At 37.0% G+C, this 60,948-nt stretch overlaps 8 protein-coding genes and 1 long non-coding RNA gene across 15 annotated transcripts in view; 2 read left to right on the forward strand and 7 right to left on the reverse strand.

Annotated features, from left to right (window-relative positions):
• LOC121808308 (calcium-dependent protein kinase 24-like) overlaps positions 1-2,365 on the reverse strand; it is a 3,882-nt gene extending 1,517 nt beyond the window's left edge. Inside the window, exons 1-4 of the mRNA XM_042208722.1 lie at positions 1,755-2,365; positions 838-961; positions 594-737; positions 128-280 (exon numbers count right to left, since the gene is read on the reverse strand). Coding sequence (XP_042064656.1) covers positions 128-280; positions 594-737; positions 838-961; positions 1,755-2,261 — 928 coding nt within the window. The 5' untranslated portion in view covers positions 2,262-2,365. The remainder of the gene's footprint in view (positions 1-127; positions 281-593; positions 738-837; positions 962-1,754) is intronic.
• An 870-nt stretch (positions 2,366-3,235) lies between these two features.
• Positions 3,236-10,937, reverse strand: LOC121808307 (probable E3 ubiquitin-protein ligase ARI7). The gene is made up of 15 exons (XM_042208721.1): positions 10,559-10,937; positions 9,867-9,991; positions 9,495-9,600; positions 9,299-9,389; positions 7,985-8,157; positions 7,604-7,708; positions 7,425-7,513; positions 6,759-6,866; positions 6,498-6,588; positions 6,297-6,386; positions 5,541-5,588; positions 4,915-4,986; positions 4,645-4,744; positions 4,411-4,537; positions 3,236-3,833 (listed from the first exon to the last, which is right to left on the reverse strand). Exons 1-15 carry the CDS (start codon positions 10,781-10,783, stop codon positions 3,569-3,571), a joined length of 1,815 nt encoding a protein of 604 aa, XP_042064655.1. The 5' UTR covers positions 10,784-10,937; the 3' UTR covers positions 3,236-3,568.
• A 117-nt stretch (positions 10,938-11,054) lies between these two features.
• LOC121807141 lies at positions 11,055-15,354 on the forward strand. Its single transcript, XM_042207338.1, has 8 exons — positions 11,055-11,805; positions 12,751-12,806; positions 13,330-13,439; positions 13,571-13,730; positions 14,073-14,165; positions 14,323-14,454; positions 14,694-14,757; positions 15,101-15,354. The coding sequence occupies exons 1-7, from the start codon at positions 11,076-11,078 to the stop codon at positions 14,733-14,735; spliced, it is 1,323 nt and encodes a 440-aa protein (XP_042063272.1). The 5' UTR covers positions 11,055-11,075; the 3' UTR covers positions 14,736-14,757; positions 15,101-15,354.
• A 2,601-nt stretch (positions 15,355-17,955) lies between these two features.
• On the reverse strand, positions 17,956-21,488 carry LOC121806768 (PTI1-like tyrosine-protein kinase 3). Of its 4 annotated transcripts, none has more exons than XM_042206900.1 (9): positions 21,231-21,488; positions 20,681-20,879; positions 20,247-20,418; positions 19,793-20,046; positions 19,559-19,685; positions 19,220-19,493; positions 18,613-18,745; positions 18,404-18,487; positions 17,956-18,319 (listed from the first exon to the last, which is right to left on the reverse strand). In XM_042206900.1, exons 2-9 carry the CDS (start codon positions 20,690-20,692, stop codon positions 18,197-18,199), a joined length of 1,179 nt encoding a protein of 392 aa, XP_042062834.1. In that variant the 5' UTR covers positions 20,693-20,879; positions 21,231-21,488; the 3' UTR covers positions 17,956-18,196. The 4 variants fall into 4 exon arrangements, with proteins under 4 accessions (XP_042062834.1, XP_042062836.1, XP_042062835.1 ...); XM_042206902.1 differs by having other exon boundaries at positions 20,722-20,879; positions 21,231-21,487; XM_042206901.1 differs by lacking the exon at positions 20,681-20,879 and having other exon boundaries at positions 21,231-21,486.
• A 1,581-nt stretch (positions 21,489-23,069) lies between these two features.
• Positions 23,070-28,362, reverse strand: LOC121806576 (plant UBX domain-containing protein 11-like). 2 transcript variants are annotated; one of them, XM_042206680.1, is made up of 10 exons: positions 28,237-28,362; positions 27,344-27,443; positions 26,240-26,292; positions 26,049-26,130; positions 25,632-25,697; positions 25,459-25,526; positions 24,525-24,728; positions 23,991-24,435; positions 23,531-23,797; positions 23,070-23,458 (listed from the first exon to the last, which is right to left on the reverse strand). In XM_042206680.1, exons 2-10 carry the CDS (start codon positions 27,441-27,443, stop codon positions 23,223-23,225), a joined length of 1,521 nt encoding a protein of 506 aa, XP_042062614.1. In that variant the 5' UTR covers positions 28,237-28,362; the 3' UTR covers positions 23,070-23,222. The 2 variants fall into 2 exon arrangements, with proteins under 2 accessions (XP_042062614.1, XP_042062615.1); XM_042206681.1 differs by having other exon boundaries at positions 27,344-27,475; positions 28,237-28,272.
• Positions 28,363-34,200: 5,838 nt separating this feature from the next.
• On the reverse strand, positions 34,201-39,673 carry LOC121806831 (pentatricopeptide repeat-containing protein At1g06710, mitochondrial-like). The gene is made up of 4 exons (XM_042206987.1): positions 38,542-39,673; positions 35,706-37,731; positions 34,999-35,163; positions 34,201-34,628 (listed from the first exon to the last, which is right to left on the reverse strand). The coding sequence occupies exons 1-3, from the start codon at positions 39,429-39,431 to the stop codon at positions 35,119-35,121; spliced, it is 2,961 nt and encodes a 986-aa protein (XP_042062921.1). The 5' UTR covers positions 39,432-39,673; the 3' UTR covers positions 34,201-34,628; positions 34,999-35,118.
• Positions 39,674-40,527: 854 nt separating this feature from the next.
• Positions 40,528-47,330, reverse strand: LOC121807378 (clathrin interactor EPSIN 2-like). 2 transcript variants are annotated; one of them, XM_042207592.1, is made up of 14 exons: positions 47,192-47,330; positions 46,663-46,745; positions 46,314-46,365; positions 46,141-46,220; positions 45,987-46,065; positions 45,758-45,841; positions 45,519-45,664; positions 44,486-44,836; positions 43,475-43,516; positions 43,273-43,380; positions 42,989-43,203; positions 42,500-42,711; positions 41,366-42,308; positions 40,528-41,290 (listed from the first exon to the last, which is right to left on the reverse strand). In XM_042207592.1, exons 2-14 carry the CDS (start codon positions 46,695-46,697, stop codon positions 40,788-40,790), a joined length of 2,850 nt encoding a protein of 949 aa, XP_042063526.1. In that variant the 5' UTR covers positions 46,698-46,745; positions 47,192-47,330; the 3' UTR covers positions 40,528-40,787. The 2 variants fall into 2 exon arrangements, with proteins under 2 accessions (XP_042063526.1, XP_042063527.1); XM_042207593.1 differs by having other exon boundaries at positions 42,989-43,200; positions 47,192-47,329.
• Positions 47,331-47,492: 162 nt separating this feature from the next.
• LOC121807379 lies at positions 47,493-49,886 on the forward strand. 2 transcript variants are annotated; one of them, XR_006051813.1, is made up of 5 exons: positions 47,493-47,574; positions 47,853-47,959; positions 48,928-48,988; positions 49,416-49,469; positions 49,549-49,886. It is a non-coding gene; the product is annotated as an uncharacterized LOC121807379 (long non-coding RNA). The 2 variants fall into 2 exon arrangements; XR_006051812.1 differs by lacking the exon at positions 47,493-47,574 and having other exon boundaries at positions 47,641-47,959.
• A 3,004-nt stretch (positions 49,887-52,890) lies between these two features.
• On the reverse strand, positions 52,891-57,432 carry LOC121808399 (extensin-2-like). The gene is made up of 2 exons (XM_042208871.1): positions 55,968-57,432; positions 52,891-55,279 (listed from the first exon to the last, which is right to left on the reverse strand). Exons 1-2 carry the CDS (start codon positions 57,382-57,384, stop codon positions 53,202-53,204), a joined length of 3,495 nt encoding a protein of 1,164 aa, XP_042064805.1. The 5' UTR covers positions 57,385-57,432; the 3' UTR covers positions 52,891-53,201.
• Between the last annotated feature and the right edge of the window lie 3,516 nt (positions 57,433-60,948).

Genomic DNA, 60,948 nt, shown 5'->3' on the forward strand with positions numbered 1-60,948 from the left:
ATCGATAGATAAAAATTAATTTTTGCGAACAGACTAAAATGAAAAAAGACTGTTTTTTCATAAAATGAGAGTATAATCTATCTCATCTCGAATAAATGAATGCACAGAAACGTAAAAAGGTACTTACGAAGGACTTGGTCGACGGTGAGACGACTAAAAGGGGTGGGGTCGAGCATGCCTCTGACAAGCTGTTTAGCTTCGTCACTAACTTTAGGCCATGGATCCCTCTTGAAATCGATCTGTCCATACACAATTGCTTGTGCTATTCCTTCTTCCGTTTCTGCACTTATGGACGCCAAAGATTTAAAGTCTCATAAACTTTTACCAAATTTTAGTAAAAGAATCTCACTTTTCACTAAATCATTAATTTCCTTTTTCACTATAAAACCAATCTATAAAATTAAGACTAATTTTTCTTCACATTTTTTAAAACTCACCCGAGTTAAAGTAGAACTTTAAATTGATGATGAGGGAATATTGGTGATATAATAAAATATGAACGAAATGAGTTAGTCGAACAAGAGACTCGCTTGTCAGGTAAAAGTGAAATAAGATATTTAGACACTTATTAACATACAGACCCGAATATTTACCTGCCCAAAAAGGAGGAACTCCGCAAAGAAGAATATAGAGAATAACACCGGTACTCCAAATATCGACTTCGTTTCCGTAATTTCGCCTCAGCACCTCCGGTGCCATGTAATATGGGCTCCCAACTATCTCAGTGAATCTTTGACCTAATTAAGTCATATTGTTAACTATGAAAAAACAATATTCATGAAAATATATTCTAAGAGGAAGCATTTTTCATGCATACACAGAGAGAAAAAAACTGACCTGGTTCGAAAAAAATGGAAAGGCCAAAATCAATGGCTTTCAATGGAGAATTTTCGCTAGAGTTAGCGTATAAAAAGTTCTCAGGCTTAAGATCTCTGTGGATTACTCCATGAGCATGGCATACCTGCAACATATTTAATTGAATAATGAATGTAAAGAGATTTAAAAACAAAGTTTGATCAAAGTCTCACCAGTCCCAAGATTTAAAAATAAAATATTAAATCATGAATTTTAGCTTTTTTGTCAATTGTGTTATGTGCGTATGAAATGAATTAGCATTCTAATGAAACTACGTCGTTTTTGAGCATTAGCATTTGCCGAAAAATGAATTTTTCAAGATTTAACTCATTACTTTCAAACATTACGACCGAACTTGTCGTTTCCAAACAAATCAACCAGAATTTGAATTGTTCCATAAGAAATTTAAAACGGTAGTATATCAAAGGATAAAAGTCAATTTTTATTCTAAACATATGATCAAAATATGAATTTGGTCCAAAACATTCACTTTTAGAAAAACAGGACCATAACAAACGAAAATGTCGCCGAAGTAGTCATTTTTTTGACGGCCGTCGAAAAACTAACGAGTTTTTTGACAGAACGGTAAAAAAAAGGACCACTCCGACAATGATTTCATTTGTTATGGACTTGCTTTTCAAAAAGTGAATATTTAGGACCAAATTCGTATTTTAATCATGTAGTCAAGACTAGAATTTAATGTATATCAAATCATCAAATTTTAATCCTATTTCTCTAATGTATTACCCGTATACAAAACGACATCATTTTATCGAAATGCAAGAAAAGAAAGCAAAATAAAAGATAACGATAACGCGTTTTGTATATAGATGAGACAATTGCGATAAATGTAGTTAATGAAAGTTGGTAATTTAAATGAGTGATTTTATAATACACACCTTGACAACCTCAAGAATGGTCTTGGTGACTTGAGCAGCAGCCCTCTCAGTGTAATGGCCCCTTGCAACAATCCTATCAAAGAGCTCACCACCCCCACACACCTCCATCACCAGATATATAGCCTCCTTGTCCTCATAGACCTCCTTGTAGCTCACAATGTTGGGGTGCTTGGGGAGGTGCCTCATGATCTCCACCTCCCTCCTCACGTCCTCCACGTCCACGTCCGTCCGCAGCTTGCTCTTCGATATCTTCTTGCACGCGAACCTCTCGCCCGTCGTCTCGTCGAAGCACTCGTACGTCACCCCGAACTCCCCCCTCCCGAGCTCCTTCCCGAGCCGGTACCTCGTGTAGATGTCTCTCCCCGTGGGGTCCGCCAGCACGGTGATCGGCCTCGACACGCGCAGGGGGCGGGGCACGGATGGCTTCGGGGGCCGAGGCTGCCCGGGCCGTTGGTCCCGCCTCTTGAAGAGGACGGTGCGCCTTTGGATGGACATGCATGTCCCCATGGGATTTTTAACTTTAAATTTTTTTTGTGTGTGTTTTGGTTTGTATTTTTTTTCCTCTTCTTTTTTGGTGAGAGGAAGTTTTGGTATTGGTTAGAATCCCATGGGAACAAAAATGGGAGGGGGAGTGTGAGAGGGAGATAAAGTTGTTGCTAATTTCTTAGATTGCCTTCTTCTTCCGCCTTTTGCTCCATGCCCTTTCCCTACTTCCTTTTTTTAGGCTCTCTCCTTTATTTTACATCACAAAAATGGGTATTTTGCATGCCATAGATATACTATACTATAATTGTAGATGATTTCTTCATAATTTTGGAAAACAAATGGAAGATAATATCCAAATTAAATTTGAATTTCTTTGGAAGCTGGATCTAGCTAGAGAGTTGTGGCAACGGCTCAACGGGGATTGCTACTCCCTCCGTCCCCAATGAATATGCACTTTGGGGTCCACAGATTTTAATGTAAAATTGGTAAAGTATGAGAGGAGTGGAGAGAAAAAGTAAATAAAGTATTGTTAGTGGAGAATGGATCCCACTCATTAGAGAGAAAAAACTTTTCAAAATTAGAAATTTCATATTCTTGGAGAATGGACTAAAAAGAAAAGAGTACATATTCTTATGGGGCGGAGGGAGTATTTTAGAGCAGTGTTTTTTTTTCTATGTTTGAGCAGTATTTTATATTTTATGTGTGTTACGGATGGCAAATAAATTTATAGTGTTCGCACTTTGTTAATTAGCCTGAAGTGTAAAATTTAATAAAATATAAATACACATATATATACAGATTAAATACACACTGAATCTAATAAAAAAAAATGAACTTTCCTAGAATGAAATCAAATATAAATTCAAAATTTTGAATTGAATTTTAAAATCCAATCTGGTTCAATACATATATTCGATCTTCAAATTTTAAACTTAAAATTTGGAATACTTAAATAGTAATAATCTTTCTCAAAAAAATTACTCCGTAGACTTATGTAAAATTCAAGATATAGAGCAATTGAAAGGGAAAATTAAGTAGCACATGTATCCGTTATAACAAGCACAATATCATGCAGCATGGAAGTATCTTGCTGATACATTTTCTTTTTTTCTTTTCTTTTATCTAATAATAATGTACCTGTGTGAACAAGTCATCAAGGTAACTTCCATTTAACCATAATACAAGGACTATTTACAGAAAATATAGATAATAAAACAACACCCAACACCCAACACTCAACTGGTGCTACCGTCGTCGTCCAGAGCATCTCACAACAAAACAACAGGCTACTTAGGAGGTTTCCGTTTTCTGCCTCCAGAGTATATAGCTCAACGGCGGTGGTTACACACATGGCATGCAACTGCGGATCGAGCGTTCATATACGTACACTTATCACATGCCCAACTTCCTAAATCATCTGCGTTTCTGACTGATGTACCCGTCTTGGATGATCCTTTCCCTCTTCCGCCTTTGCTCTTGCTAGTCCCTGCTGTGGCTTTTGAGCTAATCTTGTTGCACACTGCCTGTGAATCTACGTCTGAAAGCCCATTCTCCAGTGCTCTAACCAGGTTTTCAAAGTAGTTCCGAGTCACGCTGTAACAAAACAAATAAAAAAGTCATGTCCCTACCTTGTTCGAAATATACATGTGCATGTGAAAACTTCTACTGACAAACAATGCATCAGTAACACAGAATTTCAATAGGATAGATCTATTAAAGAGATAATCGCACTGAGAAAATAGGAGGGCAGATCATAAAAAATCACTCGTAGAGTAGTTTGATCTCAACGAGACCACATAAACTTTAATCTAAATTAGTTCAAACCATACAATCTGAAGTCTAACTTAAAAGTAGACAACTCAGTATCTACAAGATCAATGACTGGAGATGAGAATAAACTATTTTTTTCTAGAAAAGGAAAGAAGAATCAAAGTTTGCAACTTGAACAATTGTTTACTAAAACTAGCTAATCAGGACAAAAGCCACTATTATAGAGGTGAACTCATGTGTCTCCTGCCCAATAAACTAGTACTAGAAAGATTCAGTAACAAAGGTGTCGACTCGGGAAATAAAAATTCAATATCAGACACACAAAAATGTCAGACGCCACTGCTGTGTTTTAAAACATCAATAATCTCATACTTCTTTCTGTATGCAAATCATAAACTACCTTGTCAGGCCAGCAAGTTTGGTGCGGAAGTCATTGAAATCTTTTGATGGACCCTCAGAATTCAGGTAATTCATTAGCTCTTTCTCTGCACACTGATGAAGCCTCTCCAGACCAGCTTCCGCCTCACCTAGAATTATAAATATTTGAATGGCCACATTAAAAGCACAGAATGACCCAGGATGATAGGATCTCATTCAGAATGCTCGATCAGATTACAAGAGGACGTAGTAATACCTTGCAAATACTCAAAGAACTGTTTTTTTGTAAGTTCAGCCTCAGGTAAATAGAATCCATATGCATACGTCCATTTAAGAACCTTCCTGCATTCAACTATCTGCACGATTGTCCAAAGTTCAAGCTAAGACATATACTTAATAGACAGCAAAAAGCAAATATAATGCTTTCATAGAAAGCAGTCAGATCCAATACTTTCCAGGAAATATAGAACGAAAGTAAGGACTATCTGTTCACAAGAAAAGCAAACTATACTTGTACAGAGCCTACCTGTTGCCAAGCTTCAATTATGAACTTCAATTGTGACTCAGGCTGGCATTGAACTTCACTAAGCTTCTCAAGCTGGAGGGGAAAAAGAATGCAGATTATAAACACCAAATTGCAGGGGTAACAAATTTTATAAAGTATATGAAAAAAATATATTATAATGCAATACAGGGGCCATATAAGAATTCTTAAGATGTAATTTTGGATATTTATAGCAATGGTGATGATCCCCAAAGGTCACAGAGACCACAAAACTCCTTGCACTAGTTCAATTCTCTCAACATTCCGAAATGCACAAACATTTATACCATGATAAAAGGTTTGTTCAATTACTGCCATTTGTAAGTGCCCTTTGATTGGGAAACTAGGTAGAGGGAAATCCCAATTCACTAAACACTCTCAAAACTTCCTATATAAGGTGGTCACTGATTGAATGGTTATAGGGGAGATTGAGGAGCTAACCTAGCAACATGTATTAACAAAAATAATGGAGACAGATATCCAATATCACATTAGTCTAGCAGATCGTGAATGACTTTTCTTTCTAAACAAATATAATGGAGACAGATAAAGAAACACAATATCCATTATCATTCAAAGACAGCCTAATAGAGGTAAGATATCCTTACATGTACAATTTGCATTTGATGCAGATCCGCCATTGCTTTTTGCCTTGACTGCATTGAAATTGCTTAAAGTTGTGTGTTATGCAGAAAGAGGGAAAAATTGAACTCAAGAATAAAACATGTAAGCTTATTGTGATGATGATGGAATGACAAAATAGATTCAAGAACTTACGACAATCTTTAGGTTAAGTACAATGAAAAAATTAGGAACTGTGTACAAGTAAAAAAATGCTCTCTCCGTCCCACCACAAGTGATTCTTATTCTTTACACAAACTTGACCACATATGGAATTGAACCACTACAATGGTAACGGCCCACTGTTACAATGGCTCTCTCATATGATCAAAGTAAGCATTTCTGCCAATTTTCTTCTTGGTGGTAGGATAAATAGCTTTTCTAGACAATCATAATTTAATAAGTCACTAAGCTAAGTAGTTAGATGTTGACTTTCTGAGCACTTTCATTCTTTCATAACAGAAAATAATTAGTGATTAGATTCAAGTAGGGTCTCAACATTTGTGGCCACACTTTCCAGTTCTTCCTATATAGCCTCTTATCCACAATTTTAGGGTAGGTTAGCTCAAATAATTATTTTCAAGTGCTTGGTCTATTGAAAAGCTTTCTATCAGCTGGACTCTTCAAGCTAAACAAAAAACATGCACAGACTAACCATCAAAAGGAGGCTAATGACTAAATGTCAACAATTACATTATAGAACAATGTCCTTAACGGGATAACTAGGAGTCGAGTAAGCATACCGATTGGTTGGATGCCCATCGCTCATAATAATGGGTGTATCTTTCCAAGGAGTTCTTGGCCATCTCCCTCCTCCTTTCCGATTCGTCATACTGAACCAATTCACATGTCAATTACAAGAAAGAAATCAGATTTAATGCAGAAGAACATAACAAATGACATGTAAAGAAGATGCTAGCAACATAAATCCATGTATTACATACCACTCCCTCTTGCTTTGCTGCTTCATAACGGTTGCATGCGTAGAAACCTCCAGTTCTCTCACCATGGTCCGACCATTGACCAAGACACAACCTGAAAAAATATAAATGTCAGTGTTTGGTACAGTTCTTGGAAATCAATGTAATTACATTAAGGTATTTGAAGGGAACAGATAATGAATTCAGCCATAACACATGCACAAAAAGGGAAATATGTGTTTCATGAACAATTTGGTTTAAATGCAGAACAGTATAAAAGCATACCAGCAAAACTCAAACTTGCATGGCGGAGTGCAAGTCATGTGCATGCAGCCTTGGTTCTTTTCAATCGGCCGCTTGCACTTGGGACATGGCTTGGAGTTGGCCAAAATCCTAAAAATGACAAAATCAGCATGAGAAATCCCATGCACTCAAGACACTACAAGACCAAGAACAGTACCAAGAACAGTACCAAGAAGTTTATACTATCTTGCAAGCAAAAATTAATGAATAAGCAAATTCATACACCATATAAATTGTAAAAATTTACCACATAGCGACACAGGCAGGGGGTATATATCTAGCATGTAAGGAAGATAATCTGATTTTTTAACTGATAGAGAGATGTACCATCCCTCAGTATCATAATCTGACTTGACTTTATATCAATTATGTTACCAACTACCTAGATGGCTAAGAAGACATAATTCGCAAAACTTTATTTGAAATGGCTCAAGAGAACTGATACTGCAAATAGAGGATATTTTGAAATAAAAATACCAGAGATAAACAGCATATGATGGTGCGAAGGACCACTTGTTTACTTTTTCATTTCAAACATACAGCATTTGTGAAATAAACACTCTATAAGTACACTCATAGTAAGAAAATATATATATGAACAGACACATATGCTGTTAGTTTTGCCAAATCATTCCAGAAGTAGTATACCAGTTCATATTCTCGGATTCTGCACTGTTTTTCAAAACCCACTTTGCCACAGTTTCACAGTCTACTGGCCGATGAGCTTCTTCTGCACACTGATCATAGCACCAGTGCATAATACTTAACTTTAGTAATCCCCATGAAGAAAATTAAGATGGTAAAATACATAGCAAACCCCAACTCACATTCCAACAGAAGCTATATGAACAACTGCAAGTGACATCATAGCTTCCACTACCAACAACATATTCCACAGCTGAATCGCAACCAGGAGCAGGGCACCACTTGATCTGTAAGGGAAGATAAGAGAAACAATTACCTTCAAAATAGAGTTCTCACTGAATGACGAGAACTGGGCATGGCATAATAAGCATGTGGTCAAGATGAAGCAGTACTGATTCTGTGATCTATACAGTTTGCAAAATGATGCCTTATATGGATGTTAATTCTCAATAAGCCACATATTCTTTTGTACTTTGTATCTAAAAGTATAAACCTAGTAAGTCCAAAGATTCATACATAATTTAGTCAAGGAATATGAAAAGATCAGAGGGTGATTTGTCTACCTTACGGCTGTCCTCAACATAAGATCTAAGAAGATAGCGGCGGTACTTCTCTTTATCCTCATGGGAACCTAACTTATCAATCATATCTTGGCCAACAGCAGCACCACAGGATGGATCAGGACACCTCAGCACCAAGCATCCAGGACCATCATTGATGGAAGTGCTTATGTAAGCTAAAAGTACAGGCAGGTAATAGATCAGTTATGAATTTTTAGCACTCACGAATACAAATCTCAAAGAGACACATTGCAGAGAAACTTTTCTAAAAGAAATAACAGAGATTGCATCATTCCCATTAGAGACGATAAATCAAATATGCCCGTTTCAGATCACAGGTCAATGTCAAAATTGGCCATAACATGTTAATCCCTATCATAAGGTTGAAAAACCCCAAGAATAAACAGATGACAGTATGAACCAAAGTAAATGTATCACAACATCTCTAAAGCATCCATTCAGGCATCATGCTATATGATGTATGAATTGACTCAGTTCATCTACACAAACACAATAAATGAACTTTCTAACAATAAGTGATACCATGATTGAATTTATAATAATATGAACAACTTAACCATTTAACTATTTAAGCAACTATACCAATTAATAGACTTGTAGGTTGGTTGGATCAATTTTACAATGTATTAATTATATGCAAACAGAAACATTGATTAGTATTACTATATTGACATGATCAAGTTGTTTCTAACGGTTCCTAAGAGCAATACTCTAAGCAAGTCCAGATCTAAGTTAGAACTAAGTTCCCACGATATAGGGCATGGTACAAGATATTAATAAGTAATATCTGCTTCGAGTTATCCCAAAGGCACCCTTATATTTCTGCTGGCTAATTCATTTTCAATTAATCTTCAGTTTTATTTTGCACAGAATGTATGTATGTTGATGCAACTAACTAAATTAAGCAATCATCACAGGCTATGAAGTTGGCGAACCTATATAATTAAATCCAAGGCAACACAACCAGGGAAATCTTCATGCACACTGCCTCCTGGTCAAAATATTATAGCACCAATATGAGAGGGGCTTAACCCAAGGCCTAAATTGCATATTGAGCCATGGTGCCCCCTCCACAAAACCACTTAAAGCATTCCATTGTACCCAATCGTACCCCTCCCAAATTTAGATAGAAAGTGTCATGGAAAATGTTTTTCTATGAAATGTTTGTTTCAGCTTTAGGAAAATTTGTAGAACTAATCTAATAAAGGGCATACATAAAGCATCGGATATGGATAAAGCTTTCGTTTTTTTTAATGTATCTACAAGAATAAGTCAGTTAAAGACTGACAGACAAACCTTTCCAGCACGTGTCACAAAAAAGGTGAGAGCATGCAAGAGTTTGTAGTTTGCCAATAGAGTAGCTCTCGAAACAGATCCCGCAAGACACCTACTAGGATACAAACTTACAAAGTAAGATAAGCACATGAAGATGATGGAAACAAAATTCTGAAAGGAAAATAAATAGTTAGGAGTCATCTTAAATTGAACTTACTTCTTTGTAATTTGGAGACTTCACGAGTGGTTTCTCCAATATGCCAACAGCTCTGCGAACATTTTCTTCATCAGCAAACCATTCTTCATGCACGTTATTCACACTCCTGGAAACAATCATGTTAAAAAGTTTGTAGATGGAAAAACTGAAATTATACAATTAGATCATATATTACTGAAAAAAAACACCCATTCTCCAATGTAATAGGTTTTTTAAGCAATTCAAACAATTACTCCATACCAGATACCTCAATTTTCTTGAAGAACAAGAATAAGTTACGCGAGGCCCAAGTAAGTAAATGGAAATATAACAAAACTTGATTTTGGCCAAAATAATTACTTGGTTTTAAAAAGCAAAAGTACAACCAGTTACCAGTTATAGCGCCTCAATAGTATGCATGCTGCTTCCCGTGGAATAGAAAGAACAGTTGATATTTTGGTAATATCTTCAAATTGGCGTCGTTGTATATCTTCTTCTTTTAAGATAGTATAGTTCTTCTGTAACACATACAACAGTGAGTTTCTCAGGATGGAGGCAGGAGTGACATTAATATAAAGCTAGTTTCTTCAAACAAATGCTAACTCAATAAGCGCATAACTTCCATTCAAAATTCTTAGTTACAGAATCAGAAAATTCTCTAACTATCACTTTTTGAAATACCCTAATTCCAATACAGCTGAGTTTTTTAAAATAAAATCTTAACACTTAGTTGGACTTGGACCTTATTAAATATCAATTAACTCAAAGTTTGGTCTAAATATAATACTCCTATTTCTAAAATGATAAATCTAATTTCCAGAACACAGCAGCTAAACTCAGCATCTGATCTGATCAAAGGAAGCAGTAAACCCTGGTCCTACATCTGCAGGAAAACGATGATTACTTTACACTTAAAAATTCCACCTTGCACATCTGTAATGTACATGCACACAATCGCCCCCAGCTTAAATCACACTAAATCAAGCAATCGAGTCACATTAGCTCCTCCGCTGTAAATTACACCAGCTGAGTAAACCAATCAGACAACAAAAAAGGTAACGCGCCGCTTCACGAGTATTAAGTACCTGCGACCGACTGACGAGTGCGTCATCGCCGTCATCCGAGTTGGCGATGAAGTCGTAATCAGCAGCGTCGTCGTCGTCCTCTTCATCGGCGTAGTCATAGCCGTAGTCCTCGTCCTCCCCAGCTTCGTCCATGTCGTGGTCGTCCTCCCCGCCGCTGTAGTAGTTGTCGTCCTCCTCCACCGACGCCACTTCATTGGCATCGTGCATATCGTCCTCGGACTCCATGAACGATGCGCAAAGGCTCAGCTAAGAAAACCCTAGAGAGAGGATTTAGGAGCGGTGGGAATTGGGGAAATTGAAATGGAATCAGTGAGCTAGCTTCCCACCGAGATATTAGGGCTAAAGTAATGATGCGATCATCTTTTCGTTTGCCCCAATTTGGAGATGGATTGGACACCTAAATTATTAATTGTCTAATTTTAATTAATTAAATTTATTAGTAAAGTCAAATTGAATAATTAAATAAATAAAATTAAATAGGCGTAGGGCCGCTGAGTTTCTCTCTCTATGAAACGTAATGAGCTGCTTTGACTCTCTCTCTCTTCAGCCACTCATGTACCTCAGTTCCTCCGACTGCTGCCGTTTCCGCCGCGCCGCCGTCACATCCGCCGCCAGACGCCACCACCGACGCCGTCTCCTCAAGTATTCCCCCAATCATCTGTCGACGACGCCTGCGCAACAGCCAGCCATCTTCAAGCTCTCCGACGACACTCTCCAGATAAACCTAAAATCCCCTTCCACCGCCCTCCAAAAGCTCGATACGAAGCTCCGCGAGTTCGTCGACCTCGGCCGCGAAGCTCTAGATGACCTCAGGACTACCGTCGCCGTCGACGCCAGCACCGGAGCGGTCGTGATTTCGTGCAGGAGGTCAACCGTTGAGTTTTTCTCGGCGCTGTTTGTTTCCGGTTTGGTGCTTGTGATCGTTTTCAGGAGTTTGTTTAGAATGCGGGAGAGTGGCGGCGACGGCGAAGTGCTGATTTACAAGAGGGATAGGAGTCTGGGCGGGAAGGAAGTGTTGGTTGGGAAGAGGGAGGATAGTTGGCCGACGAGGCGGCCGTCTGCGACGCCGTTGAGCTCGGAAAATGAGGATTATTATTACCAGAGTAAAAGAAATGGAAGGAATAATGCGTTGAGTAGGAGGAAGAAGGAGGAATTGCCTCAGTGGTGGCCCAAGGTTGTGAGTCAAGGTCCCATTGAAGTCGAAAATAAGGATGAATACCAGAGATTAGCTAACCAATTGATTCAAGGTTGGTTCTTGTTTGTGTTTTCTTTTTGTTTCTTTCCTTATATAACTTCTTATGGTTGGCTTTTCTTTGTATATTTATTGTTAATCTTTAATGTTTAGACTCAGGCCTGTGGTGTCAAAATTAGTAAAACTAAGTAGTGTATGGTATATTGAATTCGTAAAGAATGCACTTTCATATGTTGCGATTGAGACAGTGCTGAAGTGGAAATTTGGTTTTGTTTGTGAAGACATTTAAAGTAGCCTTTTGGAATTGAGAATTCTGAGATTGGATTTCATTTTAACAGAAATTAGAAATGTGATGCGCCAACCAAAAGGGAAATGTGCTGCGTTGCAAGAGCACTTCAAGTGCACGTGTGTGTGTGTGTGAGAGAGAGAGAGAGAGTCATGCCTGAACTTAACTCAACATTTGAATGCTCTTGTACTGACTGCTAGTTGCTATGATAAGTTAGGTAGTTTCATGTAAAAGAGATGTGTAATTATAAAAATGTCGTCTCGTCACAAGCAAATTATTATATGGGGTGGGATAGGCCTCCCTCCACACTCATTACTTAACCAGCTGCATCATTGTATGTTTTTACCCCTAAAAAACATGTCATTGGGCTTTTCCTTTAGTTGGGACTTTGGAGTAAGTAGGTGCTTGCTGCTTGCTCGATGTCTACTAAATGAGCCTTTGCGGCCTGCCCCGCCATATATAGAAATCTTTCTCCTTTGAACCCTTGCTAAGACGTAGAGTAAAAGATGCTGTTTTGGGAATTAAAATGCAGAGTAGGCTTTACTCTTTTTAACTCGTTTGTTTCATGCTTTAGCTTCATGAACAATGGATTACGCAAACTTAATAGATTTTTTAAGTTAGGCTCTCTACTTATGTTGGAGAGGTTAATTAGAACTTTTTCATAGCTTTTCCTTCGTAAAATCTTCTCATTTATTTTCTTTATTCTATATCCAGTAATCATGGATCGAAAAATGAATGGGGAGGACATTTCAACAAATGAGATAGTTCAGGTCAGTAATTTCTTACCAATGAGTCTAAATATAGTATTTTTTTGTGTTTTTCGCCTCTATCCATAAATACTTGGAAGCTTATTTATGTAAGAAAAATAGATCTTTTATTTATAGTTTTGCTTGGATTTGCTAGATTTTTTCAATCGTGGCACTACTTGATTGCGAATATTTTTAGGTATATAGTGGCATTAAGAACAAAATTACTTTATTATGCCTTAAAAGTTAAAGATGGCTGAAACTATGAATGTGTTCATCTGTTGAACGTGGCCTTTACTCACTTTTAGGACTATGCCAAAGTAAAAACTGCACACGACTACTTGGAGAGTAGAATAATAGTCTTGTCTTTATTCTTAGATCAGTATGTAGAGCTTTCAAAATTAATGAAATAAGAAAAGTTCCAGTGTGCTTATATGTTTTTAATTGGGTAAGTGTATTTTTGCAAATTGTGAAATAGAATATGCAGCAACTGTAGTGCATGTATACTGAAGTGATTTTTTCACTTTTCGCTTGTCATCTGCAACAGCTACGTCAATTATGCAAGACATATGGAGTCAGGGCCTCCATTAGCACTGAAAATGCACGCAATTCACTTTACCGTGTGTCTGTTAATTTTGTTTTGGACTACTGTGCAAGGTACATGAGACAACTTTCACCACCATCTCATTATAGTTGTTTTTGTGCCTTTTTTCCTTCCAAATCAAGATTATCCATCTGAAAAGTTCATTTTATTTCACATATTAGTAACTTGATTTAATTTCGTGTAGCATACCGGATTTATCCTCCTCAATTGATATTAACGGTGAGGGTGTGCGCGAGTTCATAGCTGGATTTTCTGATAACCTTGGGCTTGACAGTTATCATGCTGCAAGAATGGTATCTGCAGCTGTTGCTGCACGCACACGGTCAAAAATCCTACAGGCTTGGGTGTGTTAATTTGGTTTTTTTTTTGTAGATTCACTAATCTTTTTACCTATAGTTCACTATAACAAAGACTCAGACTTTCAGAAAAATCGAAACAGTACTTTCTAAGATAATCAATTCCAATTTTTACACAACCCATCCGCTAGTTGTTAAAGAAACTATAATATAGAGTAATATATTAATGGTTTGTCACTATGGCATCTGAAATGATTTCAAATCATTAGTTAGTTCTTCATTCGAGAGTATGTCATGCTTCTAGATATCTAAGAAATTTCATCAAGACTTAACACCAGTCCAATAAATTACTTTCAAACCATCTCACTTCAATTTTATACTCTATTTCAGGCACTAGAGGTCCAAAATAAACATTCTGAAGCACTGGTCGAGCTATTCAAAGTATGTCTTATTCACCGGATCTTCCCTCCTGAGGAGAACTCGGTACGTATATCTGTCGATTGTTTTAACCCTAAGTCGGTGGAGATATATCAAACAAGTAAAACACTCTTCCCGATAAGATGTCATAAAAACTTCAATTTTGTTGGTTGAGAATCCAAAGAGCTGATAGGTATGACATTCATTCTTTTTGTTGTGACAGCCTGAGATGGAAATGGTAGCTCGAAGCCTGGACAAGTCCTTAAACATAGACCAAAGAGAACATTTATTGAACTCCTTTATTTCTGTTTGTGGTGACACTATTGATCAAGGTGTCGTAGAAGCACTGGGTTTGGTATGTCATTCTAGACTTAAATTTTCACAACCTTGACTTTTTACATGATATTGTGTGGTATTTGTTTGTAGAAGAACTTTTCAGCTGAAGTAAAGCATATTGACTATCATGGATATATCTTACTTTCATCATGGATTTTCTCACCATTCTTACTATTTAAAATCTATGAATCTTGAATTTTCTTTCAGGGATAACAGTTTGTTAAATCTGAGCCCATACTTATTGGTATTATCGCGCAGGTTAGTGCCAAAGATGAGCAGGGAACCCAGCATGTTTTATAATGCATACACAGACTACCACAATGTAAGATTATTCTCAATCTCTCAAAAATATTTCACAAATCGATTAATGAACTCCTTTTACTCTTTATATATCTCTCCACTTTAAAGTTGATTTTCTCCTAGTACGCATCACCTTTTTATTATATACCGCACTTCCTATTCTCTGTGAAAAAAGTACACTACAGATGGGCTTGGTTTTCGTTCAATAGGTTGGGGAAGGGACATTTTCCATCTTTGTTGCAAGTTTATGACTTATGATAAAGATTCCAAATATATTGGAGCTTACTCGTTATGATTTTTTTTTGTGCACTGTTAAATCTAATTGTGAGGAGACTATATGTAAATCTGATTAACACCATAATCAGGTACGATACTCGAATCACATAGGTTTTTAGGTCTGCAGCAACTGCTGGAGCCTGGGAATTTTTGCCTTGATAAAGCTCCTTCAAGCAGATTAACTTTTCATTTTAGTCTCGGCAATTTGGAGATTGAATTCGTCGATACTTTTGCTTTTTCAGACAAGAAATGTATGTTAGTAGGCTGATGTAGTGACCATAATCAACATCTGGCGATCCTTAAAGCATTTTTACAAATGAAAAACAAGTTCTGTGATTGTTCATTCCCTTTGTGACTAATTATACTTGTGTCCTGTATAGTTATCTCATGAATACAAAAGTTTTCGTAAGTTTGATATTTGGAAATTTATAAAATTAAGGCTGTTCCATGTTTAGCAGCAAAGTAGTCAATTCCCATTATCACTACCAATAAACGAAAACGAATCACGACAGGAACCTAAAATACGTCTCAAGCGCAGAGAAGAAATGGCTGAAGAAACAGGGGCACCTCATGTGTTCCATGATTGATCCAAGCCTCACAATTTCAACTCATCCTCATAATACGCTTCAGACCCTTGACAACATCTCTCATCTTCGCGCGGGATGGTGCTTTGTCCAATACGCACATTACTGCAACTCTTGTCAACTGGATGACAAACAATATTTCAACATGTTCAGCTTGTTCTGTTTTCACTTTACACACAGAGAGAGGGGGACCTTGGCTACCCCTTTAGGGGGATAGTAATTGAGCTTTGGGTCGATAAATTGCCTTACTTCGTCGTTGTCCCTCAAACTTTGTAAACTTGGTAATATTTCTTTGGCCTGAAAGACAAACATGGACACTTGACGATTCATCCGAAAAAGCAAACAACAAGGGATCCCCAAAAGCGAAAACAGAAAACAGAATTAGCAAGAATACACACACTGAAAAAAGCTTTACCCAATTAAGAAGATTATGCATGTCAAGAGTTCTGGCCTTGCAGTCTTCAAAAAGAAGTACATTGTTGGAACTGATAGCTTTATGAATTATCGATGGCTAAACCTTGTCATGCAAATACTCCAAACCCTTGGTTGGCAACATCAACGGCTATATATTCTAAGCCGCTGCATCCAGTCAACAGTAGGACCAAGTTGTGCCCCTTCCCTTCCTCATTAAACATGATTTTACTTTTTAGTAAAATAAATTAATCAAGTACCACCATGAAGAGATCACATGGTGACAAATTCATAAGCTAAGAAGATTGCCATCGACACAGTAGCCGAGCAATTCAACTACATTGTCATTCTTCAATCTTGACAGTAAAATCTTTCAAAGAAGGACGTCATGTTGCTCAAGAAAATATTCAAAATGCAAAAGCAGATCAGATTGTAGCTTTGGATTAGAAAGGAGATATCTCAGAAGACTGCTTGAAGACATTTGTCGAAGGATGTTTGCACGACGATCCAAAGAAACGACTCCCAATGAGTGAAGTTGTGGAACGAACAGCTAGAGGCCCCTTCAAAAACATAGACGGAACAAAGATTAGGTCAAATATTGGATGTGATTCTTTGTGTTGCTGCAGGATCAGATCAACACCAAAGAATGAAAATGATACGCTGTCAAAGGCCACAACCTTTATAGAAAATGTCCCTTTAATTCTATTCTATTTGATGAAATAAAGTTGAGTGAAACAAATGACATTTATGATTTTTATGTTGGATTCAAAAGAGGAGAGAAAACAACAATTGATAGGCTCTATCTACTACATGCCAAAGCAGAAATCTATAGCAAAGGGTTTGGTTATAACTATATTATAGTACTCCATATTGGCCTATCCCGTTTACTAATATGAAATGACTGGTTTTGTAGGTTTCAAGACCATTATCTAAGCTGAAGCATGAGAATGTGGTCGAACTTGTTATTTACAATTTGGATGGTCGTCAGTTGGTCTTGGCGTATGATTTACTCCTATACGACGTCTTTCATCAACATGGTCCCAAAGAATCAAAATCGTTGTTGGGGTGGCAAGGGGATTATGAAAATACTTTGATCCATCATAACATCTCATGCAGGAATGTTTTACTGCTTTGTGATTATGAAATTGCTAAGATTATTGATCCTTTTCTCTGGATTTCATGCCCCGAGTGTACGATAGAATCATCCGTGAGTGAGGGCCATCCTGAAAATCACACTTAACTCGAACACAATGACTTAGGTGAGGAGCTTCATATGAAATGGTTAAAGGCAGCAATCTTGGCCTTGCGGTCTTCAAACACTAAGTACTCTCTCTGTCCCATTTAAAATGAAGCGTTTTCCTTTTTTAGATGTCCCATTAAAAATGAAACGTTTCCTAAAATAGAAACAACTCTATCTCTACATTTTCATCTATCTTACTTTACTCTCTCTTCATTAACTCACAAAACAATACTAAATAAAATGTCGTGCCGATTTCTAATTGTTTCATTTTAAGTGGGACGGATGGTGTACATTGTTGGCACTAACTCACAAAACAATACATAAAATCCCGTGCCAATTTCTAATTGTTTCATTTTAAGTGGGACGGAGGGAGTACATTGTTGGCATTAACTCACAAAACAATACTCCCTCCGTCCCGGACTACTTGCACTTATTTCCTTTCTGGGCGTCCCAAGTTATTTGCACTATTTCCATTTTTAGTAAAAAAATTCACCTACAGCCGTAATATTTGACTTTGCTATACACTCATTCCTTAATCTCCGTGCCGAAAATGAAACGTGCGAGTAGTGCGGGACGGAGGGAGTACTACATAAAATTTCGTGTCGATCTCTAAATGTTTCATTTCAAATAGTGCAACCCCCCCTTTAGTTAAAGAATTTTAGTAAAGAGTCAAAAAATAGAAGCTTCTGCATTTCCGACCACTGTCACATTCACAATCAATCCAAACAATTTGAAAAGATTTTAAAAATAAGGGTATTCCATGTTTATGGCGTCAATCTTTTGCCTAAGCAGCAAAGTAGTCAATCCAGTCATGACTTACAATACATCACTACCAACAAAAGAAAAACGAATCCCAACAGAAACCCGAACACATCTCAAACCCAGAGAAGCAAAGGCTGAAGAAATAGGCGGCACCTCATGTATGTCATAATTGATCCAAACCTCGCAATTCAACTTGTCTCAGGAGCAGGGACAGTCGACCTCAGAAGGGGCTGCAGAGCCTTCACAACAATGCTCATATTCGGCCGGAACTCTGCTTCATACTGCACACACAATGCTGCAACAGCTGCCAACTGGATGAAACACAATATCTCAGCATATTCAGATTGCTTCATGTTTTCAGTTTACACAAACAAACACGAGAGAGAGAGAGAGACCTTGGCTACCCCTTTAGGGGGATAGTCCTTGAGTTTTGGGTCAACACATTGTTTCACTTTGTCCTCACTCAATCTAGGTGTGGCCTGAAAGACAAATATGGATATTTCATGATTGAACGAACAGCAAGTGCAGACTACAAGGGGATTCCCAAAAACAAAAAAAAAACAAAAATCAGAATTTATGAGAATACGCATAGTGAAAGCCTCACCCAAGTAACAAGACTCTGCTGTCCACGAGGCATGGTATGATCAACAGGCTTCCTTCCAGTCAAAAGCTCAAGCAGAACAACCCCGAAGCTATAAACATCGCTCTTCTGTGTCAATTGTCCTGTCATTGCGTACCTGCAGTCACAAATATAAACAAAACTAAGTTAATATCATCAGAGTTTTTCAAAATTACTACTACAATACACAACCAAAGAAAATATGAATAGTTCACCAAACCAATTTTTAGAAGTTTTGCAGAGTCAACTACAAGGATCTACGTTAAAAACCAACATACACTCCAAACAGTCCCATGACCTCTCAGTAACTCTTAATTGTCCCAGCCTCCAAGGTCGCAATAAATTATTCACCAAAGTCACTAACATTGGCAAACACATATCCAAACTTAATCTTAGAAGATAGTTGCATGACCAAAGGTTCAAATTCATGTTTCAGTAATTTGCTTAGAGCCATGTATTCATGTTGCTGCCTATCGGGAACCAAGATCAATCAAAATCATAACATCTCTTAGGAGCGAAGATCAATCACATATTCTACAGAGACATTCATAAAGAAGGATGATAGTCTATTGGAGAAAGATATGATCATTACTCTGGAGCATGATAACCAAAGGTTCCCAGAACTCGAGTAGAATGAAGTCGGGCAGCCATGTCAGGAGCTTGGTTTGAAAGATTAAAGTCGGCAATCTTGGCCTTGTAGTCTTCAAAAAGAAGTACATTGCTGGATCTGATATCTCTATGAATTATTGATGGCTGAAGCTTCTCATGCAAATGCTCCAAACCCCTGGCAGCATCAACAGCAATTTTAACCCGGTGTATCCAGTCGAGTGTTGGACCAGGTTGTGCCCCTTGCACCCCTTTCCTTCCTGTATTAAAGAGGATTTTAGTTCCCAGAGCAAGTAAAAAGATTAATCAAGAGCAAGCTACATACCATGTAGAATGTCGTGAAGAGATCCCATGGTGGCAAATTCATAAGCTAAGACGCGAAGATTGCCATCAACACAGTAGCCAAGCATTTCAACAATATTATCATGCTTCAATCTTGACACCATCGAAACCTATGCAGAAATCAGTCATGTCCTTACTGGTCAATACATATAATGGAAAAATAAAGTTGCATATTTTGGGGAACCACAAAGCTTGCAATTAAACCCGTGAAGTATACCTGAGTCAAGAACTCAACATTTGAATCAGGCTCAGAAGATACATCAAGCTTCTTGACAGCAACCTCTTTCCCATCATTCAATTGTGCGAAGTAAACTCTCCCATATGATCCTTCGCCAATTAGTGACTTTGATCCAAAATTGTCGGTTTTCTCTTTTAGTTCCTCAAGGGAGAGTGAAGGTACCTCGATAGAAGGTAATTCCTTCTGAACTTCAGGTTTCACGGGAGCAGATACCTTTGAGCCTCTTTGATGCCCTAGTTGTGCACAAAAATACAGAATAGAGACAGAAAATGTCACCAAACTGGCAAACTATGATATGAATCTCAATGGAGCCACAGACACAAAGCACGTGGAGAGAAGTAAAAACACAACTAGTTCTCCCTCCACTAATTCAGCAAAGCACAAAAGTCAAATTAACATGCAAGTAAATGTAATCCTGATACAAAAGACTTACCATCACCATTATCTCTCGGGCTCTTGAGGTGTTCGTTTTCATCGGGATGATAGGACTCCTCTACTTGACAGGTGCAGCACAGCCACTTACGCATCCTTGTTCTCTTTCTCATATAAAGATTATTTTTAGCCCTCTTGTTCTCCAAGCGTACAAAGTGACTAGGAGGAGGTGCCTGGGAAAAACTTCGTCAGTCAAATTCTAAATATATTACATGACGAGTAAGACTCTCATCGCCAGATACATAATGCACACGTTCAAATAGACAGACAATCACAACTACATTATGTATACATCATATTATTACACAACTTTGTCCATTGAGTGCTTCAATTGGAAAAAAAATACCATCACGAACTTATGAAAACTATGTCAAGCAGGACCAAGACTTCGCAAACAACAATTGGATAGAGTTTATAAACTTATAGTCGGCATACCTGACCAACCATCAGATCTTCCTATAAATTCATATTGATACCTATGTATTGTACAAACATATATCACTATCCCATGGTGCAGTAAAGTTTCTTTGCTTCACATCAAAGTAACAGGGAAATGCTTCCTTGTATCCAAACACAATCCACAATCACAAGCCACACACCCACGATAAACGATTCTCCCCAATTCCATGCATTGCTACATAAACCAAATCTTTTGTCATGCCACATGCCTCCAAACACAATATCTAACCAGAAACCAAAATTAAGGTATTTAAGAATCAAATGTTCAGAAAATCAATCCAAAAACTTATTTAATTAACCGAACAACATATCACGGACATCAATTATGCGGCCTTACCAAAGCAAGCCAATGATCCATCAACCACAATCGAACAACAAGCGATGAACAGCGAGGAATAAAAAAAAGGATAATCCGAGAAAGAGAACAAGGCGGCGAAAATGAGACCCCCGAAAAAGGATAAATGCGATTCAAAATCGGAATTACAAGATAATGGAAGGCATTAAAGAGAATGAGAGAAAAACCAACCGAAATTCATGGAGCGCTTTTGAATTGTATTACTTTTCTGTCCTTCAATTCTCTGCGACTCCGTCTACACAGAATAAACTAATCCCCAATTTTTTGGTTGTTTATATAAACGAAGGGGGATGAATTAGGTTAAAATTGGGATTAACAGCAACGCGGATCGGAAGAGAAAAAGAGTGAAGCAAAGCAAAGGAATCAGCGAATGAAGGGGGAAAGTGTATATATCAGTGTGTTTTGTTCACTTCACTGTGTGTGTGTGTGTGTGTGTGTGTGTGAGAGAGAGAGAGAGAGAGAGAGAGTATTTCTAGCAAACTAACTGAAAATTAAATATTCAACGTAAATTAGATTGAAATTACTATAAAAATTGATATGATATTGATACTACTACATTTGATAAGTTGACTGATAGTAGTAGTATTTAGATTTTATACAATTTGCAGTAATTGTTTGAATTGGTTCGTTGATTTTGATGTTAAATTTTTGATATTAAATTAAATATTGTTCGCAATTGTTTATGAACTTTTTTTGAGTTAAAATTATTTACAATGTGACCATTAAATTATTTTGAATGACCATCACAATTATTTATGAACTTTTTTTGAGTTAAACTATTTTATAATAATAAAATTACATGTGAGTATTTTTAGGTACTTATTAGGATGAGTCAAATACTTCAAAAAAAATCTCTCTTATTATTATTTGTCTTTATTATCTGTAAAACAGAAATCCAATTTCTTATTGTAGGTAACGTTGAAAGTTAATGATTTGTTTTCTCGAGAATAATAAGTATAATTCATACCTCATACAACCAATCAGTAACTAAATCGAGCATATGTGAATAATTATTTTCATGATATAATAACATTACTTATTAACTCTACTCGTCCCTGCATTTAATGTATTTCTTTTGAATATCAGATTTACTAAATGAATATTTATTGTATTAAACAAAATAAAATAAAGTTGGATAGAAATAGAGTAAATATGAGTACTAGGTGATTATCTATTAGGAGCTGATTTAAATATTTTAGGAATGATAATCAGGATTATTGATTTTTGTAAATGCATTTTATGATTTTTAATTATATCTTATAAATTCTACTTTTTAGCTAATAATATTTTAGCTAATGATAGTTTAGCTATAATTTATATTATTGGAATTGAATTTTATGAGAGTATTTCAGGAATGATATTTCCAGCTAATTATAGCTATATTTTAGGAATGATGATAAAATAACTCAATATAAAATACAGCTCCATTAAAGCCAGACAAAATACTCCGTATTTAAAGAGTTTTGTGGAGCTTGAAAGTTGGCACTTTTGGTGTAATTTGTGTGTGTGAAAATATAACAACCATAACTGAATTTCATTAATCAAGGAGTACCAATTATCCTCACCATTAGAAAAAAAATATCGACCAAAAAATAGACTGATATGAAATTCTTTATTCTCTAGGTTTCATGTTTACATATTAATTACTCCATAAAATAGTAGTAGTATTAAACCTTCTAACAAAAAATAGCAATTTATATGAACGAAGAATATAATTATTTATCATTGTGCTCATTTATTTCTCATGTCCTAGTACTTAACAACAATCATTATGAGCTTCTTTTAAAATAATCATAAAGGGGCTTTATTTATTATTTTTGAATGCTTTCAATTTGTTATCACAATCTCCCGTGACACAAATAATACTCCTTCCATCCACAATTGGAGTCCCATTTTTTCTGACACGAGCTTAAAAAAAATATAAAGAAATGCAAGTTTAAAAAATATAGTGAAACATGAGTTTCAATTTTATATAGTATTAATTTTACAATGAAATGCGAGCAAATCGAATTAGAAAAATATATCTATATACCATTTATCATACTAATAAAAAGAAACTCTTGTTTGCAAACAGTGTGAAATAGAAAAATGGGACTATTTAGTCTATTACCCACATATAAATAAATATGCGTATACATCCATCCATTATAACAGTTCCAAAACTTACTTCCGATCATCATTCCCGCCAAATTGTGTCGAGTTCCCGTTCCAAAACGCGTTCTTGTCGTTGAACCTATCATCATCTTCGTCATGTTTTAAGGTGTGGATATTGCCTCCATAGCTAGAAGTCAAGGGGCGCCTCCTGCTGTTGCTGCCACTGGTGGCTGAAGGAGCACTCTGCTCAGATGACTGCATCCCGGAAACCCCACCCCCATCCCTCGGGGGATTCTGAAGCGGACCTGCAAAACAGAGACCAGTTCATGATATACGCGAATAATACTACTAACAACCCGGGGAGTTAGTATGCTTACTATATTGCCACATGCCACTCTGGGATTCCTGAGCCACACTAGTTGAATCACCTCTGCCAAGGTAAGAGAAGACGTTTGCGTAAGATAAGATTCTTTTCACAGAACCCCAGTATCCTTCACTTGCACTCAAAGAGCCGGCTTCGTTTGAGGAATGATTTTGGTTCTGTGATGATCCTCCCCTATATTGGGAATTGTTTTGTTTCTGCGGAACCACTACCAATGCCTGCCTGTTGGAAAGGCCCAACTCGGATAATGTACTGTCTATTTCTGAGCATGTGATAAAAGCCAGACGGGAAACATATAAGACGATGGATATATCAGAGAGTTGCAGCGACATCAAAGTAAATCTACGAGATTTCATGCAGTAGACATAGCATTATATGACGTGACAAAGCTATACCGAGTTCAAAATAAAACGAGCAAATGACTCAAATGTTTAAGATTAGCAATCAAAGCGCACCTTGGTCGTTGAACACCTTACGAGGGTAAGGAATAGCTATGCTAAAGGAGCCCAAGCTGCTCGTTTGATTTTCATTTATATAATCTCTGACCATTCTCAAGGTATCGGTCATGAGAAGCTTAACTTGCAAGCTTGAACCATCAGGCAATCTGATATTTAAAGAAACATCATTTGATTTAGTAGTAGAGGATGAAGCTTCAGTTTTCTCAACTGCTATATCCTCGGTATTAACACGTGCCACTTGACTGGGTTCTTTGATAATCTCTCCGCGACTGCTCAAATGACGATCATCAACATCTGAATTCTCTTCTGCGACAGGCAATGCATCTTTATGTTTTTTTTGACCTATCTCAACAGGGTTCCCTGATGTACTTCCTGAATTTGTTTCAGTTCCGGAAATAGCCGGTTTGGGTAAAGCTATACCATCTCCTTTGGAATATGTACCCTGTCCATTGAAAGAGATCTATCTTATTTAATTTATATCGGCAGAATACAGTTAACATTATAAGTCAACCGAAGACAATATAGGCTGACCTCGGAAGCATCTTTAGTTGAATTCACATTTTCTTTCGTCTCCGAATGCAAGAGTTGTGGCGCACCCACAGATGGGGTAGCATCATGTGTCGTTGACGTTGATACAGGTGTCCCTGCTCTCACTTGTTCAGGAGAAGCCACTTCAGAAGATCCAGACGCAGTTTGTTTAGCAAGTGCAGCAGTCAAGAAAGCAGCAGTTGTTTCCTGAACCACAAGGTTCAGAGCATAATATGCTTAAGTACTAAAATACCTTAGGTAATGCAACTACGAAAAAAACCCACAAGTACAATGGCAAGTCAGCAATCAGTTTAACAAACTGATTTACTTTTAAACAACAATCAGTTAACCTTCTTGAAGGTATAGAGTTAAAACAAACTGAACCAATTTTTACTAAAAATTTACAACAGACCTAACATAATGCACAAATCTACTAGTTGAAATCCTTTACAACAAATAACAAAATGTACCAACTCATAATGGTAATCCTACTATTAATTATACAGCTATTAATACATAGGAAGTTGGGAACAGATACAAATTCCCTGCCTAAGCTATCATGAAATTCAGACTAACACACAATTTTATTTCCCCCTTTTTTTTCGTCATAGATCACCAATCTGCATGTCACCCCCAAATGAACTTTTCTACCAAGAGTTATTCACTCAGATTATTCCACTGGAATATTCAACTAAGTTGCAATTTCTGATTAGTTAAGTCACTGATTTGAGTGGTCCATATATCCGATATTCTAGAGGATAACTTGCAAATTTCAATTACTCCGAAGACATAAATATAATTGAAAAGACTACATTAGTGGGTAACAATAGTTGAAAGGGAAATTAAGATATTGAAACTGGCAGGAAGGAAAACAGTGGAGGTTAGCAACTAAGGCATGCATAGTAATTCTATTGTAGCAAATACCAGTATGACCCACCTGAACATGAAGACTTAACCAAGCCTTCTCAAGACTGGAAGCAAGCACGTCAGCGGGGACATAACCCTCTGCAAATTCCCCAGTCAGAAAGCAGAACAAAATGCCAAAAACATTAAAAATATAAAAGCATAAAGTGCTTCATGAAACGGGTCGCTATACTATTAAGAAAATACCTTTCTGCCAAAGTAGTACACCATTGTATCCAACAGCAGTTATACAAGGGCAAGATTGCTGTGGGTCTGCAGAGTTTGATGCAAGGACAAACTTTATCTATTATTACTAGTGTTTCAAAGCCTACTTAGTTCAATACAACCCTACCATTTGATAGGTAAGGGAGAACAAAGGCAGAGGGATATGGAAGAAATGGGACACCCACACTTAATTACTCCATTAACAATGAAGTATATACTTTAACAAGATTAGTTTAAAGTACCACTGCTGCCATCTAGTAATATAACATAATCTTTTTTGATCTTTCATGCCACATATCATTGGCAGCCATATCATATTAAGAGGATTTTGGGAACTTGTCTCATTAATCCTAGCCAGCTATGAAAAGGAATTTACATGTTAAGCAAAGTAAAGGATACATATTGCCGAAAAATTCAATGCTTCAGAGCTTCCTTCCGAGATGTGCAACAAAATGCAGTACTTTGACACTGCCTCAGAAACCTGGATGCATTGAGTTAATAAGATCAATAATGAGGTACACAATTATTCATTCCACAACTTATTAGTATATAAAAGAGTTTGTCTGTGCATGAAGGGTTATCAAACCTACCTTTGGATCAATCCATGTGGATGTTTCTAAGAGTTTCGAGTCTGGATAGTCACCTAGAACCAAAAAATTTATTATTCCATAAGTACGAATTCTTCTTTACCGAAGACTAAACATTACGACAAAATAATAGATACCATCTTGAAGACTGGCAACAAACAGTAGATCATAAACCATCTAAGGAAGGCCTACAAACTAGCAAGAAATAGTAGATACAGACATGAAAAGGCTTCTCTATGAAACAAGAAGGCTTCTCTATATTTGAAACAAACTAAATATATTAAGTACCATGATGAACCCCAGATTTCCAATCGTAAAGGCTTGTAAAAAAGTATCACCATAAGAATTCTAGAAGTATGATCTATGATGGAGAAATCGCATTTGAGTGAATTATGACCTAGCATTAAAATCTTATTTGTAGATGGTATGTTCCTTCCCCACATTTTACCCCAGATTGCAGCATAACTTTCATTCCATATAAGTTTTTTGGTGATATATCTAGATTTGCACAAATCAAGAGGCATTTTCATCTCTCAAACTATAACTGATAGTCCTCTGTCTTTTCAAAATTCAAAAGCAAGTAAGAAGGAATCAGAAGTTTTATAAAAAGCTAGAGGTTGAATTTCACAAATCAGGCACTTTTACTTGCTCAAACCATTACTGATAGCCCTCTCTTTACAAAACTGAAAGAAAGTAACATGGCATCAGTAATTTTATGAAAAGCTAGAGTCTGAACTCTGAACACTCAACTCGTTGTGACTGCCTTTGTCTCCAAGTACTACTACATTACTAATAGGTGTTCTCTTGTTATCCTTCAGTCAATAGTACAAATTTTTCTTTAGGATGGCCCCTCAGTATTATTCAAACTCCTATGACTTCTATATAGTTACGGACAAAATTTTCCAAATAAAACAGGAGTGTGTGTGCATGCACATGTTGGTAAGCAACCTATATTTATGTTCTACCATCTTGATCTTTCTATAATTCAAGTCAAGGCTACTAAGCGCAAGAATAAATCACCTAGTCTCCTTGATCATGAAAATTTGGAAGTTCTTTCTTTCCCATGCTCCATTGTATATAATCTAAAAGTTGATTGTAAAAGATTACCTGATATATAGACAACAAAAAGTTTCTTCTGTTGTTTTGATTCAACAACTGCCTCGGTTATAGAACCTCTAAAAGCAAGAGAGGAGAGGGAGAACTCCATCTACATACAAAAAACAAAAAAAACTTTATTCCCTGCACAAACAAATGAAATAACCTTACACTTTCAACTTTTTTCAGTTAAGGGGGGAACAGATAAAGAATCATTAAATGTACAGGCACTAAGACATAAATGAGAACAAAATATTGAGTTATCTTAACATAATTAGACAACAATTATTCAAAGACACATAAAGAATCATACTTAAGCGCGTATGAAAAATGTATACATCATACGCATATTATCACACATATACAACAGCATGTTCTTGACAGCATCTAATGCTCTCGCACACTTCAAAGAAGTAGAAGAACTTGCTAAGGCATCAAACGGGATTCTAATTTTCAAATCTCCTTGAAACAGTCGGTTGGTAGTTGGACTTGGACTTATCTAGTTACCATATCATCCAAAACTTGTATTTGATCTTATTTACTTCTTAGATCACAAAAAGATTTATCACCTGCATATCCTTCATAAACCAAGCCATGATTTCAATCTCCCATTCTTCCTCTAAATTTACCTTCTTTCTCATTCCTTTCATTTTGTTTATTATGATATCAATTCAAATGATTCCATCCATCGTAATTCACAAACAAAAAAAGCTAAAGGAAAATTACGTACAATTGAAATTCAGTCACACCCGAAGCACAGATTCAAAGCAAATTTTGAGCAATTATGTAAAAAAAACAAACTAAAATTCATTCTTAGCTAGAAAGGTCTGAATTATACTGGTCCAGTACTCGTAAAACATTTACATCAATCAGCTACGCAAAAACTTCGATCGTGCTAATCGTACCTTGGCGAAAAACGAGAGATTCAGAAGCGAAATCGGAGTTCGATTAGTGTGATTTGTGATTTCCCGATGATTGTACTTTCCTTTTTGTTATACCCTGAAACAAATTGCATTTAGACTCCTTATTTTCTAACAATTTTTAGTTTTACCCCTAATCTTGGCCAAATTACCTTATTGCATTTAGAATTATGCTATACTACTGTCTACTGATAACAATGGGGAATAAATTACGTCAAATATTTATTTATATTTGACACCAATTATAACTTCTTCTTTTTTATCAGACAAATCCAAGATTACATCACAAATAAATATATGAATGCAATTTAACCAACGCTTGCTATTAGTTATAAAATCCAAAGCCCGAGTAAGCGTGTGGCTACTTGATTGTTGATAGCTTTAAGAACCTCATAGAGGATTCAAAGACCTCTTTTAAAAGTTGACGATAATTTTCCACCATTGATTCAAAGATAGATGTATCTTTCAGTATATCAGTCACCCTAATTTAAATACTAGTACCATTTTTACAAAATTGTTGATTTTATAATAAATTGAAGGTTCAAAAATATGTGATACTAGTAATATATAGTAACGGTAGTTAATTTTCACCAATACCCAGTGAGCCCTTGATTAATAACAATATAACTTTCTTATTGTTCCAATTAACTAATTCATTCAGCTCAATGTAAATGAACGATTTATTTCAAACTATATAACTTATTACTAAAATGTACTTGTATTAATATCAAATAAATACAATAGAAATTTATGTCATTTCCGATCAACAAAATTGAATTATTAAGTAGATGGAGCATTATACTATTGAACTAAACATAATGGTCCAACCCCGTCGCCATCAATTACTGGGCCAAACAAATTAAGTGACCGAGCCCATTCCAACTTTTAGGCTCTAGCCATTTATCCCACGGATTCAACCAAACCGGTAGGAAGGCGGCCCACTGGTAGTCGCAGAGGCTCGTGGGTTTGATCGAAATTTGAATAAATCTTATACTCCTTCTGTTCCATGTTACTCGCACTTTTCACTTTGACAACATAAATTTGAATTTGAGTAATTAGTGTAATTAAATTGAAATTTTAAGTACAATAAGACAACACTTGATAAAGGAAACACAAACTAACTCTAATATCTTAATTAAATACCATAATTTTTTTTTATCTAAAATAGAAATAGTGGAAATAGTTTAGGTGAGTCTGAAAATAAATTGTGCAAGTAACATGAGACGGAGGAAGTACTATCAAGTGAAGTCGCTATTGAAAACATGGGTGAGATGAATACGTGACTCGAGGAAGATTTAAATTAAAATGACGTTATTTAAATTAAACTCTAACGTGTATATGTAGATAAATGACAGTCGCACATTACGTTGGAAAATATACACTGACTTGTAAAATTGATGATTTTAAACACGATATTTGAAATTAACGAAATTCAAAATTTTGAGATATTATGACAATATTCTCCTTTATGTTTACACATAACAATATCTTATTTTAAGATAGCAAAAGTAGGAAAAAGTTCAGATATAAAAGATATAATAAGAGATTTGGATTTAAATTTTATATAGCATAGCATCTATCACGTATATATTATATTACCGGGGAGTGATCAATTGCTAACTCACTATTTAGTGGCTAACTACAACTAATTTAAGACTATAGGATTTTAGAAATTTAGTCATCTAAAATTTTTCATGTGTAATTTTCATTTTTATTAATTAAATTAAAAAAATAAAAAAATTACCAAAAATTGGGTTGTGGATGAAAATGTCAATATAGTGTTTTGAAAATATAAACACAATGCTTTGAGAATGTCAATACATTGCTTATGTCACCACATTGCTTCTTTAAGAATGACATTATACATGTATTATATTGACATATTTTATATAATATGTTGACATTTGTTGTTGTACGAAAAAATTGAAAATTTTTTATTTTTTTCAAATTTTGACATCGGAACAAATGCAAGTGAAATCTCGTTAGAATCCTTATAAAATTATCTTTAATTTGATATATGTTGTGTGAAAAATAATTTAAATCGAGAAAGTTATATACGTTTTAAAGTTATGTGATATTTTTCAAAAGTTAGTTAGAAGTAATTTATTGTAAATTGACCTTAATACCTTTATTGATATTTTTTATTGATCATATTGACATTTCGAAACTGATAATCTAGGCCCTTGATTTGAATATTCGAAGGCTATTATTTAATTGTAGTTAGCAATAAGTATTAAATTAGCAATATATCACTTCCCTTATATTACATATATCATGTCAGATAATATTTAACTAATATCGTATAAATAAATTTAAAAAAAATAACAAGCCCAAAAACATAAAAACAATCCAAGTACAACTCGATTTCCTTGGTTGTATCGTTATGTTATCTTTTCCCAAATAGGATTAAGACTTATTCTACCTATAATTATAGCTATAGCCCTTAGTGTTTCATAACGAGATTCTCTTCATATTTTCTTCTGTGACAAGTCGATGACCAACGAGGATTGCTACGATAAGTCAATGGCTGACGAGGATCGTTGTGACAAGTCGACGGCCGCCGGCGAGGATAGCAGTGACAAGTCGACGGCGGACGAGAATCGTCGTCGATGGTGTGCTTTTATATTTTCTTTTATAGTTGCTTCTGCAATCACGGGAGGAGTAATTGCGTTCTACTTATTCTTAATGGCTCGACCGATGCATATCGACATACAACAACTATACATTCGGGAAGATTCCAGTAACTCCTCAAACCCTAGTAATACCTCCATCGTGATCGACCTAAAATTCAAGAATCCTCTCTATACCGACGATCTCAACGTTACTTTGTATTGTTCCTCCTGCCAAAGCTTCTCCGCCATGGGCTACCGCATCGTCCCAGGATTCAACTATTTCTCGGGGACGGCGCATAGGGAGGCGGTGGTGGTGCCTAGTGGGCCGTCGTGGGACGACGCGCAACCGAAGCTTGCCCAAGGGTCAACGGTGGAGTTGAGGGTTGAGATAACCACCAACTTTATAAGCAGTGTAGATTGCCGTGATTGTAGCAGCGTTGAGGAGAGAGGAAAGTGCTATTGTACTGGTTGTGGGGCGGCGACGCCGGTGAAGGTGGTGGCGGGTTTTCTTCTCGAAGACTCCAGCAAGGTTTCGAGGATTAGTTGAATTTATATTTTTTTTCTTCCGTTTAATTTCATTCAAATTTCTTTTTTGTTTTCGGATGATATTTGCTGTTTTAGTTCTATTCGTATTATTTACTCCACATTTATAGAATATAGAGTAGTTTATTTAAGTAAGTTATTTAACTAATTACTGTAGTACTATTATTGTTTTACTCAATTATTTTTTTAATTACAAACCGATAAGACTCCATTGAATTTTTATTGGGTTCTAACCTAAATGATGCTTTTTCCAATAATATTTTGTTTTTAAATTTTATGTGAATAATCTTACTTTTGTTCGAAAACAGATGTTGACGTACGGTGCAAAATATTTTTCAGATTTTATCATATAAAACGAGGTTGATAGAGCCGAATCAGGTAGGAATTCGTATAACTTGTAAAGTCGATGATTTTAAAGACCAAGTTTAAAGTTTACAAGAAATATCAAATTATGTTCAAAATTTGTGATATTTCCGACCAAAACCTCTTCTTCAATTAACAATAGATGAAAACTTGAGTGCGCGCCATTATACCATTTTTGCATGACACGAACATCGATTTTGCCACCAGCCAAGGGCCCGAGCCCATCATCACAACAATTCCAAGACGCAAGGTGGGTCATCAAAGCAAGCTTAAAGATTTCATATCAAGATCAAGATATGATCATACTACTATTCTTCGAATCTATGAGATATGATGTATGTGAGGCAATATCATTCTAGTATAAAATAATTGGAGTAATGTATCAAGCTGATAGAGTTTTCTTTGTCGATTCTTTCGAAAGTCGAATTAAGAGAGTCAGAAGGTTTAGTTCTCTCTTCTACTAAAAAGGATATTTGTTGCGTCATTAATATCACTAAAAAAATAACAACGCCTACCTTTTCCCTTTTTAATACTAGCTAGTACTACATGTTTATTCTTTCGTAGAACATCTTTTATTTTATAAAAGTAGGCAATTTTATAAGTCATATTCCGATCTACTATATTCAAGCCAAAAAACTAACAATTGGTTTTAGATAAACCAAAAATAATTAAAATATATACCCAATATATGAAAATCCTTAATACACCAAAAATTATCTCTAAACATGAAAACTATTTAATTCCTTTTTCACCAAATTGTTGATTTTATAATATAGTGAAGGTCCAAAAGGAAACTACCATATAAGAACTAAAGTTTATTTGCACCAATACCTAGTGAGCCCTTGATTAATATAACCATATAACTTTTCTTATTATAGTACCAATTGACTAATATTATATCATGCCCGACAATATTTAACTAATATAAATAAAGTATATCGTATATAGAAAATTAGCAAGCCCAAAAACATAAAACAACTTTAATTTGTAATTGTCCTTAAATTTGTTTGTTAATAGTTAATAATAAGAGCATCCGCAATGGCGCCCGTCCCGGCGGACGTCCGCCATTAGGCGAGAGAGATACGGACGTCCGCTGCGGACACCGGAGTTCTGCGGCGTTCCCGGGACGTCTGCCATTGCGTTGACACGACGGACGTCCGCACGGACGTCCCGATTTTTAATGTAAGACTTATTTTTTTCTTGGGTAGATCTCCATGTATCTTTTCCAATTAGGTTTAAGACTTATTTTGCCTATAAATATATCCCTTAGCTTTTTCATAACTTCATGCCCAATTTCTCATATTTTTTTTGTGTGGAATAGTGCTAGTTCTTCTTTAGTGTATATTTTTTGAGATCCCTACGAGGATGGTGACAAGTTGATGACTGGCCTTTTGCTTTTGTTGCCATAGTTGGATTTTTTATGTACATCATGGACAAGGCCATGACCCTGCATCTCTACATACAACAACTGCACATTCGCGAAGATTTCATCAACTCCTCAAACCCTAATACCTCCATCGTCACAGACATCAAATTAAAATCTCCTCTGTTGTCCGACGAACTCAACATTACTTTATACTGTGCCTCCTCCAACCAAAGCTTCTCTCCCATCGGGTACAGCTTCTCTCCCATTAGGTACAGCACTGTCCCAGGATTCAAGAATGGCATGAGCATAGCGCATCGGGAGGCGGTGGTGGTACCTAGTGGTGGTTGAGATGACCACCACCTATATATAGTTTACAACAATCCAACATAGTTATAGCAGCAGAACAGCATCAATTTTGCTTTGCACACGATTGCATTGAAACAGAATAAAAACATTGACATCACAATTCACAATTGAAATTAAGAGTCCAGTAAAATAAAAAATTATTGAGGAAAAAGGTACCTCTGTTGGCGAGTTCAGAGGATGAAAATCCGGTGGAGGTGATGAGAAGCGAGAGAAACTGCCCTAAAGCAAGCCCTAACAATGTAGCTTTTGTGAAGAATTTTTTGCAATTCACCGTCTTCATCATGCGCATTTGTTTCGGCAGAGAAGAGAACTCGTATATCAGCTCTCTCTCTCTCTTCTCTCTCTCTCTCTCTCTAAATATATATGAATTGAGACACGTTGTGGAAAAAATAAATAATTTGACAAATTCCCACGTGGCTTTTGACTCACACTATTAGTACTTATTTATGAGTAAAATATTTGCTCCAGTCAACTTCCAATTAATCATTGCTATAAAAAAAATTCATTAGTCTTATTCAAAGTGAAAATTGAAGATGTTCTTCAATACCATTAACAATGGAAATCATTACTCTTTCTAATAGTATATTGTCTTTTATATTTTATTCCTTCTCTTTTAGTACTTCATAAACTCACAATAAAAGTTTATTTGAATGAAATGGAGGAAGTAATAATAAACAATAAACGTCATGTAAGTAAGTAATCAAGATGTCACCATTGATTGCAAAATAAGAACAAATCAACAGTAATTAGTAGACATATTTTAAGGTTAAAACTAGAGAAACCAACAATGTAATAATCTACTAATCATACTTACATGACCAGTTCCAAAAATGCAGCAGATCATCTCTGCTATATGAAATCAGTTCCAACAGCAATTTTGAACACTTCAAAATCAGTTTCATCAGTTCCTTTTTTTTCTGCATTCTCCGAAAATTCATTTAGCTCATCAAGTTCTGTAATTTTCCGTTACCAGTGAGTCGAATTCTCCCGAGTTCAGTTCCCAGAGAGGAAAAATCGTCTATTTATCATTTTGTTTGGCCAAGGATCGAGCCTTTACTTGTGTCCGAGCTGGCCAGCTCAGCAATACCATATTCACAACGTATGGGGCTCCAACGAGTGTCCATTTTCTGCACCGTAAGCAAACAGAACTAAAATCGGAAAACACCGGTGCTTTAAACTCATTAAACCTTGCATATCTACTAGATCAACATCGTCAAAAATATTTTAGGAAAATGCTCGACTAGGCTACTGTGTTACTCGACACCGAGCTCTACATGTCTACTTGGGATGCTTCGTTTCTTCAATTTCGAGAAGAGATCTAAAAAACAATTTAAAAGCTGAAACCCTTGAAACAAGAAAAAAGGATTGAAGAGTGGTTGAAGTGTTGGATCCATACACCCACTTTCGTCTAACCATCTTTTCTACGAACAAGATTGGGTAACTGAGAAAATATATTACTGCTCACAGGAAAGGCGAGAAGCTGGAAGTGCAACATACCTGGCATGAAGAGAAGCACATGTTTGCCATTTTGTTTCTAACTCGATGCAGATTTTAGAGAAGATTTGTTTAATGCTTCGCTATCCAATTGTAACGAGACGAGTCAAATGAGAAACCACTCTACATCTGTTTTTGCGTGTTCTGATTAGGCAACCACTGGATATCCTGTCATCCAAAAAAACCGTGCAGCAAACATCAGATTATTCGAATGTTATGGCACTAGCTGGTACTCCATATCTGTTAGATGATCATCAAAACCATTCAAGCTGATTTGTTGATGCGAACATGGTTACCGATTTATTCAATTATAAAAAACTAGATCAAGTTGCACAGATCAACACATACAAATAACATCATATTTACACATAGATCGATGAACTCTCGTATAACAACAGGTGACAACGTCATGCTTCAGTTGGTAAGTTAGATCTCGAAACGTGCATTTGCCAATATGTAATTTTCAAACAGATAGAAGAAATAATCCAGTGTAAATGTTTTCTAGGGCTTCTCTTTTTCTTCATCCATAAGCTAGATGTTGGAAGCTAGAAGCATTATTCCTACTCTGCCATAACTTTGCTTAGTATTGATTTGCTATGGCAATGCTATCTAATGAAAAAACAACTATCATTGTAAAGAAAACACGAATAATTATGATAATGTATTAATAAGTCGAGAGCACACAATGTCGCTGTACAAAAGAGGCATACCATGTGACACAAGCTTTCGGACAGAAGAAGTGCATCGTCCCATCTGTTAACCTTTAGAAGCCCCTTGACGAGATCAACAATCACAGCAAACTCGGGAACATTACCTTTTCCTATCATGTCGGTGTATAATTCAAATGCTTCATCAATTTTGCCTGAAGCTGACAGGCTCTCGATTAAAGAGGAACACACATTCTTATGCATTGATGAACATGGTGACATTGATGAAAACTCTTGATGCAGCTGCAGAGCCATTTCCAATCTTCCAGCCTTCCGAAAGCTATCAATCAAAACTTTGTAAGCTGGAATAAGGGGAACAGCATCATCGTTACCCATTTCATTGACTAATTCATGACTCATCATAAAATCCTTGCTGAAGCCTTCCACAACCTTCTGATAGTTCGCTAAACGACTCGGCCAATATGTCTGTTTCATCTCCTCCAGAAGCTGATAAGCCTCGTCCAACCGCCCAACGCCACAGCAATGCTTTATTAAGACCCTGTATGTGACATAATTCGGAGCACATCCCTTTTTGGTCATCTCTTGGAAGAGTTCGAGGCATTTATCGACTCTTCCAGTAACCCCGAACCCATCTATCATGGCGGTATAGGTAACGACATTAGGATTACAACCTTTTTCCTCCATCATCAACATCAGTTTGTATGCTTCAGCTGTCTTCCCATTTTTACAAAGACCATCAACCATCTCTGTATAAGTAATAACATTAGGCATGCACGAATTTTCAAGCATTTTCGCCAGTACTTTTAGAGCAAGATCAAGACGTTTCTCTTTAAAGAGTCTGTCGATCAAAGAGCTGTATGTATAAACATTTGGGGTGTATCCACGTTCTGACATCTTAGCAAAAACTTCCTGTGCTTCATCTAGCTTTCCAACCTTGCAGAATCCATCAATAAGAGCGTCATAAACAACTTCGTTCGGCTCACAGTTTTGAGCCATCATTGCATCTAAAATTTTGTTTGCCTCTTTGACCCTATGCACCTTGCATAAGCCATCAATCAGAGCTCCATGTGTAACAACGTTTGGCTCATTATTACTATTATCCGAAATTCTGAAGTACATATCTACATCGTTAACATCAAGATTACCTCTCATTCTTTCATAAATCGCCCCGGCCTTCTCTATTTGTCCAGCTTTGCAGTATCCATCGATCAGAGCAGTAAAAGTGATAACATTCGGCTGGCATCCTTGTGTCAACATCATCTCAAATATCTCATTTGCATCAGATATCTTCCTCACTTTGAGGTAAGCATGTATAAGTGCTGTATACGTTACCACAGTCGGAGGGCAGCCATCCCTCATCATTTCCTCAAACCAGCACCGAGCCTGCTGAATCAAGCCAGCTTTACAGAACCTATCGATCATAATAGAGTAAGTGTATACATTTGGGACAACTCCATTCTCTTTCATCTCTTTAAATAGTAAGAGGGCATTGTCTACTTTTGATGCATCACAGAAAAAACCAATTACTTTGTTGTACGTGCCAGCTTCCGGAACAAATCCATTGCCCATCATTTCATGAATCACACGATAAGCTTTCTCATATTTCCCCGCCCCACAAAGACAGCGGGCAAAATTGCTAACATTGACTCTATTCAACGCCAACCGGGCACCAAGCATCTCACTGTAAGCCTTTTCAGCCAGTTCCAACATGTCCGGACTTGGAAGGCTGTCGTCACCACAGATACTTCCAATCAATATATTATAAACTACATAACCAGGCTTACAACCACAATCAACCATTTTCTTGAACAACTTATATGCATAGGACTGGTCCCCGGATTTGCAGTAGGCGTGGACGAGAGAACAAAATATCCTAGTGCTCGGATAACAACCTTCTGCAATCATCATACTCAGCACCCTCTTACACCTCCCCAGCTTCCCCTTATTCAGACACCCACAAAGCAAAACCCTATACGTCACGACATTAGGAACACACGAATCCACCCGCATCCTATGCAAGAACTCCATAGCCTCTTCAAAGAAAGATCCCTCACACAACCCCATTATCCTATGCGGCACGGATACGGATACGCGTATCAGTATCCGAAGGATACGGATACGCGGATACGGCTCTTTCCCAAACAACCCGATACGCGGATACGTTTTAACTATTTTTTTAATAAATAATAATAGTGCATAATAAATTACAAAATAGATATTCTAATGTTATTATACAAATAAAAATAATAAAATTACAAAATATTAAAAGCTAAAGTCAATTTCTTTTATGGTCGATTACACCACATCGATTTTTTGGTTATACTTATCCATATTACCAATAATATTGATCAAAATATTTATTTATAGTTACAAAATTAGACAAAGTTAATGGAGTAATAAATTGGCCCAAAAAATGAGCCCCAAATATACTCCTTTTCCATCGTGACTACTTCTTGCCCAATTCATTCTCCCATTTCCAATTTTCTTCAATCCCTAGTTGAGGCAATAGCGGCGCCTCCCCTTTCTTCTTCTTCTTCTTCTTCTTCATATCCGATTAACTGTCAATTTTGTTCCCAAATCGGATTGAAGTTCGTAAATTGAAAGTTGCGAAGTTCTTCGACAGAGATGGACGTTGATTTCGAAGAGGAGAACCTCAGATCTTTGCAGATAGAGGAGGATGAAGGCCCAATACGGCCCAGCTCGCGGATACGCCGAAGGATACGTATCGAATCTGAGGTTTCCCGGCCCAATACGGCCCAGCTCGCGGATACGCCCAGGATACGTATCGACGGTGTATCCGTCGCGTATCGGTATCGGATACGTATCCGATACGTGATACGGCAACAGGGTGGCGTATCGGTGTTATATAGCCATTATCATCTTCGTATACAACAAAGTATCAGGCTGGACTTTTTCCGTCTCAATCATAGTTAATGCATCTCTCCATTTACCTATTTTGCATAAGAAATGCACAAAGCTACCTAATATATGACTCTCCATCTTAAACCCCAAACTCAACATCTCCCTGTGAAGCAGCAAAGCAGTGTCCACCTTCCCAGCCTCCAAGAATACGCGCACCAGCGCATTGTATGTCGCCCTAGACGGCTTATACCCAAAATCCTTAAGCCTCCCCAACTCCTCAAGTGCCAAATTCCACATCCCACTATGGCAACACTTCCTAATCAACACATTAAGCAACCTCCCCAGCACTTCCCCATCATCCCCCTTTATCTCGATCAGAAAATGATCGTCCACTCTCTCGTCCCTACCACTGCCTAACAACTCCAGCAGAGCCTCATAAACAGTTACATTGTGACTATACCCTATCTGCCTCCCAGCCCACATGAAAAACCTAACACCCAATTCAGGATTTTGCACATTTCTCAGCACATCAACCACCAAATTCCCATCGAGTTTCGCCCTAAACTGCCTTAGGAATTTCTGGGATTCCTCCCCCAACCCATCATTGGTGCTCCCGATCCTGTTTATGATTGAAATAGCATCGGTTGAGCATTTAACTGGCTCAAAGACTTCAGCTTTGGCATAAAAAATGGATTCCTTGAGAAATGAGAGATATTGGGCTGGGGCGTCTTGAGGTGCGGAGTAGAGGGCTTCATCGTCCGTTAATAATCCTTCGAGGTTGCCGTCTGCGGCCGTTAGTCCCGGGAGAAAAATTTCGTCGGCACTGAAGAATCTGTGGAAGGGTTTTAGTGAGTTCAAGAATTTTGCTGGAAAAAGTAGACCGGAATTGAGCACCCTTCTGCTCATTCTACCGCAGCTCTCTCTCTCTCTCTCTCTCTGTGTTCAATTTCGGCGGCGGCGCATCATTTGAAAGTTTTTCTGTCTTTCTTTCTATTATTTATGTTGGTACAATTTGGGATTTCTAGGTGATAGAGGCGAGAGGGAGAAGACGAGCCGGGAAAATCGATTGGTCGCCGGCGATAATTTGGAGAGAGGGAGCGAGTTCTTTGAATTTAGGCAAAGGGAGAGTGGGCTGGTCTTAATTTAGACTTGGGCCCTTATTTTTTTTTAATTAATTGGTAGTTTGGGCCAGGAATTTATATGAAAGGACTGGGCTAGTTTTCTTTTAAATTCGATTCGATTGATTAGTTAGTTAATAGTGAGATACTATAATATTGAATACATCAAGACAGTTTTATAGTATTGTTGGATTGCTCAAATTATATCTTTACTAATTTTAATAAGATTAAAATAAATTTTAAAGTTAAAATTAATTTAAATTTGTTTATAATATTGATTCATTGTTCAATTATAGCAAACATTAATAAAAGCGTATTAATTATTGAGAATCAGAAATGACAAAAATAAGCAAGCATTTATTTAAACAAGATAACTCCATTAATCTCACTAAGCAATCAACATCAATCAGCTCTATAAATCAATAAAATGATAGATCAACAATGCAACCAAGAAACGAAAAATCCAGAAATCAAACTCAATGCACACAGCTCTGCCCCATCCACACACACACACACACAAATTGGCGTCTTCGTACTCTTTTTCCGACAGATTGGAGGGTAATGGGGACCGTCGGAACTCCCGACAAGGAAGGACGGAAAGAGAGAAGAGAAATGAAGAGAGAATATGCAAAGAGAGAAAGTAAAGAGAATAAGAGATCGATGTAATTAAAATTATCCGAGGGGCAGGGGTACGACGAATAGTCATATCTCAGCAGTGAATAGTCAAATTGAATATATCATCAACCGAAACCTAACCGTGGAATGAACATGAATATCGATTAATTCATGGTACGCAACCACCTTTCAACAACAGCACTGTCAAAATGGTGCATAGGAACATCACAACAAAAATAATAGGCGCCCGAGAGAGGTGAGCCATAATATACAAGATCACGCAGTAACAACTATAGAACTCTGGGGCACGTACAATGGCTCATTGTGACCCAAAAATATGTGTATATATCATATAAAAAACAAAACCCCAAAAAGAATGAACACACGCACGTTATACAAACCCAACATAAAACATTACAAGTGAATAGACTTTTGTTGGTTGCAATATCTGATTGTAAATCCGCGTTTAAGGGTGGGGGACTCATTTTCTGTGTAAAATAAACCAGCAATGTCACCTTAAAGGCCGACCTCATCGGTAGCCACCATATGGATGTTGGCTGTAGTTTCCAGGTCCCATTGTAGGATTGTATCCCCCGGGTATGTTACTTCCAGGAGGATGACCCATAGGCTGTTGCATGTTCATCCCCGGGCCCATACCCGTGGTCATCCCTGGGCCCATACCCATGTTCATTCCCATTCCCATCCCCATAGGTCCTGGCATATTCATACCTACACCCGGTCCCATCCCCATCCCCATCCCTCTCCCGATTGGTTGGCCTCCCCCATAGCCACCCATGCCCCCACCAGGACCACCGGCCATGTTAAAATTCATACCAGAACCCATCATTTGGTTTGGCTGAGGCCTTAGAGAACCGGCACCAGCACGTCCAACCCCAGATCCAGAGCCCATTGCTTTGCCCATGGTAACTGTAGATGCGACTGTAGTTGTTGCTGGTTGTTTTTCCATCCTTTTCTCCTTGCGATTTATGGCATCAAAATCAACTCCTATATCAGCCAATGGATTTGTTTTTGCTGCATAAATTTCAACAGTAATTTAGGCTCAGCAATGAAATGTACTCTATCAGAAATGAAAATGCCAAAACTTACATCCAGAAATATTGAGGTTAACCAGTCCACGGCTCAGAGTGTCAGCCCAAACAGTGGACTTGGTCTCGAACTTGTCTGGTTTTGGTGCTACAACAGAAGAACCTATTGAAGCTTGAGTAACAGACACTGGAGCCACAAGAGTGTTTGATTGTGCTTGTGGAGCTTGAGAACCCATATGTGAAAGGAAATTTTGATTTGTAGCAACTCCCATGGAAGTAGGAGGAACCATGTATCCACCAGCTGGGGCTGCAGCCACTGATTGATGATGGTAAGCTCCATAAAAGTTCATGTTTGGCAGCATAGAACCACCTTGAGGATGAAAACCTGAATGTGGTGCCTGACCAGCTTGACCAGGGAGGGCTAAAGCCATGGTTTGAGAAGGAAAGCCTGGTTGTGGAGCAGAGTGTGCTGGTTGAGGAGGATAGTTCGCTTGCATCGAAGGCTGTCCAAGTTGAGTATGAGGAAAACCACCAGGTTGGCCAGGTTGTGCTTGAAAACCATTTTGGATTGCATACTGACCAGTTAGAGATGGCTGCATTGTGGGTTGATTGGTTTGAGGTGGAAACTCATTGTGAGGCAGAGATTGGTTTGGTGCAGATTGGTAACCAGATTGTGTATTGACAAAAGATTGGGAGCCCGAGGGAGGTAGAATGTCTGCTAATATATCGATCTCGTGGCTAGTAGTTGATGACTCCTGTTGTGGAATTGGTGTGGTTGAAGTGGGTGGCATTCCAAAAGGAGAAGACGCCATGTTCGTTGCATCATAAAATGCACCCCCAACTTCAGTAGCTGGCTTCTGAGGAGCTGACTGAGGCACATCAAGGCTCTGATTGGAATTCACAGTGAATGAATCAGATGATGTATTGATCTGTTGTTCAGTTGGTACACCATCTGTAGATGTAATAGCTCTGAAAGGACCATCGCCAAATGGATCATCGAAAGGCTGAAACAAAATCACAAACAAATGGGTGAAAACAAATTTCCAAATGTTCACACCAACCACATGTGCATTATACAGCAATAAGTAAATGAGTGTTTTTCTTGTTTCCATTTTCATCATTCTATTTTAACATGATATTACTCACAATTAACCACTTCACATGTCATCGGTCAAAAAACAGTATCATAAAGTACCTGATTGTCAGTTGCTGGTGGTGGCAGCCCACCTACAAATGTGGGTCCAGAGGTAAAGCCTGGATTTGGATTAGCTTCAGATGAAGCATCAGGCTGCCCAGCAGGCACGAGAGCCAGCGGATTTGAAGAAAAAGGCTCAGACAGAGCACCCAGCAAATCCATTTCCACAGCAGATGCGGCAGGAGTTATACCATTTGAGGTGGCAGGGGCGGCTATTAAAACATATAAGATAATAGAAATAAGAATGAACCAAACATCCAGTAGCTTGCCAAATGGCATGTAAATAGACGGAAAAAAAATCATAACAGGTCCAGAATAAGCAGTACAAAGAAATCATAAATTTCAAATAATGGGAGCAACAGCATCAAAGCAGTACAAAGATTCCATGGCAAGGAAGACATCCTAAAGCACTCAATCAGCATAGTCCAGGGATTACAAGAAGACAAAAAATAAAGGGATGTGCAGCTCCAATAGTTACTAGATCTTTACCTGAAAATGAACCTCTAGGATCAAATTCATCAAATCCAGAAACTTCATGGTTGCTATCCTGAGCTGTAGTCTGAACTGAAGTAGGAGGGGATGCTGAAGCAGGAGGTGAAGCAGGAATAGGGTGTGGAGCAGCTGGGGTTGTTGTATGGTTTGGGCTAGCATCTTTGGAGGAGGATGCATTAGGGGCATATGCTTGTGAAGATTCTCCATCCCTACTAATGATATGGATCAGAACTAATGCACAAACTGAAAATCCTTGAAAGCAAATATACAGGAAATTGTACCTTTCATTGTATGAAGGACTGCTGGTGCCACCAACAACATCCTCGTAAGTAGGAGGTGCACCAGCACTTTGCCCAGAATATCTACTTTCAACCCTCTTACCAGCAGTACTGATTTAAAAATCAAACAAGTTAAACAATTCAGATAATAATTAATTAATCATTTCATAAGAACAATACATCAAAATAGATCAATTGAATTCACCTTCCATCTTGAGATTGGTCATCAGCTTTTGCACCACTTCCTCTGTAAAGGGAAAGGACTTGTAATATTCATATCTCATTATCTCAATACAGATGAACACATAGTAGGGCCATGAAATTGATAAGGTAGTTTTCCTAGCTAGCACACTAATTTAGTGGCCCAAATACCATCTCAAGAGCAGTAACATCCAAGATTCTTGGAAGGAATCTGCTACGCATATTTTTTATTATTATTAAAGTGGATCGGTATTGGCTCCCCATTTTCTCTCCATGGTGACTTGAACCCCCAATCTACTGATTAGAGAAGCATCTTCTTACTAGTTAAGCCGCTGTGCATATTAAGTATTTAAGTGTTTGCATGTCCAAAAAGGTGCTTTAAAAAGTTTTCATATCTTTATTTCAGCAGAGAGGTTTCATTTCTCTTCTAGCAGATTTTAATCTCAAAGTTCAACAGGTTTTCAATCAACGAAAATATCAAGCAATATTCACAGGTTTGTTTCTAGATACCCGGCAACAGTATTTTAACCAATGAAACAATCCAAAGAGTCAGCTTCATCAGCCAGCTTAAACAAACAGTTTTCAGATTGAAGAATATATGACATGTAAAGCATGAAGCAGACTGTTTCACAAGCTACATTATATCTAAGGTCTTCCTATTTTTGAGTGAATTACTGGATTGCAAGAAATCAAACTTTGAAAGCACTTATCAACAGCGTGGGTGGAAAAGATTAAGGTGGTTAAAATTTCCTTTTTAGAAGTCAAATACACATTTTAATCCAATCACTACTATAAATTTGGTTCAGTTATATTATTTACAAACCCATAATTGATTGACATGTCAGTTCCCTTAACAAATGCTTCTTAAAACAGAACTCAATATCACTTTTGGGACTAAATTTATCATACTTGGTAAAGTCACTCTTCTCGTAGCACAGAAAGGTTGGATATGGGCACCAAGGAAAATTAAGTGAAATAAATTCACTGAATATGGGAAAATAGAGACTCAGCAAACCTTGAAGAATATTGGCTGTCATCCTCATTTGCAGGATTTCTCTCCCGATCAGCACTTCTACTTCTTGACCCATAATTATAATCATCATTTTGACTTCTTCCTTGGTAATCATCATCCTTGAACCCATCACGGCCATATCGCTCCTCATTATCTCTACCATACCTGTCTCCATCGCGGCCATATGATTCCCCATACCGACCATATCTATCCTCATCTCTAGAACCCCATTCTCTATCTCTCCCATAGCCATTCCTATCATCATCTCGGTTTCCATATCGATCATCATCATATTTGTCTCCATACCCTCCAGAGCCAGGATGATACATACCACCACTAGGACTACTGCGGAATCTGTTGATATATGATGTTAAAAGAAACAAGTACACAGCTTCACCAATGATAAACCAAAAGCTAGAATTTGGTTTATGATAATTTGCAGCATGCTTAGAAAAACAATCGTGTAATACTGATACAAACATACAGACATCTGAGGATGTATAGAAAACTAGCAGCATGCAGAGAGAAGGCGAATGAACAAAGAAAATACAGAAAGAAACAGATAAAATGTTTCCATGCGATAAAACAATTTTATGTATACCGACTACTGAGCTCCCTAAGAAGCCCATAAAACAGGGTAGGCAGACCTCCCTCAAAGCCCTTGCTCACACTACTCAAACTTGAAATATGAGTAGATATTAGAAAAGATTATGCTTTAAATTCCACATTCGCAAAAACTACCCAAAGTAGATTCATCCCTTAAAACATAACAAAAACATAACTATGAAATTTCAAAATCTACTCAATATCGGAGATGTTAACCTATATGAAGATGAAGCACATTCAAAGAACAAGATTCCGTATCAGTATACATACAGGCATTTAGTAACCAATGAATCTTTACAAGCACAACCTTAAAAATTGCAAATAGCAAAATAATTATCAATGATAATAATTCATTATACAGAACCTAATATTTATGTCAATAAGAATAAGTTTAAGATGCCGGTAATGGAGAGCTTGTAGTGCTACTTACTTGTCCCTATTAGCAGCGGCCTTCTGGCGAACCTCTTGTATCCTTTCCTTATCATTTACAAGGACTACTATGCTCTGAGACTTCTTTCTAACATTGTTACCCTGGTCTCTTCCAGTGGAATCTATGTATTGGAAATCGGACAATGTCTAGGAAAAGAGGAAAAGAGAGAAACACCACCCATCAACTTACATACAAGGTGAGCTGTATAAGAAATTAATTTAGATAATAAAGAAACTAACTGATATTTGGTATGCATGTTCCTTGATATCATCTATGACACGCTCAGATCCATGGGCTATCAGGTATTCCAAGACAGTCAATGCCTGTAGAGATCAGCAAAAAGAATGATATGGTTGTCATCTCTCTAGATTTGAATTTGATAGTTGGGAGCTCATAAATGCATAAAATAAGATGCCAAAATATTGGAATGGTAACTAGAAAGGAAATCTCAAATTAAGGAACACAAACCTTGTAGACATGACGCCAATTTTTTCCAGTATCATTTATACGCTTCCATATTACTGATATGATCATCTGATAGTCGTGACTGAAAAGGCAAAGCTCAATACCAACCCTATGAAAAGTAACCCAAGTGAAGTATATCGAGTCAGCATGCACTTACTAGTTTCTAGTTGCCTGAGCAATATCAGCCAGAAGGGATCCATGGGGCCCCCAGGGCTCATTGCTAGTTGCATCAAGAACCTGAAGGGGGGAAAAGCATTAAAAGTTAGAACTGCTGAGAAGAACTAGCTAGACAACGAAAACAAAAACTCAAAAAGACAATATAGATATTACCTTTTGCTCAATTGATGGGACTTTAAGAACTTTCTTGTTGACCCCTCTCTTGCTGCAGGTTAACAAACAAAGCATTCATATGAAATGCTTGGCAGACTAAAACTAAGACATGATCTAACTAAATAAATCACCAAAATATTTGAGATTCTGAATGGTAAAGCAAATTTGTTTGCAAGCTTGATAGCTAAACGATTCTATATCCAGAGTAGTCTCCTAAATGCATTTTTTATATATAATCTAGATACTGCTTTTTATTTAAGAGAAGATAAAATAAACAGTGGGAAGACAAACCATGAAATAAAGTGCAAAGACAGCATATCCATGGAATAAAGTTATAAGAGAAACTTACATGTCACGGACAGTTTGATCAAAAACCTTCTTCATCCCACCCTTGCCTGAGAGATGCGGAATTGGCTAGCTCAATCAATTTGCCTGCGCAGCATGTTATACTTAAATAAACCACAAATTTGTTTTTCTCTGAATTGAATAAAAATGCAACATTCAAAATGACACAGATCAATTTCTAAAACAAAAATATAGCGATTACATCATTTCAAGTCATGCAAGCAATAATCTTTCTAGCAAAATCTACCACCAAAACGGTATGCCAATTGACAGAAGAAAAGAGCAAGGAACAATCATAGTCAAATAACAGTGCAACAAAACACAACACAATTTCCCCTAATAAACAAACGATTCCTCCCTCCACAATTCAGATCTAAAACATCAGCTACAATCAAACATATGACTAATAAGCTAAATTCCACAGATAGATGGCGAAAATTAGATCTGGTGCCGTGCAAACGGAACTGAAGATCCAGTAAATACGATAAAATACAAACTCCACAAAATCCTTTAAAAAAATTATTAGATCATACCTGACAAATTTACAGCCTCCTTCACCGTATGCTAGATCTGAAGATATGGCGTTGAAGAATGGCTGTCGAGATCGAGATCGAGAAGGGATAGAGAGAGAGAGGGAGATTGTAGAGCCAAATAAAAAAGGAAAAATTATATGCTCCGTAAAAGAAAATTCGTCGAATTGGAATTTAGCTGTCATTAGTTGGATTTTGAATATTCTAATTATAATTCAAAATTAAATTAAACTAATTTGAAAAATATTACAATAAAGTTTGAAACGTAAAATGTTAGTAGTAGTACTCCCTATATTCTCTGAGGAAAGCTCCTATGCGCGCGCACAAAGAGCACGAGTCAAATTCAACCCAAAGCCGAGTTTGACCGGTCCAGATACTAGTAGAAGGTGAAAACAATGAAGAAGAAGAAAAATAAACTTACATCATGATGCTACGTGCACAAGAGTATTTATCATATTTAATTTTATTACCATTTTACAAGTAGTTACTTGGATCTAAATTTGATCAAATTTTGATTAGTCTTTTAAAATTGAATGCTTACTATTTAATTATACTTCTAATTTTGAATGTTAGTTAAGCGGTGCTTTTAGTTTAGATGATGTGTCAATAATGTAAAGCGAACGCAGATGACACAAACCGACGTCGTCGTCATTTTAATTTACAGGATTTTGATGCATAAATTAGGGATTTCACGCAAATTGGGGGAAAATTGAGGATGCGCATGAGGCTATCAAGAAATCGAGGAGGAAATGTACATAGAAATTATTACTTGTAAGTATGCAAACTTTTAATCTGCTAATTTATGATCTTTGTAAAGAAAGTAAAATGTTTGAAGCTTTGTCAGTGCTTTATAGGATGATGAACTCTCGAGGTTATTGAGAATATAGAATAGTGTCTGCAATTGTCTCATCAATGGTTATTGCAAAAAAACGTAATCTTGTAATGGCTGCGGGAATTTAGATAGAATGATCGAGATGGGTGTGAAGCCTAATTTGATTTTAGTGAAAGGGGTATTTGGAGGTGGAATTTGATCTGTGTAATAAAATGGTTATGGTTGAAATTCGTAGTAGTATTATATACTCCTATTAATGGCTATCCATGGAAGGAGATATTAATGACAGAGAATCCGGAGAGAATCGCATACAATCTGATCAATTGTTGTAGATATTTTCATTTAACAGATGTAGAAGCAAGAATATATCTGGAATAAAACAACTCCTCTTTATAAAAGTTGAAGAACATATGGGTACTATGATTGATGGATACTGTAAGTGAGCAAAAGAGATTAATGGACCTATCCATTTCTTTGATAGATGTGATTAGAATGTTGAATATGTTTGATGCCACACGTTTGAAGACGTTTTTATTTCATGTTGCCATATAGGATTTGTTTATGAATATGGTAAGAACAGGATTCCTGCTAATTCGTCTGTGCCATATGGAGTATCAAATTATGACTATGTTGTTTGGGATGAATAGTGCAATTTGACAATCTTTGTGGTTTCATCAGAGAAGTTCTTATATTTTGCTGAACCTTTGAGGTTTCGGAATCAAACAAATAATCAGTGATTCTGTATTGACACCATTACTGCTAGAGACGAGATTCGAGTAGTTGAGAGTTTCATTTTCAGTTAATGAAAATGAAGTTGTGCTAGCATTTTTAATCATGTCATCTAACTGTACTTCATCGTGCTAGGAAATTGGAAAGAATTTATGATCTATGCCAACTTTTTTTGCAGGATTCGGATCTGATCGAACCATTTGAAAAAAGGACAAAAACATGTTGAAGATTGCATAAAGGTGGTTGATAAATGCCAACATTATTATGTCATATAATTATCTCAACTGATAGTCACAGGTTTATGCTTAAGGTTGAACAGTTTGGAATTCTTTGATAAGCCTGTGAAACTTTGCAATTAAAACCATGGAGATGTTCCACAAACAATAAAGTTGATAGTTAAGGAACACATAATTGAGAGGTTCAAATCTTCAAGAATCATGAAAATTGGAGATATTTGCACAGGTTAATGTGATGGAGTAGAATTACAGACAATATACTAACTGTCTTTTTCTTTCTCCGAGTTACTTTCTACTAACAAAATTCTCATCTTTTCTGGTCTATGTTTTGCAATAGCTAACTCATTTTGTTTTGGTAAGGAATACTAACAAAATTCTCATCTTTTCTGGTCTATGTTTTGCAATAGCTAACTCATTTTGTTTTGGTAAGGGAACATATCAATGAGTACATCTGTCAACAAGGAGAGGTCTTCCCCACCAAAAGGTTTCCGAACCTGTTGTCTCAGCGCGATCTAGTTTTCTTGTCATATGCAGTCAAAACTCATATATTTGTAATTGTGCAGATTGAGGTTGTCGTTTTAGTCCCTGAATAATCGACCAGGGAGAAATTGAGTTCCACTGCACTAACTACTAAGAAGAATGGAGCCGAGAAGGTGAGGGCCTCAGTTAGAAGGTCAGTTTTAATCCACATGTATCATGTTATGTAAATTCTCATATGTGCAGAGGAGGTCAATAAATATTAGTAGTACATAAACTTCTCAATTTGCTTGTTTATTAAATGAAAAGTCTCAGATCACTTATTCCATAGTAAATTTGATACGTAATTACCATTTGCTTCTAAACTTTTACTTTTGTATTATTGAGAATCATTCATAATGTCAATAGTTCACCATGCACTAAATGCCTCATTGGATGCATATTCCATCAGCTGGATTGCTTAATGAGTACTCCCTATGTCCGCTAATAGACGTCTTACCTATTGGCGGCCCGGTTTCAGAATTGTGATGGAGTGTAGTTGGGGAAAAGTTAGTGGAATATGAGTTTTATTTTTATACTCCGTTTTGTATTAAAATGTAAGTGAAATGAATAAGTGGATGTGAGACCTACTTTCAGTAAAAGTGAGTGGGAAAAGTAATGGTAAGTGAGTGGGAAAAGTAATGGTGGACGAATCAAAATGATAATATGAGAATTATAAACCAAGACATCACACCAAATCACTAAGAATTACTATTACAACTAAAATTTAGTATATGCCCTTTTTCTAAAATTATGTAGGGAATATAAAGATTGTTACATAAAAGGTAGATTAAGAAGAATTTGACATGCATTTATATTTTTGTTTAAATGTTAAATAAACTAAATATCATCCTGTTGTATATACAAATTACTCCCTCGGAAAAAAATAACACAACTAAAAATATACAAATTCAAAAATTTATTGGGTCCCTCCAGTGCCCTAATTTCTATACGTAACAGATATGGGCCAGTACCTATATCAGGTCAACAACTTTATTGATGGAGCTTGATTTGAGGCTTGAATTCGACTCAGTTGATAAATATCGAACGAGCTTTAATCGAGCCTAAATCAGAATAATTTGCGAGCGACTTAAACAAAAAAATTTAAAGGCAACGCGTCATGGTAGATTCGAACTTTAATTGAACCCAATTCTATTTTAATTTGCGAGCGACTTCAACGGAATTTTAAAGGCGGTGCGCCATGGTAGATTCGAACCTGAGACGTTGGTAAATATTGAACGAGCTTTAACCGAGCCTAAATCAGAAAAATTTACGAGCGACTTAAACAGAAATTTTTAAAAGCGGTGCACCATGGTAGACCTTTATACTCAGACTTTAACCGCTTAACCAGCAGGCCAACACACGCATGTCCGCGTCCGTGAACAACTGTATTTATACTTATCATTATAAGTATGTCAAATCGATAAACAATTGTTTATACTCAAATTGATAAACAATTATTTATACTCAGACGTTAACCACTTAACCAGCAGGCCAGCACACGCATGCTAGCGTCGGTGAACAATTGTTAATGGATACTTGTTACGCAACATGATTGAATATGTCAAATCGATAAATTCGCATAACGCAAAAAACGTGTCTACAAAATGAAAACAGCTAAATGAAACGTCGAAAAGTATAGTAAAAATAATCTAAAATATTAGAAGATGCCAAATAAATCAAGGTAAAGCATGTGGAATAAACTTTTTGAACGAAATGTTTTGATGAAAGCCAGCAATGCGTTGTTGGGCCCATTCAATTATTGATTTGAGAGGCTGCTAATCAAAGATTAATTAATATATAAAATTATACATTATATTTTTTCTCTTCTGTAATACAAATCATAATCGAAGAATTTGTTACAGCTGTGGTTAATCCAAGTGAAAGAAAATGACATCCACCTAATTTTTGAAAAATAGAGAAAAAGGAAAAAAGAAAAGTAAACATAATGGAATCTGTATCTTCTATTTTCGTCCTTGTCTTGAATTTATTGTCAGCCCTAATGGTAGAGTTCTAAATATCCAAGGCCAAAAGTTTCGGATTTATTGTTGGGTCAATCACCATCGTTTAATCAAAAATCTTTCCGAAGGAAGCAAAAATAGTGAAAATAAAAAATAACATGTAACCACTGTGAGATGCAAAATATAATACTCAATCCGTCTACAAAAATTATTCACATTTTTTCCTTTTTGTTCCATCCACCGAAATTAGTCTCATTTTAATTTATAAAAAATTTTCTCATAACTCTTTCTATGTACTTTATCTTTTTTTTTCTCGTACTTTATCAATTACTAAGTATAATATCTACAGTTAAAATGAGTTTATTTTTTGTGAATAGATGAAATATTTTTATAATAACCGCGTCGTTCATAATTGTCAATTTGCTTGGCCGATTAAGCAACACATAGTGTGCTCATACACGAAATCCTTTTAATAAAATTGAAGCATTGTTAAATTAATCTTTGGGGTAGTTGAGTTTTGGTAGTTGCTAACAACACTCCATAACAACTTTTCTTATTTTCAAATTCATATCAATTTGACTCTAAAATAAATTAGTAGTATTTAATATAATTGAGTTATTAGTTAATATAAGGTGTGGTTTTATCCGAATGCCACCTGTATTTCTCCAGAAATTTGATAGCAATTAGTCCATTTATTTCTAGAATTCTATGAATTTCTTCCAAAGCTACTTTACATTAAATTAATATAAAAGAGAGGAATGATAAGCTACTTAATTAAGCACCAAATAATTAATCAAATTTAATTTCGTTCAAAGATTGGTTGGATATCGCACATGACAATATATCTTGGGTTCCAGACCATTAAACTTTTATTGAGAAACAACGAACAATTTATAATTAAATCAATCAATTCCGTTTCTCTGTTATAATACCTAATATTTTTGTTTTATGCTAACACAGATCAAATGCCCAATCAATTATGATTTCGTTCAATAAATGTGATTGTGATTGTGATGTATGGTAATGGAAATTCTTTCTCCTGATATTAGAACAAAATAAATTGAAGCATATTTCATAATAGGTGATTTTGGGGTGTGATTTAATTAGTTTATTGACGTTATCATCTAGCAACATTCAAATAGTATGAGTTTATAGTGCAAAATGGTGAATTTAAAAATATACTACTAGAATTTTTGTTTCTGATGAAACTTCAAAATCTTATTAGGTTAATTTTAAAATAAACTTTCTCAAATCATGTTGTTATTATTACCTAGCTGCACGAACTATGCACACAAACAAATTAAACAATTACTATATTATAATATACGTTTGATCATAAAATTTAAATAAAGGAGTTGGTGAGAAGCAAAACTAGTATTTCTTTTATTGCTAACATTTAAATTCACATGAAACAAAGAACACAAGGAATTGCAATGTGAAATGAATATAAATTCAATCAAACAAGGCCATCCTATACAAACATAAATTTTAAATAGGAAACAACCTCAAACCTAAAAGCAACTTTTATCTAAATCCTCACTTGATTTGAGATTGCATCACTAAGACAATGTGCAACAGAAAAGCCAAAGACACAGACGCAAACTGGTCCAACACGAATTTGATGAAGATTTCTAACATGTATCGGACCTTATTGAATAACCCACTAGCTCTTGAAACTGGAAACTGTGAAGTAATTATTTTCTGATCTTTTGGATTGAATACTGCAAAGTTCTCATAGCTTAATAATGAGTTGGAGGAGGTGGAGATGCGTAAATGTATACAGGTGGAGGAGGGGATTTTACGGGTGGGGGAGGTGATGAGTAGTGGTATGGAGGAGGCGGTGATGGTGAGGGGGGAGGTGGGGATTTGTAAACGTATGGTGGTGGGGGTGAGGGGGAAGGTGGTGGGGGAGACTGGTAGTAGTATGGGGGTGGAGGAGAAGGTGATGGTGGTGGAGGTGATTTGTAGTGATAGGGATGGTGTGGAGGAGATGGCGATGGTGGTGGGGGTGAGTTGTAGACGTATGGAGGTGGAGGAGATGGTGATGGTGGTGGTGGTGATTTGTAGACGTATGGAGGTGGTGGAGAAGGCGATGGTGGTGGTGGAGACTTGTAGTGGTAGGGATGGTGTGGAGGAGATGGCGATGGTGGTGGAGGAGACTTGTAGTAATAAGGTGGAGGTGGTGATGGAGACGGAGGAGGTGGAGATTTGTAGTAGTATGGTGGTGGAGGAGATGGCGATGGTGGTGGGGGAGATGGTGAGGGAGGAGGAGGTGACTTGTAGTAGTAGGGATGGTGTGGAGGAGATGGCGATGGTGGTGGAGGAGACTTGTAATAGTAAGGAGGTGGTGGTGAAGGTGACGGTGGCGGAGGTGATTTGTAGTAGTATGGTGGTGGTGGTGATGGAGATGGAGGAGGTGGTGACTTGTAGTAGTAGGGATGGTGTGGAGGAGATGGCGACGGAGGAGGTGGTGACTTGTAATAGTATGGTGGCGGTGGTGATGGAGATGGAGGAGGTGGTGACTTGTAGTAGTAGGGATGGTGTGGAGGAGATGGCGATGGAGGCGGTGGAGACTTGTAATAGTAGGGAGGTGGTGGCGATGGAGACGGTGGTGGTGGTGATTTGTAGTAGTATGGTGGTGGTGGTGATGGAGATGGAGGAGGTGGTGACTTGTAGTAGTACGGATGGTGTGGAGGAGATGGCGACGGGGGAGGTGGTGACTTGTAGTAGTATGGTGGCGGTGGTGATGGAGATGGAGGAGGTGGTGACTTGTAGTAGTAGGGATGGTGTGGAGGAGATGGCGACGGAGGAGGCGGTGACTTGTAGTAGTAGGGTGGTGGTGGTGATGGAGATGGAGGAGGCGGTGACTTGTAGTAGTAGGGATGGTGTGGAGGAGATGGCGATGGAGGTGGCGGTGACTTGTAGTAGTAGGGATGGTGTGGAGGAGATGGCGATGGAGGTGGTGGTGATTTATAAATGTATGGAGGGGGTGGAGGAGACTTGTAGAGGTAAACTGGTGTTGGAGGAGGTGGAGACTTGTATACGTAAGGTGGTGGTGGGGGAGACTTGTATACGTAAACCGGCGATGGGGGTGGAGGGGACTTATAAAGGTACACTGGTGTTGGAGGGGGTGGCGACTTGTATACATATGGAGGGGGTGGAGGGGACTTGTAAAGATAAACTGGTGTTGGAGGGGGTGGAGACTTGTACATGTAAGGAGGTGGCGGAGGAGACTTGTATACATAAACTGGCGATGGGGGTGGAGGAGACTTGTAGATGTAAGGCGGTGGTGGAGGGGACTTGTACACGTAAACAGGTGATGGTGGTGGAGGGGACTTGTACACGTAAGGAGGTGGTGGAGGGGATTTATATACGTAAGCCGGTGACGATGGAGGTGGAGGAGACTTGTACACATAAGGAGGTGGCGGAGGGGATTTGTATACGTAAGCCGGTGTCGATGGTGGTGGTGGAGACTTGTAGTAGTACGGTGCTGGGACGGGGCTAGGCTTAGGTTTGTGGCATTTCTCGTAAGGGGCCTTGGAACCATAAGCGAATGGCTTAGCATACAAGACAACTTCATAGTGATTCTTGGACTTCACTTTAAGTTTAGCACCCTTGATTCCCCAATGAAGATCAGTTGGAATGCTACACTTAGAATCCATAGGTGGTGCATGAAGTTTTGCTTTGCAAGCCTTTGCTCCATATTTAGCATATTCAAATCCTTCAATTGGAATGCTGTATTTTCCATTGATTTTTGTTTTGCCATATGCAACTACTTCTTTTTCACCTGCTTTGCATGTTACTTCCACTACAGCACCTGAAAGCAACCATATAGAAAGAAAATTGAATTAACCATGATAAAAAGTAAAATATTATATCCTATAGGGCCCCATCAATTATATATTTATGTATAGTGAACAAATCATGTCTTTAGCTTTTAACTTTTGATAGAAGGGAATTTTATGCAAATTGGAGTTGTTCCACTATGAATACTAAGTATGGACCACAACCTTTTTAAATTAGAAAAAAAAAATGAACTTTTTCTATTATGAACAGACAAATTGGAAAAGTCCTCAAGTTGAGGTGGTGACATCCAGGTCATTTATGATATAATTATTAGTTTTTATATATGTAATGTAAGTGATCATTTGTTGTAATTCATTATCAATCAAGACTAGTGATTATATTGATTTAATTGATAACGAATGATTCGAAAATAAATTCGGGCAATTTCAGCACAATATTTCATATCTACACAAAGGTTGAACTTTTCCTTATAAGGAAAGAAAATTTGAAATAATAGTAATATAAAAAGAAAACACACAACTTATTTATATGCTTTAATATAATAATTTTGATAAATATCTCTCAAGTGTGACTTTTCACATGTTTATATATAAAACAGATAGTGCAAAGATAATGTTTGAAAATTGTTTGAATATTAAATAATATTCCATATAAAAAAATGAATGTTTGAAATTTTAAAAGACAATTTTGAATATTACCTTTGAGATGTTTCTTGGCATGAGATTTCTCTGGGTGTTCGAAATCGTAGCACCGGTAGCAATACACTTTTCCGGTCACCTTGACTACAAATGAGTGGTGGTGCGGTGGGTGGTGAGGGACTGGCGCCGGTGGTGGAGGAGAAGTGTAGTAGTATGGTGGAGGCGGTGACTTCACTGGTGGTGGCGGTGATTTGTAGTAGTAAGGAGGTGGTGGTGATGGTGAGGGAGGAGGAGGAGATTTGTAGTAGTATGGCGGAAGTGGTGATGGCGAGGGAGGTGGAGGAGACTTGTAGTAGTAAGGATGGTGTGGAGGAGACGGCGATGGAGGAGGTGGTGACTTATAGTAGTATGGATGGTGTGGAGGAGAGGGAGAAGGAGGAGGCGGTGACTTGTAGTAGTATGGTGGTGGAGGTGATGGAGATGGAGGAGGTGGTGACTTATAGTAGTATGGTGGTGGAGGTGATGGTGATGGAGGAGGCGGTGACTTGTAATAGTAGGGATGGTGTGGAGGAGGCGGCGATGGAGGAGGTGGTGACTTATAATAGTATGGATGGTGTGGAGGAGATGGTGATGGAGGAGGCGGTGACTTGTAATAGTAGGGATGGTGTGGAGGAGGTGGCGATGGAGGAGGTGGTGACTTATAATAGTATGGATGGTGTGGAGGAGATGGCGACGGAGGAGGTGGTGACTTATAGTAGTATGGTGGTGGAGGTGACGGTGATGGAGGAGGCGGTGACTTGTAATAGTAGGGATGGTGTGGAGGAGATGTCGATGGAGGTGGTGGAGACTTGTAGTAATATGGTGGTGGTGGTGAGGGAGAAGGTGGTGGAGGAGACTTGTAGTAGTATGGTGGTGGAGGTGACGGTGATGGAGGAGGCGGTGACTTGTAATAGTAGGGATGGTGTGGAGGAGATGTCGATGGAGGTGGTGGAGACTTGTAGTAATATGGTGGTGGTGGTGAGGGAGAAGGTGGTGGAGGAGACTTATAGTAGTATGGTGGTGGCGGTGAGGGATCAGGTGGTGGAGGAGACTTGTAGTAATATGGCGGTGGTGGAGATGGAGAAGGTGGTGGTGGTGACTTGTACACGTATGGTGGAGGAGGGGAAGGAGAAGGTGGTGGAGGTGATTTGTACACGTACGGTGGTGGTGGAGATGGGGATGGTGGTGGCGGAGATTTATACACATATGGTGGCGGCGGGGAAGGAGATGGCGGTGGTGGAGACTTGTAAACATATGGTGGTGGCGGGGACGGAGAAGGAGGTGGTGGAGACTTGTACTCGTATGGTGGAGGTGGAGAAGAATATATGTAAGGGTCAGCAGAAACTATACTCGAAGTAGCTAGAATGGCCAATGCCGTCACAAGGAGCTGTGGCAGCGTCGCAACGAGGCCGCGGCCGCCGCGGCCGTGAGATGCCATGGTGTTATAACTCTTGTTTGGTGAAGGGATGATTGAAATGAGAGAGACCAGAGTGAGAATATATAGGCAGAAATAATTGGATGGAAAAATAATTGGTTAGAAGAGAGCTGTCAGTTAGGAACTTATTTAAGTTTGAAATTGTTTTTTTTTGTATTGTTTGAATAAAATTAGTTTAATGAGGTTGTAACAACTGTACTCGTTACCAATTATTTAAGTTCAAAATAATACTACTGTGGATTACATATCAATTGACTGCTACGAAATGAAATTATTCTATAGTATTTTCTTGATTAATTCTCACATATTTTCCTGTATATATATAGGTACCAACAATTTTTGGGGCTAAAAATTAAAATCAGAAAATAGTTCGAGGTGCTCAAAAATGAATGTAGACATGCATTATGGTTCATCTTTTCTTTTCTTATTTTATTGAGCTTTACACGATGTAGTTGTCATCCTGAACATGATAAGCTAAATCTTTTTTGTAATATTTTTTAGGAGATATAAAAATGTAAAAATATAAACTATTAGGATAATTTGTCGGCATTTTAACGTTCTTCCATTATCAGTTTTATATTTAATGATAAGCTAAATCTTTTTTGTAATATTTTTTTAGGTGATGAGCATGTGATTTCTGAATTATTGGGGCATGTCGAGGAGAGTAACCAACCATTTCTCATTTTTTGGGATGTCTTGGTCAACACCCAGATAACAAATAAACAAGAAGGATAAAATAGCATGTGTGCGGCCAAAAGTTTCGGGTTCAAATTGGTAAAGAACTGTTAACACGAGATCTCGAATTTCAATCCCGTCTGCGTATACAACGCAATCTATTGGTTTCGCTTTGATTGATGATAGAATACGTTAATCGATATTATAAACTCGCTGCCTCTCTCCATCTACGAAAACATTCAGTATTTTTCATTTTAGTCCATCCATCAAAATTAATCATGTTTCTAATTACGGAAACTTTCTCATTAATTACTTATTCTATCTCTCTCTGACATTCTTCATGTTTTTTTTTATCTCCTACTTTACCAATTGCTAATTAAAACTCGTGTCGTTTACAAATAACAAAATCGGAAAAGAAGGCACTGCTACTCGTTTGATTATTGCCCCATATTCAACTATGTTGTCTATAATAACAAGGCGACAATATGTGTGTGTTTATGTGATTTGCAAAAAAAATTCACATGAATCCAATTATGTAAATCATTGCATGTCTATTAATTTTGGTATAAACTAAGTTAAGTTTGTGGGTAATCGTGGAACATGGTTTATGTATGCAACTAGAAGTTTAGAAATTCAAAAGCAACACATAATTGTCAAATGTCATTATGTCAATATATGAGTAAATTAAATAAAAATAATAATACTACCATAATTTATTTCCAGCAGTTTTAATTTAATTAGTATATCATGTTTTGGCACAATTTATTCGAAAACCGATTTGTTGAAACAGTTTGCCTTAAACTGATATATCTAATAAATTACTAGTACATTTGATTTGCTGAAAATGCATGAATGTTATTATGTCATTAATAGTGCGCTATTATATCAGTGTAATTAATGACCTAATGAAATTCTTTAGGCAGAGAGGCGACAACATAGATAGATGACACTAGCAATGAAAAAAATATGAATTCATGATGATTGAGCTTGGACTCGATTGACTCATTGTAAACCGACGCACGAATATCGAACTAGCTATAATCGAGACAAGATCGATCAAAATAATTTACTAGTAGGTTAGTTCGTGAACAACCCTATTCATATACTCCCTTCTTCTAGGGATATGTATTCGATCAGTCAGTTATCTATTTACCGATAACCAAATCGATTAAGGTTGGTTATCAGTTAATCGGTAACTGGAATTCTTACTTTCTGTTCGATTAGAGATTCAGTTCAATAGTCTTCTAGTTGCTCCATGTTGGTTTGTCCAGATAATTTTGTATCTTTGCATTTTTAGTAACATGAATACATGATCCATCATTATTACTTAATATTAGTAACCATTTTTTCTACCAATTTTATTAATTTTGCATTAAAACCCTTAGTCATTCACTGTCAAAATTTCGATACATGACTAAGAAAATATAGTACTCCAAAATAACGTATCATGACAGTAAAATTCGGATACTTATCACATAGTAATATATATGATGGATCTGTCGGTCGAATCAATAAATTCGCATAACATCCAAAATAACGAAAATAACGTGGGATGCTTGATTGTATTAGCAACAAAATGAAAGAGGCTAAATGAAACGTCACAATAGCAATAAACATGAATATAGTCATAGTAGAAATAATCTAAATCTTTGAAAAAACGAAATAAATCAAAGAAAAGTAGTAAAGGATGTGGAATTACCTTTCAGATGGAAATGTTTTGATGAAAGCCAGCAATGCGTTGGGCCCATTCAATTATTGAGAGGCTGCTAATCAAAGATGAATTAATAGTACTATATAAAATTTTCTATTCTTTCCTTTTATAATACAAACATAGAGAAAATGACATCTTATCTAATATGCACCTATATTTTGGATAATTGAGAAAAAAGAAAGAAAGAAAAGTAAACACAATGTAAATATGTTGTATCCCGTATTTTGTTCTGTCCTTCTATTTGGTGAATTTGTGTTAACCTAATGGTAGAATTATTAATACCCAAAACTTTATGTATTGGCTTAATATTAGAGTTATTGTTATCCAAAACCAAAAGTTTCAAGATTATTAATTGCCGGGCATAAAAATAGATAATGTCATAATGTAACAAAAATAGTGAAAATCAGAAATAAAATTTAACACATTGAGTAGCAAAATTTAATACGTTAAAAGTCAAAGATACTATTCAACTTGATAGTGTTGCTTTTGTTTATATGGTTGTTATGAATCATTTAAAATTAATAACTTTGGAGTATCCTAAGCTCTTAATCATAGTGACAAAGATTTTGGAGCAGGCACAAACCTTCCACCGCCTCGGCCTCCTCCCCCTCTACCGACGAGAGTATAAATTTAGTAGTTTGAACACATTGTCATGTGATGTGTTCAACCAATCACAGTAACAAAAATGATAATATATTCAGACTATTAAATTTTTACTCTCGCCTGCTTCTGCAAAATGCACGAGTTCACCGTGCGCGCACGATAGACAGCCTCATTCACCATTGTCATTTTGCTTGGTGGATTAAGCAACACAGTGTGATCACACACGAAATCCCTTAAAAATGTAAGGATTGTTAAATTAATGTATGGGGGCAGTTGAGGTTTGGTAGTTGACAACAACATTCTATAACTTTCTTATTTTCAAATGAGTACAATGAAATTGAATCAAAATAAATTAGTAGTGTTATAATAATGAGGAAATTAATCGATTAATATAAGGTATGTTGCTATCCCAATGCCACATGTATTCCTCAGGAAATTTGGCAACAATTACTTAAGCAACCAAATATTTAATCAAATTTTCGTCCAAACAATGAACAGTTTACAATCAAATTAATAAGACAATCAAATTTTTACCTATGTATTGTACTCCATCCATCTACACCTATGCCACATTCAAT

Source organism: Salvia splendens, chromosome 6 (genome assembly GCF_004379255.2).
Source record: "Salvia splendens isolate huo1 chromosome 6, SspV2, whole genome shotgun sequence".
In the NCBI taxonomy this organism is placed as follows: domain Eukaryota; kingdom Viridiplantae; phylum Streptophyta; class Magnoliopsida; order Lamiales; family Lamiaceae; genus Salvia; species Salvia splendens.

Bases quoted from the DNA above. Each gene is read 5' to 3' on its own strand.
- LOC121808307 (XM_042208721.1), bottom strand. From the start codon at position 10,783: ATGGAGTCCGAGGACGATATGCACGATGCCAATGAAGTGGCGTCGGTG. The intron at 4,987-5,540 runs GTAAGGATATCT...TTTCCCCTCCAG, and splicing joins ATCAAATGCAAATTGTACAT to CTTGAGAAGCTTAGTGAAGT. The intron at 4,745-4,914 runs GTAGGCTCTGTA...ACAATCGTGCAG, and splicing joins TAATTGAAGCTTGGCAACAG to ATAGTTGAATGCAGGAAGGT.
- LOC121807141 (XM_042207338.1), top strand. From the start codon at position 11,076: ATGAGCTGCTTTGACTCTCTCTCTCTTCAGCCACTCATGTACCTCAGT. The intron at 11,806-12,750 runs GTTGGTTCTTGT...TTCTATATCCAG, and splicing joins AGCTAACCAATTGATTCAAG to TAATCATGGATCGAAAAATG. The intron at 13,440-13,570 runs GTACATGAGACA...AATTTCGTGTAG, and splicing joins GTTTTGGACTACTGTGCAAG to CATACCGGATTTATCCTCCT.
- LOC121806768 (XM_042206899.1), bottom strand. From the start codon at position 21,062: ATGGATCATTGGCTTGCTTTG. The intron at 20,047-20,246 runs GTAAGTCTTTTG...GTGCACAACTAG, and splicing joins CCCGAGAGATAATGGTGATG to GGCATCAAAGAGGCTCAAAG. The intron at 18,320-18,403 runs GTCTCTCTCTCT...TGTTTCATCCAG, and splicing joins CCCCTAAAGGGGTAGCCAAG to TTGGCAGCTGTTGCAGCATT.
- LOC121806576 (XM_042206680.1), bottom strand. From the start codon at position 27,443: ATGGAGTTCTCCCTCTCCTCTCTTGCTTTTAGAGGTTCTATAACCGAG. The intron at 24,436-24,524 runs GTCAGCCTATAT...TTCAATGGACAG, and splicing joins CAACTAAAGATGCTTCCGAG to GGTACATATTCCAAAGGAGA. The intron at 23,459-23,530 runs GTAAGCATACTA...TCTGTTTTGCAG, and splicing joins GAGTGGCATGTGGCAATATA to GTCCGCTTCAGAATCCCCCG.
- LOC121806831 (XM_042206987.1), bottom strand. From the start codon at position 39,431: ATGAGCAGAAGGGTGCTCAATTCCGGTCTACTTTTTCCAGCAAAATTC. The intron at 37,732-38,541 runs GATAATGGCTAT...CGTGCCGCATAG, and splicing joins ACTTTGTTGTATACGAAGAT to GATAATGGGGTTGTGTGAGG. The intron at 35,164-35,705 runs GTATGCCTCTTT...TTTGGATGACAG, and splicing joins CCGAAAGCTTGTGTCACATG to GATATCCAGTGGTTGCCTAA.
- LOC121807378 (XM_042207592.1), bottom strand. From the start codon at position 46,697: ATGAAGAAGGTTTTTGATCAAACTGTCCGTGACAT. The intron at 46,366-46,662 runs GTAAGTTTCTCT...GTTAACCTGCAG, and splicing joins GATCAAACTGTCCGTGACAT to CAAGAGAGGGGTCAACAAGA. The intron at 42,712-42,988 runs GTAAAGATCTAG...ATGTTTTAATAG, and splicing joins TCCTAGAGGTTCATTTTCAG to CCGCCCCTGCCACCTCAAAT.
- LOC121808399 (XM_042208871.1), bottom strand. From the start codon at position 57,384: ATGGCATCTCACGGCCGCGGCGGCCGCGGCCTCGTTGCGACGCTGCCA. The intron at 55,280-55,967 runs GTAATATTCAAA...GGTTGCTTTCAG, and splicing joins TGCCAAGAAACATCTCAAAG to GTGCTGTAGTGGAAGTAACA.